This window comes from Myotis nattereri, assembly GCF_964212035.1.
Source record: "Myotis nattereri genome assembly, chromosome: 1".
Classification (NCBI taxonomy): domain Eukaryota; kingdom Metazoa; phylum Chordata; class Mammalia; order Chiroptera; family Vespertilionidae; genus Myotis; species Myotis nattereri.
This window is the reverse complement of record NC_138075.1, coordinates 139,738,365-139,810,453: the sequence shown is the minus strand read 5'-3', so window position 1 is coordinate 139,810,453 and position 72,089 is coordinate 139,738,365. Positions and strand designations below refer to the sequence as shown.

Sequence of the window (72,089 nt, the reverse complement as noted above, 5' to 3'; positions counted from 1 at the left end):
CGTCAGCTGCTCTGTGCTTTGCTTATAATGATCTGATTAGTTCTTAAATTTTACAATAGTTCTGTGATTTACATTTCTTCCCAGTATACATATAGAGTACCTACTGTTGTCTGTGCAAAGCTAGTTTTATATCAGCTGCTATAAGAAAACTCATAAAGACAAAACGTATAAAATCTTGTTTTAACATCCTTACAAATCTGCTGGGAAAATGAAAATAATTCAGGTCAATATCTCATCATTTGATCTATCCAAATATCTATATAAAAGTACTCAATATTACTAGTTGTAAAATATGCAAGTTGATATCAGACACCATTAGTTCTATGTCAATAATATCTCAATAAAGCTGGGGAAATTCTTTTAATTAAAAAATCAGATATCAGATGTTTTTATGTATCTCATTTTATCTATTTGTATAGGTATGTTTACATGCATGCACACACACACTGGCGCAGTGGGACTATCATACACAACAGGAGGAATTTTTAAATTGTAATCACCTTTCTCAAAAGAAACAGGTAAATATATATATATATATATCTCCATCCAGAAGTGCTTCTATAACTTGGCCCAGTGCTTATCTTTCTAAAAATACTGACCAATAGAAGACCAGTTATAAATGAACCTTGGTACAGACATATATGGACATATAATAGCTATTATACAGCTATTAAAAATTATGGTTTTGCTACATATTTAAAGACTTCAGGTAAGGCCAACTTATGCTAAGTGAAAACAAGCAGGAAACAAAATTGTATGTAGAATATGATTCCAATCTTTTAATAGAAATTACATGTACATGTATATACACATATACTTAAACTTTATCAAGTACTTATATTTTTGTTTTTAGACAATAAGGTATGGGAGGAAAGGCACCAAAATTTAATAACAGTGATATTTTGTTGGATTTTAATTTTATGTTTCACCATATTTTTTTTTTTGACAATCAGAATCATTACTTTTACAAGCAGAAATAGAAATATGGCCTTAACCGGTTTGGCTCAGTGGATAGAGCGTCGGCCTGCAGACTGAAAGGTCCCAGGTTCGATTCTGGTCAAGGGCATGTACCTTGGTTGCAGGCACATCTCCAGTAGGAGGTGTGCAGGAGGCAGTTGATCGATGTTTCTCTCTCATTGATGTTTCTAACTCTCTATCCCTCTCCCTTCCACTCTGTAAAAAATCAATAAAATATATTTTAAAAAAAGAGAAATAGAAATATGTTGTTGTTGCTGTTGTGATTGTTTTTTTTTTTTAAGCAAAATAATAAATGAGCCAGGCTATGACAACTCACAGCCTGAATTCCTACCTAATCTCATGCACATAAATGGGGCTAACTGAGGCTTGGAAGAGCCACCCAAGTTGGGAGCGCCATCATTATTGTGTGAAATGCAATGACTTTTCTACCTGGGCTTGGTGACATAGACTTTGCTCTCTAGAATCTGTAAAAGGAAGACCACTGGTGACTTGTATGGAAGCACTCCAACTTAATAAGCTGTCTTGAATAACGTTACAATCCCTTCAGAATAGGAGAATGCATTACCCTGAAGTGCCTCTATCTAGCACTGTCTTCTGTGTAAGTACAGCATGACTAGGTTATCAACCAAAGAGTATGAAAAAAAGGCCTAACCAATAAGGAGTCACTCATGTGAAAGGGTCAGAGGAAGAAAGATCAAGGACTGTGTGTGGGAGGGACATCACAGACCTACCGCACAACAGACAGAAACAGGCATCCATTTATCAACTGCATTCCCCACCGTCATGGGGAGTAACTCATATCCTGTGACATTGCTTTCTGTCCTTGATTATCTCAAATACATGAAAATATTATCAATCAGCCTTTCTGAAAAATTCCAACTAATGAGCCACATTTCCTCTTCCTCCATTTGTCTGTGTTAGCAGTGTCGTTGTAAACCTTCCTAAAATAGAAGCTAGCAAATTTCATAAAACATTTTTTGATGAGTGGCCCTCCCCACCTTCCGTTTCCTATTACTTCCCATGTCTCTCTGAAGAAAAATAAATGAATTAATCAAAATTACTTCTAATTGATTATGCTTTGGTTACATACTGTGGTTTTATTTTTAGCTACCTTTCCCAATTGGGGTTATTTCTATAACAAACTAAAATAACTCTATTGCCAATATTAAGAACTTGTATACAAACATGCTCCATCCATTTTGATAACCTATTCACAGACATAAAGAAACATTCAAAGAGGTTAATCATTGTCATGAGAAGATCAGAAAAAAAAAAATCATTTTCAAATGCAGTATCTGTTAAATGCTCTCGTGCATTTAACCATCCCGCCAGCATTCCTGTTGGCCAGATTTAATTTGGTCAGTGGAAGCATTTGTGGAGCACGCCAGCAAAGCCTCTAGATTCTAGAAGCATAGAGGCCCTACGGCAGTGGTTCTCAACCTTCTGGCCCTTTAAATACAGTTCCTCATGTTGTGACCCAACCATAAAGTTATTTTCGTTGTTACTTCATAACTGTAATGTTGCTACTGTTATGAATCGTAATGTAAATATCTGATATGCAGGATGGTTTTAGGCGACCCCTGTGAAAGGGTCGTTCGACCGCCAAAGGGGTCGCGACCCACAGGTTGAGAACCGCTGCCCTAGGGGGAAGAAGCTAGCTTTGTTTGGGATGCCAGCCCAGGCCTGCCAGTGGAAAGTCTGTAAAAGGACATAGTGGGAAATTCCGAGGTGCTGAAATCCCAGCACAGGTAGTGTTTGCACAGCCTGCAGTGCAGGTGCACGGTAAGGCAAGTTGCATAAGTAAAGCTAGAAGAATATGCCTGTACTGAGCAGCAAAAGTGAAGCCTCATGCGGTAGGGTGAAGTGTTTCTGGATTCTGATGGAGCCTTTTAACATGTAGACAAATGTCGAGGGTCTCGTTGGGAGACTCTCACTCTGGGCTGTCAGCTGCCCACCTGAGCACAGCCTTATGCAAAAGGGAGGACACCAGGAATTGTAGGCCGGTGTCTTTAGAAAGAAAAACATCATACACAGAGAGTCTGGGAAGCTTTTATTAAGCAACAGATTCACAGGTATTACTATAATCTAAAAGCCAAATTTCGTTTAAAATCTACAACTGTAGGAAACCGTAGGTATGACTTCTAGATCCTCACAAATCCAGCCATTTCAGAAATGACTCTAAAAATATTCCAGTTCTTTTGAAGAAATCTGGAAAAGCCCTTAATTACATTTTGGGATTTGGATGATGACAGGATGCAGAATAAAGAAAGACTCAGAGATCTTTGGGATTGATCAGAGAAGACCATATGGAGGAAGTGACTTAGGAATTTTATTGTGTCGGAAGCATACTGGCAGTGAGAGATGAAGACAGTGTGGCTGTCCATAGCAGGCATGGGCTGGAACAATCGCAAGCAGCTGGTGAGGCCGCTTTATCCACAAATCAGCAAGGGAGCAGTTCTGCTCAGTCAGCCTTGTCATTGAAATTCTCGCTGCTCTGCGTCAGATGAGGGGCCCCAGGTTGCTCTGGGTCTGACTGAATTTCCTTTCTGAAGCAGGGTCTGCCCTTTTCCAGGAACCTACGGCCTCTCAGAGATAACACTTGCTTAGGAGAGACCCACAGGCGCCTGGGATTCGAGCATTTGGTCCATGGGTCTCGATCTTTAAATTCATATTTGGATGGGGATTCAGTTTGTCAAGAAGGTGGGGATCAGACAGTGAAGAACAAAATGAATAATTTGCAATGCTCATAAAAGGATATGAGGGTGGGGAAGAAGCATATGACAGAGAAAAGCATCTGAAATGATAGAATAAATAGATTGAGGTAAAATAATAGGGTTTGGTTCACTCTTTAAATTGAAATCAACCAATTAGAAATGAAAGGTAGATTCTCTAGTCCTTTCTACTCACATACCTTCATAAGAAGCAGAGTAATCAAAAATGCATATGTTCCCCATTGCAGTTATCAGAGAGAACCACCCCCCACATGGTAAATATAAATGTTTTAAAATGCGGCCTGTCAGTGTAGATGGGGAAAAAGAGAAAAGGTCGGAGGCAAGCAGGACAGGGCAGCCTGCCTGTCCCAGAAGGGCAGCTTTATCAGGGCCCGTAATTCAAGGAAGCTGGCACAGGCTAACGGAGTTTAATGCTAATGGGCCGGCATTGAGTGAGTACTTACTAAGCAGAAGCGCTAGAGATGGGGAAATACCAAGATGAATAAAATGAGATTTCTCCCTGCTCCATTTCACAATGTGGTGGGAGCCAGATCAGACTAGGAATAAGACAGAAGCAAACCCAGCCTGCAGGGTTGTAATAAACCAATGGTACAGATGCCAAACCATTTGTTCAGGAGGAAGCAATCTGCCCCAGTGTAAGCCAAAGCTCAGCCCTGGCCAGTGTGCCAAGTAGACATCACTTGTGAAGTCTGGGTTCCCATTTTAAAAACATCCAATCACAGCCCCTCTTTGCCCTTTGGAAACCTGCAGTCCAGTGCTGAGCATCCCTGAAGCTTTCAGTATCTCAAGTAAAGTAAGATGCCTAAGGGTACAGGCTCCGGGGTAAAAACCTCCCTGGATTCAAACTGTGGCTCCACCAGCGATTAACTGTGTGGCCTTGGGCAAGTGTTTTCACTTTTCTGTGCCTCAACCGTCTTATCTATAAAGTAGATACCCTGATCATAATATACGTAGCTGAGAGAAGCAAGTGGGCCAACACTCGAAAAACATGTAGAAGAGTGCCTGCTACATACTAAGCACTGACTAAATGTTAGCTACTTTGGCTGTAGAAGCCCCTGATTAGGACGTCCTCATTAATCCTTATCAACCAATTAACAGGAATGAGCAAGATGAGATACAGGTTTAAGAGGATGGAGGTAAAAAGAAGTAGAGTGAGAGGTTAAAAGAATAAGAGAAAACAAGTAGCTGGCTGTTTCTCAGTGCTGCTGGGTACCTCCCACATTGGCAACTGTGGGCTGGGACTGGGGGCAGGAAAAGGTTGCCTGGGGCCCAAAACGACAGGAAGCATTTGCTCGCTCTCAGGCTGTGCCAGCACAGGGCTGCCTGGAGCCCTCACTTGCCTCACTCTAGTTCTGGCTCTGCTTAGCCTTTCCACTGGTTTCCCCCTAGGGTCAGCTCCTCGAGTTTCCCCGCCATTATCTTTGATGAAACAGGACAGGATATGGACAAATATGTGAGAGAAATAAAGAAAAGTTAGCCAACTTGGTATTCACCAAACATCCTGTAAAGCTACATCCAGCGAAAGATCCCAAGAGTGATTGATGTCCACTCCCAGCACCTCTGCCCCATCGGTGACCCAGTCTACAACAAGCAGGGCTGAAGTGGGGACCCAAGCCTACCCACCCACACCAGCTAGAGAGCCGCCCATACAAGGGTGAGTCTGAGGCTGGGATTGGGAGGGATTGTTAGGTTGGCAGCAGTGTGAGGAAAAGAGTTATTGAGTCTCTTGGAGTTCAAGCTGGCCTCACTTAATCCTGTAGGATTTCCTCCATATGGATGCTTAGTATAGCTAGAACCATAACCTCGAGCTTATAACCAGGAATCCATTCAATCAGAGAACAGGGCTCATGTGCGGAGAGGCCCCTTGCTTGGGAGCTATCTGAAATGTTTAGGCGCCCCCTAGTGGTAAAGCCCAGAGGACTCACCACCTGGGATGCAAGATCCAGAAAGGTGATGGGAAGAAGGTTTAGAAATGTGTCTTCTCCTCTCCCTGGCGCCAATGGACAGGCCAAATGTTTGCTGTACCAAAGACCACGCCGCCTCATCTCTGATAGACAATATGGGGGGAGGATGAGGTGCTTGCCAGGCAAAGAGACCACACTGATTTCCTGCTTGTTTCCTCAAGTAAACTTCTGCTCCTTAATCAAACCTTCTCTTAAGCAGTTTCTGGGTCAGGGTAACAGACACAACCTTTGCAGATGCTGAGCTGGAAACAACCTGGCACCTCCCTGGAAATGAAAGAGGCTTCCTTCCCATTTCCTGGTCCACAGGCTACTATGGGACTGGAGGTAAGGCCTCAGGCTGGCTGGGGCCTTAAGACCGAGCCCTGCAGGCTTCCCTGTGGCTTGGCCCATTGCCCCCTTGGTTTCCAGGATGAGAGTGAGTCATAGGTTTTACTCATATTCATACCTAATTGCAATTTACTGTTATAGTAAATTTAGTTATAATAGTAAATATACTGATCACTTGAGGGAGTATTGCATTGCTGCTAAACTCACGGGCTCTGGTGCCAGATGGCCCAGAATCAAACCCCGTCTTTATCAGTTACCAGCTCTGTGATCTGGGGAAAACTACACGTTTCTGTGCTTCTGTTTTCTAACCTATAAACAGGGATAATATTAGCAACTACTTAATAGGATTATTCAGAGCATTAAATGAGTTAACATATGTAAAGCACTTAGAATAGAAGCTGACACATAAGTGCTGTGGTGCTAGTTATTATTGTTGTTCTTGTTGTATGTGCTAGGCATAGAAATTATTATCATTATTAATATCATTATGCATTATTATGTGCATCACCTTCTTTAAGCACTTCCACAATCCTATTATGATCTCCTTTAGACAGATAAGAAAACTGACGCAGAAAGATGTCACACAAAGTGGCTGTGCCACATAGGGCCCTAGTATATGCAAACACAGCAGCTCAGGGATTTGTCAGGTAAACTAGCCATCTAAATCAATCTATAATAATAAAAGCATAATATGCAAATTAGACCAGATGTCCTTCCAGACATTCTTCTGGACGACCTTCCAGATCAAGTGGGGGCTGCAAGGGAAGCCTAAGTCCCGGGTGCCAGAGGGAAGCCGACAGCCAGGGGAAGGAAGGCCTACTCCTGAATGAATTTCATGCATTGGGCCTCTAGTATGTATAAGAAAGTACTCAGATAGAAATCTGAATAGGGTATTGTGTGGTTGATTAAAAGGGAAGATCAGCAGGGCAAGGGAGTATCAGGAAATACTTCATTGAGGATGAAAAGCTCAATAAAACATGGACAAAAAGGGCAAGAAAAGTACAAACAGAAGGAACATCTTGAATAAAGGCAAAGATGGGTGAGGCAGCAAGACAGGTTCTGGAACCACAGTGAGTGTGGGTTTGAGAGTTGAAGAAAAGAGGAAGCAGATGGCGGAGGGCCTTACATGCCAGGCTGCACTCCTGGACCAATGGGCATGGGGGCATGGTGAGCCATCCGAGGCTCTTTATTAGGGCGTGGCCCAAGAGAACCAGAAAATCCATTTGTCTGGTTTTTCTTTTTACAATAACTTTTTAAAATCTTGATGTGGGTGAGTAATTTTGATTTCCTTTTTGGGCTACACTGGCCCAGAGATTTAGAAGTATGGGTGGTCAGCATCTCTGCATCACAGGTCATTTTGCTAGTTGTTTCTGACCAATTCTAGCCTGGTTGGCTGGAGATAAAAGCGGAAATGAAATGGAGAAGATGAACAAAATTACTAGCTGCCATTTATTCCTCCCCCCAGCAGGCTGAATGAAAGCTACATAATGCACAGTTTTCCCTTAAAAGGTTAGAACTAAGGTTCTAAGTTAACAATGGCTCATAGCTTCTGTCATGTTTCTGCTCAACACTATCACAACCTAACCTGTTCCCTGGTGCACATGCATAGTACAATTTTAGGATCAAGGGATCTGCCCATAAGGACTTTACAAGCTTAACAGTCAAGGTCAAAATTAAAAATAGAAGAGATTGGGACATCCATTGCTACCTGAAACTCAGCACGCCATCATCCCAAGGAAGGGAGCTTTCCCCTAGTTATCCTAAAAAGAGACCTGAGTGCCACTTAGATTTTCCATAACTGTGTCCAGCGGTCACCAGCAAAATAGTGGAGGTGCAGATGAGGGAGGTACTTAGGATTCCAACCGAGCCTGGCATACCACACCACATTCCAGGGCCTTATGATTAGCCAGGGAAGGTGACAAATTCAGGCGTCATTGGATTTCTCCACAAAGTAAAGGTCCGTGCAAAGATCGTGGTGAAAGGGTGAAAAGCACTGACCTGTTTTTAATTGTAGGAGTATGGCTGATAGCAATAGTAGGATGGTGATGATGACAAGCTCCACCCAGGAACCCATGATCAGCTGGGATTCCAGAACAGTCATTGACAATAAGTTTTTTCTTCTGTCTTTAACATCCACAGTCATCACTTCTCGGCCTTTTGGCTAAGATCAAGTGTAGTAACATCCACAGTCGCCCGCAATCCTAGCTGAACATTAGAATTACCTGGAAAGCTTTTAGAAACTTTCCCTGGGTACCAGCCCAGACCTATTCAATCAAAATATTTGCAGGAGGGGCCTGGGCTTCAGTGTTTTTGTTCCAAAATATTCCTCTATAAATAGATGGCTAATATGTGATAAGATATGTAGGCCATTCTGATAGTGACAGTATCATTCTCTTCCGAACAGCAGTGTAACGTGATGGAAAGTAAGTCTGAAGACCGTGAGCTCTCCAGCCTCCTCTATAAACCGAAGTGCCTGCTTTTTCACTTGCCAGTTGCACCAAGTTACTTAACCTCACTGAATGTGGCTCCTTCATTTTCAAAATGAGTACAATGTGACCCCTTTTAAGGATTGTGGTGGCAACTAAATGCATCTGTAGCACTTGGCATGCAGTAAGTACCAAAACTAGCAGTAATAATAACCATCACTAGAAATAAAGTACAGTGAAGAATCAAGATGTGTATAGAGGCCCAGGCACTGCTACTAACAAGATATGAGAATTACAGCCTCACCAGGCAAATGGCTTAAACTCTCTGGGTCTAATTCCTACTAAAATTTCCACAAATTGGAACATTTTAGCCGGCTGTTCTCTGAGCTGACTGTCATCGCTAACATTCTGTTGTATTCAAAGAGCAGCCGCAGGCTGAAAGGATAAAAACCCCTCACCAGGAACTTAGTGATAGCGTTGTGTGGGGACAGAGGAAAAGAACTGGAAGAAAAGATAACAGAGCTGGGCCCTTCCCTGACAACATCTGAAATAGCTGTCAACATCCCTTCTCCAGTTCCAACCAATGACTGCATCTATTGGCCCCACGTTCATCTGGTCTAGTTACGCACTTATCAAGCATCACCAAGTAGTAATCTAGCGACGGGGATATAAAAAGTACTTAACTAGAAATCAAAAGAGCAAATTCTACCTGTTGCTCCCAAAACCAACTGGATGGAGGTCACAACTTCTCTGTGACCTCTACAAAATGGGAATGACAATATCTATTGTTAAATAACAAAAATTCAACGGAGCAAATTTGAAGATGTATGTGACTGTCTTTATTTTACAATTCAAGAATAGGGCAGCATCCTATCTAGCAGATAGAAAGGAGCCATAAGGAGCTGAAAAATGGAAGGCAGAGGGGACAGGGACAAAGAAAGAGTGGATGAGCTCATCTTCCCTTGGGGCGGTGGTTCTCAACCTTCTGGCCCTTTAAATACAGCTCTTCATGTTGTGACCCAACCATAAAATTATTTTTGTTGCTACTTCATAACTGTAATGTTCCTACTGTTATGAATCATAATGTAAATATCTGATATGCAGGATGGTCTTAGGCGACCCCTGTGAAAGGGTCGTTCGACTGCCAAAGGGTCGCAACCCACAGGTTGAGAACCACTGCCTTGGGGGATGGAAGAGGTCTATCAGACAGATTACCTCACTAGTCCTGACTGGGATATTCCAGATTGACTGGGTAAAGCTCACATTTCTGGGAGAGGCTGAAACTGCAGTCAGGTTACTGTAGAGAACAAGAGCAAAGCAGACATACGGACACTTTTGACAACCCAATATGGAGTCACTGTCAGCATGACAGTTATGTCAGGTGCCATGTCAGGACTGAGGTAATCGTGTAGCAGAGTGCCCTTAGGAGGGGCCAGGAACCACAAGCCTGAGCACTCCCATAAGGGACTCCATCTGGATATGGGCGGGACCTCCATCCCCTGTAGGCTATAAGAACTCAGAGCTCAACCACCAGCGCCCAGGTTGGCTGTACCACTGCCATGCTCGGAGCCCTGCAGACCTCCACTCCACAGGACATGCCACCATTGTAGCCACCTGGCTTGGACTGATGACACCCGTCTCTCCACCTGAGATGCCACCAGTGACTGGGACTTCATGCCCAATGCTTGCTCTGCTCACTTCTTTTGTGTAAGCGCCCCTCTCTGTGTATAACTGAGTATGACTCTATTGGCTTATTGAGAAAGTCTTTCCAAGTAAACCTGGCATTGCGGAAACACACAAATTTGTGTGAGTGACTCCTTTCGGCTTGTCATATATTGGCCAGTTATATATTAAGTCTTGGTTTGCTGATGTGGGGCTCAGTAAAAGTGACTCCATTTGGGATCCGTTGTCTTCCCCCACCCCACCCCACCCTCCCACCCCCGCCCCTTTAATACTACCTTCAACACAGTTCCAAGCAATCTTGGGAAGGTCACTGATTTCAACTTAGTAAAATGAACTTTAGGCCCTCTGGAATATCTGAGGAAAAGAAAATGGAGGCACTCTGAATCAACTTCAGACAGACGTTTAATGACCAGAAATGTAAACAATTCCATTTAAATGAGAACTTCAATTTTTAAAAATACCATTATAAACTAGAAAGTTGATAGCTGTAATGTCAATTAAAAGAACTGAAAGATCAACATAGATAATCTATCTAATAATAGAGGAATATGCAAATTGTCTTGGATGCTGTCACAGTAACAGTAAAGACCAGCAGGCTGCCTGGGGCAACAAGGCCAGCAGGGGGATTAGTGAGGGATGACCAAACGACTCAATAGCAGGCTGCGTGGGGCAACCAGGATAGCAGGAGGACAATTGCGGGCAATTAGGCCAGCAGGGGGGGCAGTTAGGGGCAATCAGGCTGGCAGGCAGAGGTGGTTAGGGGTGATCAGGCTTGCAGGGGGTGGGGGGCACTTAGGGGTGATCATACAGGCAGGCAGGTGAGCAGTTAGGAGCCAGCGGTCCCGGATTGTGAGAGGGGTCTCAGATTGGAGAGGGTATAGGCTGGGCTAAGGGGACTCCCCCCCCACACACACACACACACACACATGAATTTTGTGCATCGGGCCTCTAGTTTACAATAAAAAGAGAATGTATAGGCATCATGAGCACTCCCTCTGAGAGCTTCAGATTCCATTCCAGGGTTCTCCAGGTTCCCTTGTACTCAAAGCTAGCCCTCTCGTCCACCACAGCCTAAGGAATGTATTACTGGTAAATTTACATGCATTAAGAAGAATACAAAATGGTCCTATTATTATATAAGCAGCCACAGTTTAAACAGGCTGTCAGTCAGCTGCCTGCAGGCTTGAGAGCATCTAATTTGTTGGCAGATAGAATATTCCAATCTGTTTTTTCCCGTCATGTTTTTGATAAACATTATCATAAGCCAGGTGCCTTTTTGAGTTGTCACCTTGTCTCGGGCACCTGCCTTATCCATCAAGTGGAGTACCTATTAAGAATTGGGAACATTTTTTCCGCAGCTGATTCGCCAAGCTAAATAAACATGTAAATTCATTTTAAGTTCAACTTTCCATTATTATTTCCAGCTGCTAATAGAAGGAACAGAGTCAGTAATGTGTTATGAATGGATGATGTGTGAAGTTGTCTTAATGAAAACCACATGTCCATGGAGATTTTTCAGCCAACAATTATGAGAATTCTGACCATTTTAAAACATCCACAACATATCCCCAAAAGTGCTAGATTGTACCTAATAATTCTGAGAGTTTATTTATAAATATAAAACATTGGGTTTTTTTAGAAGGAGATTTTTTTAATGCACCTGCAATCAGAGCCAAGTACCCTTGAGAGTCACAGGATGCCTCCCCGTGTGAATCTCAGCACCTGACCATGACCTCATCTCCCTTAAATGCCCCAAACCAGGGCATTCTCCCAGAGGAGGAACTGAGTGTCCTGTGCAAATACTTCTCAACATCCTTTATTTCAAAATGAATGGGAATGAGAATAATGTCTATAAGTCTGGACTTACTACATTTTTTTTAAAGAGGAGGAATTGGTGCTTTTAATCTACCCAGCCATTCCCTTCCCCCTAAGTACAATCCAAACTTAAATCATGTGAACTATAGCATCTTGCTTAAAACAAGTTTTCACTCTGAGCAAAATGAGCTCTGTGAAATGAGAACAACTCGCCAGAAAGGATGAGAGAGAGGAATCAAGGAATCAGGCTAGGCTGAGGTGAAGTGTCCATGTCTACACCATTATAATGATGAGACAGCTTTCTGTCAATGGAAACTCTAAAAAACTTGGGTGGAGGGTTCTGTTGGGTGATTAGGGGTTAACACTCCCCCCACCACACACACACACACACACACACACACAGACACACACACACACACAATGCTGGAGCTGAATGTGATAGGATCCTGATAACTCCTCCCTTTTATAACAAGCTCCTCATTGAATGCAGACTCATACTGAACACTGGGACAGGATCCGAGTGAACGCCGTGATGTGGAAAGAAGAGCAAAGGTGCAGAGATTCCTGTGGAGGCAGAATCCAAGTGTCATTTCCCTACATGCCTGCAAGGAGGCACAGGGTAGACAGTTTGGCAGATATTCAAAGTGCTCTGGTTCTGCAGGTCCCTGCCAACTTATGTGCTGAAGAAGAATTGTGTTAATAAATAGAAAATGTGTGTAAAGGAAAAGAATATTACACCACAGTAAGTGCCGCTCTGCTCTGAAGCCAGCAGCGTTTGGTCTTCTGTAGGACTGGGTGGGGGACTGAACCTTCGGAATAAAGCACAGCTCCATGAGACACATCTGTGCTGACTTCCTTGCCCTTTTCATTGGCCAGGTGACCTGAACTGACCAATCATTCACTGCCTCCATCTACAAAAGCTTATGGAATATCTAAGATGCTGCAGGCATCGTGTTCCTGGCCTGGTCCTAGACCCTAGGACTGCAGAAACAGCTGTAGGCCCAGTTCTCGGCCTGAGTGTTGCCAGAGAGGACACTGTTCTGCCTGTGAGTGATTAGAGATGAGATCTGCCCTGATGGCAGCAGGCATATGTAGAGGCTTCTTGGAGGAAAGGCTGTCTACACATCCTTCTCTGAAAACTGGCCGCTCCCCAAAGGCCCTGGGGAAGGGATGGAATGTCCTCTGGCCACAGGTGATGGGATCCAAGCTAGAAATGGGACCCATGGTGAGCTAAGAGATTCTTTGTCTTGAGAATTTGAATCATAATCCTGAGACATGATCCTGGGCCTTGTACTTAGAGATCCAAGAAGCTGGGGCTGGAACAGCCTTTTCCTACCACATGCACCTTGATAGGTAGGCAGGGAATGTCTGGCTATGGAAAAAGAGCAGAAAGAATCAAATACCCAGAAGGAAGAAGAGATAAGAGATTACCTTTGGGCCCTAACCGGTTTGGCTCAGTGGATAGAGCGCCAGCCTGCGGACTCAAGGGTCCCAGGTTCGATTCTGGTCAAGGGCATGTACCTTGGTTGCGGGCACATCCCCAGTAGGGGGCGTGCAGGAGGCAGCTGATCAATGTTTCTAACTCTATCCCTCTCCTTTCCTCTCTGTAAAAAATCAATAAAAATATATATAAAAGAGAGAGAGAGAGAGAGAGAGAGAGAGAGAGAGAGAGAGAGAGAGAGATTACCTTTGGGTCCACCACAGGGACAGGGGAGAAACTTCAGGTTCTGACTTGTTTGGCCCCAATAGAACCAGATGTACTTCCCACGGTGAGGTCCTTGTGTTATCAGAGAAATCGTGAATGGTCTTTCTCCGTTGCTAGTGAGAGTGGGGTTTTGAGGGTACCACTGGAATAAGAATTTCCAGAGGCCCCCTGGGAGAATGAGATGTAGTAGAAAGCTTTATTTGCATGGAATTACATCTCTCGCTTTCTAAAGTTCCATTTCCCTTAATCCAGTCCTGGAAGAGGTGCAGCTGGGGATTCAGCAGAGCTAAATGCAAACCCAGCATCGAAAGTTTCCGTTCTGCGGTGGAGCTGGGTCCCGTACAGCATTAGGCTAGTTACAGTCCATCAGTCAATTGTGTGGGGGGTCCAAATGGCTGTGGACCATGTGGGCGAATGCAGGGAAGCCGAGAGAGTGTATAGCCCCTGCAACAAGAGTCCTAAGAGTTTAAACCAAGAAAAAGAACTCTTTTGTTTGGGAGTTTAAGTATTTCAAATCTTCCCACTCTTGCAGTGGCCACGCCTGCTCTGGTCAATGACCTATTCCCAGGTGTGACTGACAGAAAAGTACCTTCCCTATGTCCCCTAGACTTTACTGGGCATGCGTCTACTCTTCCCCTGTCTAGACCCTCCCCCCCCCCCCCCCCCCCCAAGGATCTGCAGAGAATAGACTGGTGGCTTTGCAGCTTCCTAGCAAAGCTGCACAAATGGCATGCTGATAAAATTCAGCCTTCCCTTTGCTCCTTGCTGTTAATTAATAACTGGATTAATTTACAGAAGTATCAGTTTGACTTGGGCTAGACTGAGTGAGCCAAGGGGCCCTTTAAATGAGCTAAAGCTGATAGCGCTGTGGGGGTGGGGAGCAGGTGTTTAGGGCCAGGAGGCTGGGCACTGATCTGTCAACCTTGCAGTTTCATTCCATTCATCTCAACAAGCAGTCCTGGGGGGCCTCCCAATAGGCATTTCCTCACCCCTGCCTTGGGCACAGAGGCTCTCTTCACTGCCCAGCATAGAGGACACAGTGTGTGGCTGAGAAACAATTTTTTAAATCCTTGCAATAAAGCATGGCTCTTATGACCTTGGCCTCATTTATTCCAGTTTCCAACTACTGTCACTTTCATTTTCTCTAAAGAGCTCTAGAAGTGTTACCTGGTGGGAGCTTCCAGAGCAATGAATCAGCACACAGTAATCAGTCCCTCTGCGAATTCTAAGAAGCTGTTCTTTTGAACACTCTGCTGGTACTACTCCATATGATGCTGCCTTGGGCGTGCTCGGAAGCTGCTTTTAAATCTTGAATATTCGTTTTCCATTTGCTATATATATCAGTCTTGTTCTCACAGTTATAAACTCCTTGAGAGCAAGGACTATATATTGTTCTTTTTTTTTAAAGCCTTAATATGCTGAAAGAATAAGTCCTTCATGAACAAATGACAACAGGGTTCTCAGTGCTCAGCAGCCTGCCAGAACATACACAGATGACTTCAGCTGGCCCATTCTTTCCCCCACAAGCCCCTCCTGCTCTCCACCCCAGGGCAGGACTGAACGTTAAGGCCAGCTTCTCAGCACAGGAAGAGAGGCCTTAGGGATCAAAAAGACCAACCCATATTGCAGAGAGGAAACAAAGTCCCAGGAAATTTCACCCTCTCCACACCATCTGGCTAGTGAGTGGCATTCCCCCTTTCTACTGGCCCCTGGGGCTTTATCAAACAGGTGGTTCCCTTTTGCTTTATGATAAAGTGGTGGAAGCCAGTCTGATGGTTACCTTCCTCTACTTTGTGGAAGCCGTGGGGAGCCTGGCTTCTGATATGTGTCCCGCCTGTGTTGTCAGATGCTTATTAGCCTGGCTCCTCCATGTTGGCTTGGCTCCTAGTCACAGAGTCCAGTCAAGCACTGACCTGAGATTACTGGGCACAGGACTTCTCAAGACTTTTCTGAGTTAAACCCCTTCCCTCCGCATCTCTCTTCATCGCGGCCTCTAAGAAAACAGCTCCAAGATTCATAAAACAAGGTGAACTCCCTCACTCCAGCTTCCTTGTTAGAGTTTGTCCTGGCTCCCTGACATCAGCCATGCGCACACCACAGCTTAACCATCAGCTCCTGGGCGTGGGTGTCACAGAATCAGTTGTTCTCCCAAGTCTGACCTCAGAAGAGGCGCATTATACAAACAGGTACAAGATGAACAGTTTGGCAGGAGTTTAGTTACCTCGGTTCATGGAAACTCTTGCCAGCATCCATGCAGAGGAAGTAGTGCTTTAATTAATGGAAAATGTATGTGAGCCCCTCTCAGGAAACAGGGCTCAGAAGAGTCATGGTATGCGGCACCTTGGGGGTGTTTGTGAAGGAAGAGGTGGTTCTGCTTTGTCTAGAGCAGCGGTTCTCAACCTGTGGGTCACGACCCCTTTGGGGGTCGAAAGACCCTTTCACAGGGGTCACCTAAGACTATCAGAAAACACATATATAATTACATATTGATTTTGTGATTAACCACTATGCTTTAATTATGTTCAATTTGTAGCAATGAAATTGGGGGTCACCACAACATGAGGAACTGTATTAAAGGGTCGCAGGATTAGGAAGGTTGAGAACCACTGGTCTAGAGGATAACACAATCTCTCCGTCTCTCCTCCCCACACTATGAGACAATTTCCTTTTGATTGTCTTCCTCTGAGGCGGAAGTGAGTCCTTTTCAGAGTATTCAGCGCCAGCAGAACCCACCTCTGCAGTGATGCGTAGCCACTGTGACTGCAAACACAGGCTCTAAACACAGTGATCAGAGGCCTGGGCCTCCGCCTCCGACCCTTCCTTCCCCAGGTATTTCTCCTCTATTAGCTTCCCCTCCACTAGCCCCTCACAGAGCTGTGGCTTCTCTGTGAACAACCAATCAGACTCCGGCCCTCATCACACTGAATGAAAAGTGCGGCTTCATGTCTCTCTCCCACAAAACTGTGTTCCTTTAGGACACAGCCTGGCTATATTCATTGGCCCATATTGTGGGATGATTCAACATGTTGAATAAATGAACGAATAAACTCTCAGATAAGCTCTGATAAACTCTGGTTAAAGTGAAAATGATCACTGGGTCCAAGTGATTCTTAGGATATTTGCATTCTAAAAGCCTTTCACCAAAGGAATTAGAGAATTTTAAGCATCAGGTAGTTAGGAGGGAGAGGAGTTTGGGGAAAATTCAATGGCACATCATGGGCAGAAGAACAAGAGGACCCTCAAGCCCAGGGTACAGATGAAAAGGTGACACATTATCTGTAGAGAATATAAAAGCGGTAAGAAATCTGACCAAAATCAGTTTACTTTTATTATTACTTTTATTGTAAAATTGCTGATGCAATTTTAAACAATGTCATTGATAAAATACCCCTCCGCTAAAAAAAAATTGGTTTAAGTTTCAAGCAATTGCTGCAGTTTATTGTTAATATTGATAATATGTGTGTCATATGATCACAGTTTTGTAACTTATGCTTTAATACATATTGTATTCTATTTATAATTTAATTCAGAGAAATCCTGGTTATATAACTGCCCTGTAATGCCAACACAGTTGCACATGTTCCTTTGGAGAGTAAGTTTCTCCCAGTTCAGAATATCTTGTGTTTGCTTTGGGTAAAGTTCATGTCCGCAATCTCCAAGGTACTACATGTTCTTGCATTTAAACAGTATGTTATAAAGAAACAGTGATAGCACAGTAATTTCAAAGATGGATTTGAATTTCAATCCTGTCACTCTATTTGACAACCTGTAGGGACTTTTTAAATTTTATTTAATATTTCAATTTTAAAACTGTGAAACAGTGAAAACTATGCAGTATAATTTCTTGTAGGTGAAAACTTTAATTCATATATGAAATATTTTACTGAATATTAATACTGTCTTTTAATATACAATTTATTCAGTTTAATTGATGATTGCTTTGAAGTTACACAATGAGTTCTGGGAAAACTTAATATTAGTGATATTATTTCATAGGTGCCTAAATTATACTTTTGTAGATCTTTCCATTTTGTTACTTTTTTTTGTACTGTAGTATTTCTTTTTAGGCTTTATTTATTTCCCTAGCCTGGATATATAAGCAATGTTCATGAAAAGAGAAATTTTATGATATTTCTTTTCCAAGCATTCTTCTTCTTCTTTTGATTTTATAAATGTTAAGATAGTTTTGTTGTATAAAGGAGGCAGTTAAAATATGATCCACTCCAAATGACAAATATAAGAGAACGAAAATGGAAGCATTGGTAAATGCCAGTAGCTGCCACCTCCCACAACCACATCAAAATTACAACTAAAATACAGAACAATTATCATTCAGAACTGCCTGAAAGCTGGCTGGATGGAAGTCCTACAACTAGAGAAGTAAAGAAGAAAGTACATTGAGACTGGTAGGAAGGGTGGAGGCACTGAACCCATGTGTGGCATACTTTTAATCAGGAGAGATATCTCAGCTGCAGTGGCCTCCCATGAGGAGCAAGGGGTCCCAGCTTCACACCAAACCCCCAATCCAGGGTCCCAGAGCTGGGAAGAAAAGTCCCCGTAACTTCAGGCTGTGAAAACCAGCGGAGATTGTGGCTGAGTGACACAGAGGTTGCTGGAGATCCAGGCAGTTCCTTTTACAGGGCTGGTGCACAAACTTAAATGGACTTGCTCCCTCTGAGCTCCAGCACTGGGACAAGGGCTCAGGGAGATTCAGGGACATATGGAAAGGAACTTAATTGCCTGGCATTGGAGCAAGAACTTAGGGGCGACTTTCTCCCAGATAGGGGTGCTTGCAGGGGTCATTGTTCCTGTGCTGAGACCTCCCCCATTGCAGAGCTGACTGACAATCACATTTGAGTTTTCATCAGCCTGGTTCACACTATTCGATCCATCCTGGTGATTCCCAGAGACCCTGCCCCATTCAATTTGCAGCCCAACCCAAGCTGTTTGCAGTGGCTTTTCCATATGAATTGACAGTCCTGGCTCAGGCTTCAGCATTTTCTTAAATCTCTCAAACAAACAGCAGCTAGCATCAGCATGCCTCATATCTATCAATAAGAGGTCCAAGAAGCTTGGCCTCTCCGAATGCTTTCAACCCCAACACAAGTAGCAGCTATCTGAAGATCGTACTGTAGCTCCTGCCAGGTGGCCCCAGGCAGTGGCTGACTTTGCACCTCTCAGGAGGCTCCAGAGCCAGTGCACCAGGTGGACAGCTTCAGACCATACCAGATTACAAATCTACACATCAATGAGCAACACACTCAAGGGGCAGACTCAGTAAGCATCAAACCCCACTGAAGCAAGTCCTGCTCCAGACGAGTGTCTCCTGCGCAGCAGCTCTTCTACTGTAGTCACAGCTGGTTCTCACAGCCAATTGGCCTGAAGGTAATTTCCTTTCAGTGATGACAACAGCAATCAAGACCCAACTACTGTGCACACAGCCCACACAGGGGCACACCTAGAGTGCCCGGCTCAGGTGACTAGGAAGGCTGAGCCACTGGATTCTAAAAGACACCTACTACACAAGGCCACTCTACCAATTCCAGGAGACATAGCAGCTCTACCTAATACATAGAAACAAACACAGGGAAGCAGCCAAAATGCAGAGACAAAGAAACGTCACAAATGAAAGAACAGAAGAAATCTCCAGAAAAAGAAGGAAATGAAATGGAAGCAAACAAACTACTAGATACAGAGTTCAAAACAATAATTATAAGGTTGCTCAAGGATCTTAATAAGAGCTTCAAGGGACTTAGTGAGACTTTCAAGGATCTTAGTGAAAATTTCAAAGACATGAAAAAGGACCAGTCAGAAATTAAGCATACTAGTACACTAATTGAAATAAAGAGTAATTTACAGGGATTGAACAGTAGAGGATTCCAAGAATCAAATCAATGCTTTCGAATATGAGGCAGCAAAAAACACCCAATCAGAAGAGCAAAAAGAAAAAGAATCCAAAAATATCAAGATAGTGTAAGGAACCTCTGGGACAACTTCAAGCATACCAACATTCACATTATTGGGGTACCAGAAGGAGAAGAGAGAGTAATGCATTGAAAACTTATTAGAAGAAATAATGACAGAAAACTTCCCTTATCTGGTGAAAGGAATAGACGTACAAGTCCAGGAAGCACAGAGTCCCAAACAAGAGGAACCCAAAGAGGCTCACACCAAAACACATCATAATTAAAATGCCAAAGGTTAAAGACAAAGAAAGAACCTTAAAAATCAGCAAGAAAAAAAGCAATTAGTAAGAAGGGGGGAAAAAGATTAAAAAATATGAACAATAAATTGCAATAAATACACATCTATCAACAACTGAATCTAAAAGTAATAAACAAACAAGCAATCTGATGAATAAAATAGAACCAGAGGCATGGAAACATGGAACAGACTGCCAAATTTCAGTGGGAACTGGGAAGCGGGGCCGGGAAGAGGTTAACCAAAGAACTTATATGCCTATATGCATTACCTATGGACACAGACAATAGGGTTATGAAGACTTGGGGTGGGATGGGAACCACGTGGACAGGGGCAGTGGGGAGAAAAGGGGAGACATCTGTAATACTCTCAACAATGGAGATTTTTTTAAAAAGAACCCATGAATGAACTTAAGTCATTCATGCTTTAAAAAAAAAAAAAAAAAAAAAAAAAAAGTCAAATATACCAGTAATGTCACTGGGGAAATCCAGGGCACTAAAATCATCCATTAAGCAATGCTCCCACTCAGGCCAGCAATCAGGGCCAATCTGTGGGGCAACCGGTGGGGAAATTGGGGGGACCCCTGCTGGCACCCACCTTGGCTGGCCTGGGGCCTGCGGGCTGGGGGCAGCTCCTGCATTGAGTGTCTGGCCCCTGGTGATCAGTGCACATCATAGCGACCGGTTGTTCTGCCATTTGGTCAATTTGCATATTAGGCTTTTATTATATAGGATTTTTACTTTCTTCATAACATTTTTCACTATCTGAAATTCTCCTCTCCTCCTCCTCCTCTTCTTCCTTTCTCTCTCTCTCTCTCTCTCTCTCTCTATCTCTCTCTCTCTCTCTCTCTCTCTCTATCTCTATCTCTATCTCTCTCTCTCTCTCTCCTCTCCTTCAATTCAAATATGACCTCAGGAAAACAAAAACTGTGTTTGTCTTTGTAATGTAAAGAACATTTTTTGAATTATTTATTAATTAAACAACCTATACCTAAGGCAGATTTCTATTCCAGTCTGGAAATGCTGACCCTCTTTATGGTACTTGGAGCCAGAGTGGGTCGACCTTCCCCTGTAGGCTGCCAATGTTCTGCACCCTTTAATTAAGCCACTATTTTTGGTCAGTGGAGCTATGATATTTCAAGTCATGTTGCTAAGGGCAACATACCTTTGCTGTTCCATCTCCATCTACTCCTTTCAAAAAGAGTACATAAAAGATCTTTTAAAGGTTCATGTGTGAAAAGTCCCCGGAGGAAGAAAAATGCCCCCAAAGTGATTATAAAGATCTAGTTCCACAATGTGAAAAAAATTTTTCAACACATAAGCAAGTGTTAAAGGTATTTGCTTCTTAGTTATTTTAACAGTTTATTATGGGGTTCTTGGGAGGGAAAGAATCTTCTAGACATAAAGACATAGAAAGACAGAGTTCCAGGCTCTGTGATTTGTTACAAACTATTTGGGATAGTAGGAAGGACCATGGGTAGCTTATCACAGCACTCTTAAAGTGAGGTTGGCAGCAAGACCCTAGGTTTGACAATCACTGATTACTTCCTCTCCCACATGCCCGCATTCAATCAATCTCCAATTCTTACAGATTAAACTCCAAACTCTTCCTCAAATCTAACCCTTACTATCTATTTATTAACCAACAGACTTTTGGTTTCCCTGACTTTAATATTGTCCCCAGCCCTCAATCTATTCTACCTAAGGCCAATAATCAGACCATATCCTTCACTGTATAAAATGCTCCAATAGCTCCTCTTTGCCTAGAAAGGAAGGTTCAAACTCCATAATGGGCCATAAAAAGGCTCTCTAGGATGCAACTGCCTATTTCTTGTCCCTCATGTTGCACTTAATAAACCCAACTCTTGTAGTTCTCTGAACATGTGGTGAGATTTTTCACCGCTGTGTCTGTATAGGTCGACTTTATGCTCATAATGCCTTTACCCAACCTTCTATTAACTGAATAATTCCTACTCTCCTTTTAAAACTCAATTTAACTGTCCCCTCCTCCTTGGAAACACTCCTCACCCAGTCAGAATTAGGTTCTGTCTTTCTGTATTCCCAAAGACTCCTCTGTTTTTCTCTGTATGCTGTCCAATTGCAATAATGTGTATTAGGACCTATTAACCTTATTAGACTATGGAATTCCTAAGGTCAGAAACTATATCTTATTCATCTTTATCTTAATGCCTAGAACAGTGTCTGACACATAGTATTTAATTAGTGCTTGTTGAATAAATTAATTAAGTAAATGAATATGTGAATGACAAAATAGTTTTTTCAACTTAAGTATACATTAGGAAAATCTAAAAGTAAGTTATATTTATTATGCATTTGAAGAAATGCTTTAATGTAAAAATGAAGTCATAGGAGCATGAGATCACCATGGTCATTTTAAGGAAAGTTGGCCCAACAGCAAGCTCAATCCCTCCTAGCCTGGCTTTCTCAAGTGCCAAGAAGAGACTCCTTGCCCCAACTTGTGCATGGAGGATGTTTTTCTCCAGGGTTGCTTATTTAGCACTTCTCATGGGCACTGAAATAACTCTTTACTGGGTCTGTTTACACCTAAGTTCAGAGCAAAAATAGAGACAAATGAAAAAAAAAAATAGAGACAAATGAGCTTCAGACAGGACATGCTTGTTTTGGAATTTACTGAAATCATAGTCTTGATCTGCAAACTTCTAGGAATATCTATGTGGTTCCAAGACATTAACATTATCTGTTTCTGGGGAGAGCTTTTCAACCTATACACATCCCATGTCCTCCTTCAGTCCCATTAGCTATCCACCTCCCTCCTACCCCCCACTTCTACACTTACTTGACTCTGGGAGGTTCTCAGGGTTAAGTACATATATTTCCTTATATTGTTTTAATTGATTTCAGAGAGAGGAAAAGAAAGGGAGAGAAATATAGAAACATCAATGATGAGAGAAAATCATCAACTGGCTGCCTCCTACACGCCCCCTCCTGGGGATCAAGCCTGCAACCTGGGCAAGAACATATATTTTGACAAAGCTTCCAATACTCAAATATGTTTTAGCCAAACATAACCCACCTGGGCAGCTGACCAGACTATCCCTCCACTCACGAAGTGCTGGTGCTATGGTCAGAGCAGAGGCAGCAAAATTTTTTCGGGACTGGATACCATACTTTTCCTCTTATACAGATCAGCCCAGCATTTCTGTAGTGTTTCCCTAAGAGAACAATAAGAATTAGGAAGAAATAACATCGTGGATCTGTGGAAAGGACACTAACAGATGCTGCAAGAATATGTGAATTAGAGCCCAGCTGGTGTGCCTCAGTGGTTGAGTGTTGACCCATGAACCAGGAGATCATGGTTCAATTCCCTGTCAAGGCACATGTCCGGATTGTGGGCTTGATCCCCAGTAGGGGGCATGCAGGAGGCAGCCAATCAATGATTCTCTTTCATCACTGATGTTTCTATCTCTTTCTCCCTCTCCCTTTCTCTCTCTGAAATCAATAGAAATGTTGATTTAGAGAATTCTACAGCAATGAGAACAGACTTGTCTTCTGAAATTGCATAGCCCCAAATAGGGTTTCTTTTGGCCGGGACCATGCCAAGAATATGCCTTGTAGCACCTAGTCTGCAGCCATGTGGTAAGGGCACACTTTTAATCTTTAATAAAGGTCCGCAAAGGCAGAGGGGAAGGGAGGGAAACAGAGAATAGTGATAGCAACTGCCACCCAAGTCCTTTAATAAGGTTGGGATTAGAAGAAAATTGTGCAAACAGCATAATAGAACAAAGCTATTGTAGAGAGACATTGCCCTCATAACACTCCTAGTGCCTCTGAATGTCTAGAAACTCAGCTAGCAAGATGTTTCAAGAATATCCCAGATCTCTCATAAAAACAAACAAACAAACAAAACCTTTTATTTGTTAGTCATTTATTTATCTGACAAACATTTATTGAGTTCTCTACATGTCAAGCACCTGGCTAAAAGACTGTGTCCCTTTTGTTTACTACTATATTCCTAACACTTAGTATAGCAACTGGAATACAGTAGATGCTCCATAAAATGTCCAAATAAATTTAAATGAAGAACTGAGGAGTTCTCCAGACATTTTACCAGTAAAATTTGTAAAAAATCGTTTTTTAAAATCATTCAAGCCCCTGGGGATGGTCTTAAAGGCATATGTAAATGAGAGAACAGCCTATCTAATAATAGACAAACATGGTAATTGACCGTACTTTCGCTATGCCTCCCATTGGCTAATTGGCATGATATGCAAATTAACTGCCAACAAAGATGGCGGCTAATTTGCATACTGCAGGCAGGGTGGGACAGCGCCATCCCACCTGCCCCACCGCCATCTGGTCCTTCTATTTGCGACCCGGGGCGGTGGGGCGGGACAGCGTCATCCTGCCTGCCCTGCTGCCATCCGGGCCTGCTATCTGCAACCCAGGGTGGCGGGCATCCGTGTGCTACCTGACCCGGGGTGGCTGGGCGGGGCAGCAGCGATCAGCGGCCTGCCTAGGCATCCCGTGTGAGACTTGCCCAGGGTGTCCTGTGTGCGACCCGACCCAGGGCGGCGCCCCAACCCCTGGATTGCCCTGCTTTGTGCGTGACCCGGGAGGCAGGGCAGGCACCGAGGGATCGGGCCTGCCATCTGCCACCAGAGGAGCAGGCCTAAGCCAGCAGGTGGTTATCTCCCAAGGGGTCCCAGACTGTGAGAGGGCACAAGTGGGGCTGAGGGACACCCTCCCCCCACCTCCCCTACCCTGCCAGTGCACAAAAATTTGGCCTCTAGTCTATGTAAGAAAATTCTATAAAAATTCCATAAGAAAAGGGAGTCTGTAGTATGTTAGCCAAGGCCACTCCCTGCCTGCCCCCTCCCAATTCAGCAAGGCAGGGACTCTCCTCCACACTGGGAAGCCAAGAACACAGGGCTTCCTCTCCCCCAGCTCCAAATTGGAGGGCTTGTTTCCTAGGAGGAGCAGGACATCAACATTTCTCATTTTGCCTCAACTTCCTGCTGCTGAGGCCAAGTTGTAGGCAAGGGCATTGGAGAGACTGGAGCTCCCTTAAGCTACTTGTGGAAGGCAGGCTTTACCTTCACTACAATACTTCTGAGAATACTGGGCCCTCCATCACTCCTAGCCTGGCTTGTGAGGCAGTGGTCCCACGCTAGGAGAGGCACTCTAAGAATACCTCAGACTACTGCTCCTTAACCCCCTCAACTCCACCACCCCATCCACCCAGTGCTCAAGTCCCAAAATGGAGGGTCCCATTCATTAAAAAGGGTGTATTGTTCCTACTCCCAGCTCCAGAGCCCTGGCTCAGAGATTTTGTCTGGGGACAAACAGGTCATAAAACAGCTCCTAATATCTTCCCAAATGAACTAGTAGCTTCATTTGCAACAGAGTGTAGAGAATTTTAAGCCTAAGGGAGCTCTCAAGAACAGTGGATGTTGTGGTTGGGAAATTAGGAGGAGGTTTGTGGATTTGGTGAAGATACAGGTTAAACTGTAGGCTAATTTTCTGAAGACAGCTGAGGTAGGAGATGTGGGCAGACTCCTCATAGGGTCAGAAGAAAGATTAAACAGTGACCACAGGAACTTTTCCTTCAAGGGAACCTGAATGTAATTGGATTTTTCTATAGGGCACTTTATGTCCCTAGGATATTGTGGAAAACAATAGAGCAATTAGTCAGCCAGCAACAGTGAAGTCTAACAGCTGGAAGTGGTCAGGGTAAAAGAAGACTAAAGCCCTACTCAATCCACTGTCACCCCAGGTGACTGTGGGCAAACCCAGAGCTGTGCTTCCCTGAGGAGCAACATCAGAAGCTTAACATTGTGTTTATATTTTGGTGGAGGGGGAAGTAAGAAGGTGGAGGTAGGAAGAAGGGGAGTGAGACTTCTAAATAATCCAACCAGTCACTAAAAAACTAAACAAGCAAATAATAATAGCAAGCTCTGGGTGGGGGAGGGAAGAAGTATATCCAGTTTCCAACAAAAAATTACAAGACATACAAAGAAATAGAAAAGTATTACTCATGCTGGACAGATAGTGGACACAGCCTGTGAGAGCAAACAGATGGTAGGAATAACAGAAAACGACTTCAAACTTGCCAGAATAAATCTGTTGAAAATACAAAAGGAAGCCATGATTAAAACAGTAAAAAAGAAAGGCATGATGAAAATAGAGATAGCAATAAAGAGAGAGACATCAAATAATATGTGAATGAATAAATGAAAGAATAAAAATGTTCCATGGCAGGCCTACTCCTAATGTTTTCAGAGACCAGGATAAAAGTAAAAATGGAGGACTGTCTACTATATCTCTAAACATTTAAAATTTTTAAATCAGGTTCTCTTTCATCAACTGCCTAAGAGCCGTGCTGTATGAAGCAACAGTCTCTCCGCTTCCGCTCCGCCACCATCTTGGCAGCCCCAAAACAGCAACCATGTGTGAGTGCACCTCCGTCCATGTTGGCCAGGCTGGTGTCCAGATTGGCAATGCCTCCTGGAAGCTCTACTGCCTGGAACATGACATCCAGCCCGATGGCCAGATGCCAAGTGACAAGACCACTGAAAGGGAAATGACTCCTTAACACCTTCTTCAGTGAGGCAGGTGCTGGCAACAGGTGCCCAGGGCAGTGTCTGTAGACCTGGAGCCCAGAGTCATTGATGAAGTTCACACTGGTACCTACCACCAGCTCTTCCACCCTGAGCAGCTCGTCACAGGCAAGGAAGATGCTGCCAATAATAATGCCCATGGACACTACACATCAGCCAGGAGATCACTGGCCTCATCTTGAACTGAATTCAGAAACCGGCTGCCCCATACACAGGTCTTCACGGCTTCTTGGTTTTCCACAGCTTTGGTTGGGGAACTGGTTCTGGGCCCACCTCCTTGCTGATGGAATGTCTCCATGACACGAAGCCCAAGCTGGAGTTCTCCACTTACCCAGCCCCGCAGGTTTTGAAAGCTATAGTTGAGCCCTAAAACTCCATCCTCACCACCCTGGAGCGTTCTGATTGTACCTTCATGGTTGACAACAAGGCCAACTATGACATCTGTTGTAGAAACCTCAATATTAAGTGCCCACCCTACACTACTCTGAATAGGTTAATAGGTCAAATTGTGTCCTCCATCACTGCTTCCCTCAGGTTTGATGGAGCCTTGAATGCTAATCTGACTGAATCCCAGACCAACCTGGTGCCCTATCTCCGCATCCACTCTCTCTGCTACATGTTCCCCTGTCATCTCTGCTGAGGAAGCCCACCATAAACAGCTTTCTGCAGCAGAGATCACCAATGAGTGCTGTGAGCTAGCCAACCAGGTGGTAAAATGTGCCGCTCGCCACAGTAAAGACCGGGTTTGCTGCCTATTGTAGCCTGGTGACATGGTTCCCAGAGATGTCAGTGCTGCCATTGCCACTATCAAGACTAAGTGCAGCATTCACTTATTGGCTTCAAAGTTGGCACTAATGACCAGCCTCCCACTGTAGTACCTGGTGGAGACCTGGCCAAAGTACAGCGAGCTGTGTGCATCCTGGGCAACACCACAGCTGGAGCTGAGGCCTGGGCTCGCCTGGGCCACGAGTTTGCCCTGAGGTGTGCCAGAATGCCTGTGTCCCCCGGCACATGGGTGAGGGCATGGGGGAAGGAGAGTTTTCTGAGGCCTGTGAGAACATGGCTGCCCTTAAAAAGGATTATGAGGAGGTTGGTGTGGATTCTGTTGAAGGAGAGGGTAAGGAAGAAGGAGAGGAATACTAAGGTAAAAATATCACAATGATGCTGCTTTTATAGGGAAGCTAATCTATCTTAAATGTTGCAAATTACAGACCTATGCTTTAAAGCACTATTCTTTGGCCCTGGCCACTGCGGCTCAGTTGTGTGAGCACCATCCTATGCACCGAAAGGGGTCACTTTTTTAATTCCAGATCAGGGCACAACGGATCAATGTTTCTCTTTCAGATCCATGTTTCTCTCTCTCTTTCTCGCCCTCCTTTTCCTTCCTCTCTCTCTAAAATCAATAAAAAACATATTTTTTTTTAAAAAAAAACCACGATGCTTTGTACAGACCCAAGCTGTTCATTTCTCTGATGGGTTAACAAGCTGTTTAAAAATGTTTTATTCTCACTCTTTGAAAAATGTGCTTGATAATGACATAGATATCTGAAGTATAATTTTGAACAATGCTAGCTCACCAAGCTCTATCTCCCAACTTCCTCCAAGAGCTGCTATGGGCCACTGAAAGTACATCAGTCCTCAGACCCAGGAAAGGGGCCTGTGCAAGCCCTGGGGATGAGCTCAGAGCCACTGGAGCAGGAATCTCTGGGTTTCAGGCACCCTGGAACCTGGTCTAGATGAGGACAGCCATTCTCAAACTCGAGCCGTCCTCAGCATCATCGAGAGGGCTGTTAAAACACGGATTGCTGGTCATATCCCTCAGAGGTTTTGATTCAGTCGTTCTGAGTTAGAGTCCAAGACTTTGCATTTCTAACAAACTCCTATGGGATATGATGCTGATGTTTTGGAAACCACATTCTGAGAACCACTGGTCTTGGAAGGAGAGGGACCACAGGCTCTGGATGGGCAGCTTCATTGTTCTTTGGGGAGAGCCTCAGCTGGAGGAGAGCCGGAGCAGGGTCTTCTTTAGCACAGGGCCACTTGGTGGCAGCAGAATGTATACCAGGCAGCCTGGGCGTGCAGGAGATCAAGCATAAGTGGGTGCCAGCGCCTCTGAATGCAGCATTCTTCAATCATTTGACCAGGACACATACTCCCTAGCAACAGATCAGCCGCTTTGCTCCACGTCTACGTGCGCCAGGGGCACAAGGATGCTCTCATTCCTTCTATCACCAGTCATGGGATGGCACAGCAGCAGGGTCAACTGAGGTTCCACAGAGAACAGAGATCGCTTTGTTCACTCTGAGAAATGCTAACTAAAGTCATTTGAACACCGAACCTTTTTCTAGAGTATCATCTATTAACATCACGTGCAAGTATTTTGGGAAACACAGTACTGCCCTGTTCTAACAGGAAGTTCAACCACCTCACTCCTCACACGATGAAAAAGGTAACCAAGTGACCAAGGAAAAGATTGATTTCCTTTTAAGAGTCGTCAAAGGACTAACCTGTGATCAGCAGAAGGAAAAACTAAAAACAAGATGACGTTGTTAAGTCAGTGCCCACTGTCTTTACCTGAAGAGGCAGGAAACTGGTTCTGCCGGGATTCAAATCAACGCCATCCTGGCTAATTGCATTTTTTGTCCAACAGATTGATTTTGAGATGTAATATACAGCTACAGTTTTACATTACATTGGGCACATCAGGGCAAGAGTAAGCTACTTCAAAAAAATAAAGGTCATGCATTCTTTCTACAGGACTGCCATGACCAAGGCCAGAAAACACCAAGCCAGGAACAAGCTGAAAATAAGCTCGTCCGCATCAATGGGCCCCTACTTCGCCCACAACAGACTTTCCCATCTTGAACTTCTTCTCCTTCTGTGTTGGTCAGGAGGTCACCATCAGCCTTCTTATTTTCCGAAGCACGAGCCAGCACGCTAAGGAAGTGACTTTCTCAAGGCCGCAGAGTATGTCTCCACCTGGCCCCTGGATGACTGTCTCTCCCAGGCAGCATGGAGGTTGTGTGTGCCCGAAGGTGAAGGGTTAATGTGCAATTTAGCCTCTTGAAATAACCCCCCTGAATTCGCTCAAGGACATCTTTTAAATTCCTTTCCTCCAGCACTCTGTTTGCAAGCCCATAAATAGCTCCTCTTCAAACACATATGAAAGCCCAACCTAATAAAAGAGGCAAAACTGTTTCTGGGCTGAAGTGCTTATTGTATTTGCACAGGTCAGAGCTATGGTGTTCACTCTGATCTCAGTTTAAATAAGCGGCAAAGAATTCCAGTACAGCAGGCTCATTCTTGAGATTCCCACGAAATGGGGACATTTTCTCCCCCACTGCACACTGAATACTACAAGGCTATCTGTTCTCCAGCGAGTACAGATTGAGATGCTCAGATGCCCTGTTTGTAACAGCGATGGAACATTTAGGGGACACTTCAGCTACAATTTAGAAAAAGAAAATGTCTCCTGCTTTGTAGTTGGAACTCTCCTTAGATCACTAGCAAACTGATGGTGGATGACAGAGGAAGGGAATCCTCCTTTAGGTTGCTCACTGAGAAGAGGCTAAATGCTGTTTTCATGCCAACTTAATACAGGAAGAGCTGCTTACAAGTCATCTGATTCAATCCTCTAATTTTACAAATAAGAAAATCTAGACCTGAGTATTTGAGCAGCTTGCCTTAGGTAGATAGGTAGTAGATAGGTAGGAAGATTGGTGGGACGGTGTTAGGTGTTAGGTAGGTAGGAAGTAGGGAAGTAGGTAGGTAGGAGATAGGCAGGTGGGTAGGCAGGAGGTAGAGAGGTAAGAAGTAGGGAGGGAGGTACGTAGCTGATAAGAAGCTGGGAGGAAGTAGGTAGGTGGGTAGTAGGTAGGTGGGTACTCTGTCAGGAACCAGGTCACCTCAGGTGGATATAGACTTCTTTATATATGCACATAACAAGATCAATCAAGAATTAGACGATTCTTGTATTAAAGCTTCTCAATTTATTCTTAAAATAGCAATGTGGCTATCTGAGGTAATTGGATAACCTATGAAAAAGAATGTCATCAAGACTTTGGAGCCCCTAATAAGTAATTTGTCAGTAACTCTTGTAATAATCTCTTATTTTTCTTCAATGTTCCTAAACTTTTACATTTACAAAAAGAGCAAAACAAAGTAATTTTATGACTTTTTCCAATAGTTTGTATGACTTTCTCAGGTTCCCTGCTGCTTTATTCTGGACTCTGTTCATATTAGCAATACCTTTGCCCATGACACAGCATGACAAGTTGCTAACACTGGTGAAAAAAACACACAACTCAGTAGATTACTGAATTAATTAAAAGAAAAAAAGCCTGGGACACTTCCCTGAAGGAAAAAAAATATATTCCCTGATGTCTTGTCTTGTGGCAGCAGCAGACACAGATGGCCTGTTAGAGACAATCACTTCTCCACAGTGGGACGAGTCGCCTTCGGAAACACAGCTCCCATTATTTCAGGAGGGCATTTAAGGACACTGATTCTTGGCTTGAGGACCTTGCCCAGCAGAATTAGCCTATTTGCCTAGTGCTGACATCCACTAGAGGGAGTCAGGGTCCTTCTTTGGAAAGCTATGGGGAGGGGAAAACACACACACATACACAAAAAAAAACAAAATGACCAAAGCCTGCAGTCCTCTGAAATACAAACAGAAGGATGGGCTGGGAGGGGATGAAGATGTCACTTCTGCCTCAAAAATGTCTCTCTTTGCAGAACACTTAGTTCGTGATTTAGCTCTTCCTTCAACACACAGTTATTGACTACATGATGTATGTCTAAAGTAGACAAAGGTAACACTCGCTCAACATCAACACACACAGGAAGGCCAGCCTTACATCCATTTTGGAGTGATGTGTGGGGAAGAAGAAGCTAGGGACCTGTGATTTTTATTTACTAGTGGACAACTGGTCAACTGTCACCTCACGTTCAACTGACCTCAGTGATAACCTAAGCATGCGTAACAAGTCAAGGGCAGTTGCTTCATCTCTTTCTTTGGCCAAATTCAAAGGTAGTTAAGTTTGTAAGCAAGCAAATCAAGCAAGATCCCCTTTCCCCTAAAAATTATAAGTCTTTCCTATAACTAATTCCTGCAATTTAGTGTTAAAGAGACATTTCTTTGGGTCTTTCACGATCCCCTATTAAAACACCACAGATATGTGGGCAAAAGGTATATTATGGTATTACTTACAATATTACATAAAAAAGAGACTGTATGCTCCATACCAAGGGAACAGTAGAATAAATCATGATGAAACCACATGAATGCAATGTGATGACTCCTTTAAAATCATGCTTTAATTATAGCTTTAATGACATGAGAAATGATTGCAAGTTTGTGTTAAGTAAAATATAGCACATTGTGGATGTGATATACAAAATTATCTTTACCTTTTTAATTTAAAAAACAAGTCTCCAAAATGCTATGACTCATATCTCTGAAAGAGAAAGTTACAAATGGACTTATAACTTCTGTCTTAATTTTTTGTATTTTCAAAAAACACTTGTTTATATGAATACTTACTAATTTTATAATCACAAAGAATTTATCTTACATTTCTGAGAAAAGTGATAGCTTACTTTTTGTAATCCTCAAAAGGGAGATTTAAGCTGCTAACCAAGAACAAGGAGAATGCCGGCCAATATGGAGAGGGGAGAGGGAGTGAATGGAAGATTGAGAAACAGGTGTCATTAGGATACTAAGGACTCATTTCACTTGCCTCCCTGGTAGGAGGGCAGCACTGGGCCCAGCCAATCACTGTTCTCCAGGATCAGAAAAAAAGAAAAGACAGCATTATTAAAGACATTGCCTAATGAACACAAGCCCTTTCAATAGAGACAGATTAATATACAGACTTTGAGATATTAGCTCGATGGCTTTGTGAGGCAGAGAAATCAGAAAAATTAGTCGTCATTTAAAGTTTTATTCTGCTTAGCTCAATGCACATTGATTATGAATGTTCCAAATAATGTTTAATAAGCTCGAAATGGTTCTCTGTATTTCATAGGATTCATTTGGTCATTTTTAAATGTCTACTAATGGCTGACTTTATACATAGAAAGACATATACCATGGAGTGGATATATTTGGCATGGAGAAAGGGAACGTTACTTGGTAAAGTGATATTAGCAGAAAAATAGCACCTGGATGAGGGGGTATTTCAAACAGATGTTATTATTTGAAAGAAAGCTTAGAGGTGTCACTTTCAGGTGTAAGAAGTCCTTCTTTGAGCTCATTTCTTTTCAAGACCTTGGGTAGGGTATGGGCAATCCAGAGAGAAATGTCTGGAAGAAGAATGGTCTGAGAAGAGGCAAGAAAACTAGAATGGCTGACTAGAGATATCTGAAAACATGCATATGATACCTAAGATTTTGCTATCGAATCACAGAAGTCTAAATAACAATTATACCAGTTACTTTACCAGTCCTGTGGATCTCATCTGGCTGTGTGAAATGAGAAATGGTTCTCAGGGTCTGAAATATGGTGAATGGGAAAAGAAAGATTATGAAAATTGGGGAAATAATTAAATATTTATCAATGGACAGACCTGTGAAGCTAATGAGATTAAGTAATCAAAGATTATAAGTAATGAGTAAAAAAATACATGGAGAAAGTTGTAGAAGACACAGAGTTCTATCATAAATGTCAAAAGGCCTGACAGCTTAGTAAGGATTGGTGCCATCCAAGGATGAATCCTGAAAGCCTTCTCCCTGTTGCCCTCACATTGCCTCAAGCCATGGCCCACACTGTGGAGGACATGGAAACCATAAAATTGGTCATTTTGGCCAGGTAGTTTAATCTCTAGACTTTGAACTTGTAAATGTTCCTGTGTTGCTCTCCAACTTTCTTATCTCTTTGTGGTGGATCTTGTTTATCTGCCTATACTTGAAATTGTCAATGATTAACTGCTAGGAGCTAAATGTCTAATCCGTTTGGCAGTTTCCCAAAACAGATACTTTCCCTCAACAGCCAATATTTCTGCTGGGATTTTTTTTTTCAGAGAAACTTTTCTTTCAAATTGTAAGAATGGTCCCTTTGGAAAGTGCACTTTTATTTTATTTATAATTTCTTTAGCTCAAAGAAGTGCTGTCTGTGTTGTTGCTTCAGGGTAACGCATAACAGCCTCTCCACAGTGCCTGGGTGCAATTATCAGTCTCCTTGGAGGCTGACTGAGGAGCCAGTGTGCAGCCAGGTAAAGAGGGAGCCACCAGAAGGTGCTTTCCCCAGGGGAAAAACAAGATAATTCAGACACCGTGAGACGGGGAAAAACAACTATCCTTCATATGCCTGGCAACCCCAGGGAACTGGAGCTTTAGCAACCACAGTACACTAAATAGGAACTGTATGATGGGTTCTCTGAGAAGAGATCTCAATACGTTTGTAAGCATATGGCAGAATCAGAGACCCAAATAGAGGTATTAAGCCGTTTTCTATGTCTATGTCCATACTCAGACAGCAGGAACAACCTCTTCCCAGCGACTCCTAGATTACAGCAAATGTTCCTGGTAGCACACCTTCAAACTAAGATGACCCCAAGGCAACGGAAAAGGCAGAAACCGGGATTAGTTCCAAACAAAATCAACATAAATAAGCTCAGAAAGAAATTCTATTTAAATGAAGGCTTCAGAGGCATAGAATTCCTTAAATAAAAAGTAAAGAGTATAAGAGAAAAACTGAAAAATGCAGAACTAGCTCAGATTTTCTAGCAGAGCCTAAATGGGGATTCTTACTCCAGTGATTTATGATCACTGTGCTCTCCAGTCAGGGGGGTATGGGAAAGAATCGGTCTGGGGATGGGAAGCTAAGCAAGAATCCAGTCTTAATAGGAGCCCAGCTTCATATGGTTCCCATGGGACACCCTGGAGCACAAGCTGCACCTTGAGTTGAAGGGGCTGCTCTGTGCCCATCGGTCATCTGCCAGGGTCTATTAGTAGGCTACATAAGGATCCCAGGGTGGGCAGGGAAGATTCTCCAGAATGGGGCAGCTGTGAGTTGTTAGCAGCTACAAGGTGGGTGTGCTGGCTGGTAAAGATGATCTGCGTGAGGCACCAATGGCACCTACTGTACAAAACAAGTATTGTAAGTACAGCATCAGGCCAGGACCTGCTTCATCGAGCAAGAGCTTGGCTAGGCGGAGCAGTGACTGGACATGATAGGATCTCTCTCTCTCTCTCTCTCTCTCTCTCTCTTTCTCTCTCTCTCTCTCTCTCTCTCTCTCTCTCTCTCTCTCTCTCGTCTCTCTCTCCCTCCCTCTCCCTTCCCTCTTCCTTTTTCTCTTTTGAAATGCAGAAGATAAAGCAATAGTAATATTCCACGTTAATGAATCAGATCAATATGGGCCAGATGCCTACTAGCTCTTCCAAGCTTTATTAACATAGAGCAAGTTACTCACTGTCTCTAAACCTCAGTTTCTTGTTTATAAATTAATCATCGGTATAAATAAATTTATTATTAGAGATAATAATACTACTTTCGTTTGGGGGTAAGTATTAAACAAGATTTTGTATTTTAAAGAACTTAGTCCAGTACCTGGCATACAGTAAAGGTTCCATAATTAGGAGTTAATTATTTTTAATTTGGAAGGCAATTCTCCAGCAATATGTATTTGATTGGAAATGTAAAACAATGCCACACAATGGGAAATCCCATAACTATACCAGCACCTAGCATTGATCCGATTTTACAGCTGAAGAAACAGAAAGCACCTTAGGAAAAGGCTCTGAACCACTGCCACTAGCGGTAGGGCCTTCTGCACATCTCACTTCCTTCGCTCACAAGTTCCAACAACTCCTAGGGGGCAGATCTGTCAGCTTTTCCAAAGGATTGGATGGCATCCATATTTCATGCTGGGAAGTATTCCTTAGTGTTTTACCCATCCATCCTGGAATGAAAGACTCATCAAATCAGTAAGGGAACATCACATATTCGACGGCTTCCCAAAGGTTTAAATGCTGATTTGTCTGTGTTGCTGGCAGGGGCAGGCTCATCGCTGACCCTAAGGCACATGGGCTTAGCACATGACTGGAGAGATTCATACCTTTTAGTCTGAAAACTGGGATCCATAATCCAAAAGCAGCAAGAGGCGCAGGAGACAACCCAAATAACCTCTACTTCGTCTTCCAACTCAGAAATTGGCTAACAGCAGTGAAAAAAACTAAAATGTGAACATGCATTGCTCTGCAATGTGCCATTGACGTCACAGCACAGTCATTAGGACAAAGTGAGATGGGTCTTAGTTTTCAAATAACTAGTTCAAAAGCAAAAATAATTTTAAAAAAATTTTTGAATTACATGATAGTAAAAAACAATTCACCTGCTTTTTCCCCTCTACTGAATTTTTTTTGGCTATCATGTAGCCATTCCTATAGTCAAAGCACAAATTAGTTCACAGAGGTTAGTAATGTTTTTTAAGTCTCAATTTTCCTTGGTAATCTATTCCTAAACTTTACAGTGTTCTCGTCCAGGAATTTATTCTGCATATTGGACCCAGACAATCTCTCTCAAAATTGTCTCTTATTTTGTCCACAGATAAAATAAAGAACATTACATTACTAAATACAATGAACAGAATGTCTTTGCCTATGTGAAATATTGATCTCTCAACTTTTTCCATATAATTTAAATAATCATAAATTCCTAATATTTTCATTTCCTCCTTATACATTATTATTAATACATAGATGATGATCATTATTTCCAAAGTTTTAAATAGTTCAGAGATTGTGTGATCTGGGATTAGTGCTCTATTTTCAAGTTCTTGGTCATTGGTCAAAGATACTCCACAGAGAGCCTGATCCAGGGCCACCTGGGAGTCAGTCACCCAGGATGTCTGGGAGGCCCCAGTCTCCTCTGAGCATAGTGGTTAAGACAGTGGGAGTGAAGACAGACAGATCTGGGTTCAAATTCCAGGTATGTCATTTACTGGTTATTCATACTTGGGAAGTAATTAACACCTATCCAATGCTAAAAAGCGAGAATTGATCAAATACAGTTGTGGCTTCTTTTTATAGTTCATGCTACTTCTCTGGTTAAAAAATATTGTGAGCCTGATATTCACTTAAAATTCCTTGAAATTGTTCCATTAAAAAAGTATACACATAGGTGTGAGTGAGGCATTCTTATAAGATTAATTGCATTATCTAGATGTTGGGATGTTTGATGTCATTTTATTCACTCTATTTTTGACATGGCATATTAAAAAAGGAAAATGGAATCTCAGTATAATGAGATTGAGAATGTTATTATTTTATCAACCTTATGCCGTATTCCCACCCTCCTTACCTATGAGGGATATATTCCAAGACCCTCAGTGGATGCCTGAAACTGTAGATAGTATCAACTTTTTAAATACTATGTGTTTTTCCTATACATACATGTATATTTAAAATAAAATTTAATTGATAAATTAGGCAGTTTCACAGATAGATGTGTTCCTACTACAGAGTTTAGCAACTTCAACCTACAATTTTTTTCTTTCATTATTAAGAACGTTTACCTTTTCACTTAAAGGAAGCATTTTAGGGCTTCTCTTTGGCATATCCAAATTGCCAGCCGGCATCACTGCTCTTGTGCTTTGAGGTCATTATTAAATAAAACAAGGGTGACTTGAACACAGGCACTATAATACCATGACACTGTATCTGATAACCAAGAGGGCTACTCAGTGACTAATGGTTGGGGAGTGTCTGCAATGTGGATACACTGGAAAAGGGATGATTTACATCTGGTGGAGGTGGGGCTACACGGTGAAGAAGCGAGATTTCATCCTGCTGCTCAGAATGGCTTGCAATTTAAAACTTATGACTTGTTATTTCTAAAATGTTCCATTTAATATTTTCAGCCCTTGGTTGACTATGGGTAACTGAAACTGTGGAAAGCAAATAAGGAGACACTCATGTACATGATATGTTTTTAAAAATATGTTTTTATTGATTTCAGAGAGAGGAAGGGAGAGGAAGAGAGATACAAACATCAATGATGAGAGAGAACCATTGATTGGCTGCCTCCTGCACGCTCCCTACTGGGGATCAAGCCCAAAACCCAGGCATGTGCCCTGACTTAGAATCAAACCTCAACTTCCTGGTTCATGGTTGACCCTCAACCACTGTGCAACACTGGCCGGGCCAACGTGATATTTCTTAAGGAACTTAGCAGAGTTTATCGTGAGTCTGTCCTAAGCACCATTTGGTACATATTTTCAAATAATGAAATACCTGCAGAAACCCTATATGGCTTCTTTTGCCCGGCTGCAAAGCCTCTTAGTTACTTATAGGTTTGCCAGGAATTTTAGTCTTCCTAATGTGATCTACAAGGTGTAACCAGTTGTCACATTCATCACAAAGAACAATAGCAGACTTATATGTTGTTAAAGCCAAGGAGACTTCTGAGTAAACCTTATCTACAGGTCGATAAGTGGAGTCAAGATACAGCCAACGTTCTGTTCATCTGACCAAAACAGGGAGCTAAACTGGGTAATTCTCAAACCTACTCAAACCTATTTTACTGAAAGGGTCATATTTCAGCTGCTTATTTTTGTCTTCATTCTACTTGGTGCTGAAAAGACTCTTCTTAATCCTAAGGCATAGTTTTCATCCTATCTTAGATACTTGCCCAATTGATGCAGAGAAAAACCATGAAGTAATGAAGAAAAAATGCTGATAGGATATAAATACTTAGAATGATGTAGTTCTTTCCTAAGGCAATGTGAGTTTCTCTGCTTTTCCAAAGTAGAATCAGAAAAAAAATTGCTAAATGTTTAATCCAGTGTTGCCAACTAAGAAAAATAACAGGATCATTCTTGATGAGAAGATTAGATTTTTTTTTTAATCTTCTCACAAAATCTCTGCTTAGTGCAAAGCTCCGTTCTGTGTTCCTCCCTGAGTTGAAAGACTTGCCCAGAGGCAACATGGGAATTTCCTGGTTACATGAAGTTTGTACACAAGCTATGACTGAGAATATTCAGTGATTAATTGGCTGCTGCAAATTGGAAAAAGTAGTTTGGGCTCTGGATTTATTTTGGGTTTGACTATTCTCTGAAGTTTTTAATGTTTTTTGTTGTTGTTGTTTTTTGTTGTTGTTTGTTTGTTTGTTTTTAGCATTCAGTGACACTGTGAATTTAGAGGTTTAGTTCAGTTCAAAATTTACCTGATTTTTATTTTAAAGCCATTTTTTGTTAAAGGTCTTTCTGGTTTTAAAGCCCAAATGGCCTCCTCAGCCATCCCTGTGTTTTTAGTAAATGGACCCAAATTCGAACTATTTAATATAAGCAATTTAAAATAATTTGTAATTCTTTCCCAACAGCCAAGCAAAAGTCTCACAGAATATATCATTTTATCAATAAAACTAGAGGCCCAGTGCACAAAAATTTGTGCACTCTGGGGGGGAGGGGCCCTCAGCCCAGCCTGTGCCCTCTTGCAGTCTGTGACCCCTTGGGGGATGTCCACCTGCTGGCTTAGGCCTGCTCCCCGGGGGATCTGGCCTAAGCTGGAAGTCAGACATCCCTCTGGCAGCCTGGGAGCCCTCGGGGGATGTCCACTTGCCAGTGGGGAGCAGGCCTAAGCTGCAGTCGGACATCCTTAGCACTGCTGAGGAGGTGGGAGAGGCTCCCATCACCACCACTGTGCTGGCAGCCATCAGCCTGGCTTGTGGCTGAGCAGAGCTCCCCCTGTGGGAGCACACTGACCACCAGGGGGCAGCTCCTGCATTGAGCATCTGCCCGCTGGTGGTAAGTGTGTGTCATAGTGACCAGTCATTCCCAGTCATTCTGCTGTTAGGGTCAATTTGCATATTATCCTTTTATTATATAGGATAGAGGCCTGGTGCATGGGTGGGGGCCAGCTGGTTTGCCCTGAAGGGTGTCCTGGATCTGGGTGGGGGTCCCACAGGAGTGCTTGGCCAGCCTGGGTGAGGGGCTGAAGGCTGTTTTCAGACTTGCCACACCCCCTTCAGGGTGGGGGTCCCCACTGGGGTGCCTGGCCAGCCTGGGTGAGGGGCTGATGGCTGTTTTCAGGCTGGCCACGCCCCCCTGCAACCCAAGCTCCCAGCCTCTCCTTTTTTCCTTTTTTTTTTTGGAAGCAGGTATCTGGGGTTTATTTATCTTCTATAATTGAAACTTTGTAGCCTTGAGCATAGCCCAGGGCCGGCCAGGGCAGGCAGGAAGCTTGGCTTCTTCCATCGCCAAGGGCAACCCAAACCTCCTGCTAGCTCCAGCTCCACAGCTGCCGCCATCTTAGTTGAGTTAATTTGCATACTCATTTCTGATTGGCTGATAGGTGTAGCGGAGTGACAGAGTGATGGTTAATTTGCATGTTTCTCTTTTATTAGTGTAGATTATCTAATGTTAGATACATATAAGGTTAAGTACAGAGCCATATTTGCTGGTTCTCCCAAATGGTCAACAACAAAAATGTGTGGTAGCTTTGCAGATGCTGGGGACTCCGGGTGTGTGGGAGTTGGGGGGTGGGAGGGGGGTACCCTTGCCTCTGCCTGACCCTGTTGTCGCTGCTGCTGCACCTGTGTGCCTGGCCACTGGGGGTTGTCTTACAAACTGAACTTGACCGCACACCTGCCTGCCACTTCCTTCTGCGCCACTGGGAGCATCCACCCGTCTTCCACCCGTATAGCAACGTCCTCACAGTATCGCCAGCTGCTGAGTGCCTACCCGCCACCATTTCTAGGCTACACACTGGGAACAGCCAGGTGTCCTAGAGCACATATCCCGAGCTGCTGGCCATCCTGGAAGAGTTGAGGAAAGAGATCCTACCCACGTTCACGGCAGCAAGAGGCACCATCCATGCTAAAGGAGAACAGAACGCCAGATCCCAGCTGCCTCTCAGCCTAGAAGGCTTTCCATCTCTTCCATGAAGTTCCAGTTCATCTCCCCTGTTTAGATGAAACTTGTTTTCAAGATGGAAACAGTTTGGTTTCTCTCCCCTTCCTCCTCCCTGGTTCATTAGGTTCTGAACCTACAGTCACTAAGATGGAGAAGAGATTTTGCAATTGAGTAGGGTTTACATATTAGTTAGGTAGGTGTTTTTTTAAAAGCATTGATTTAAAAGATGAACAACAGAGTTACCTATCTTACAGCAAACTGCAGTTTGCCTCCAACATACCAGTGTTTCTCTTTTGAATAAATTGATATGACTCGAATTGTTCTTTGCTTGTGGTTATAAAATAATACAACTTTAAGGGTTTTGTTTTTAGTGCATACTGACTGCAGCTTGCTTTACTAGTGGCCATTTGCCATACAGTATAATTCTGCTTAATGGTTTTTGCTTAAGCATTTACATGACTGCTAGTGTTTTGAAATGTAATGTAAACATTATAAATACTACAGAAGAAAGAGCAACTTACCAAACCTCACCTAACAAGGACCCCTGAAAATTTCCCCCAAGACTGTATGTAGATTTCAATTCTGCCTTTCCTGTAAGTTGATCCAGACATCTGGAAAAAAAAAAAAAATGACTAACACTGTTTGCATGTTTGTATGTATTTATTGCTTGATGTAATAAAGTTTATTTTCATTACCAATTTTTAAAAAGATAAATGCATGTATACAGACTATAGTCGATTAAAAAGAGATACAGATGATCTGAAAACTAAAAAATGTACTTAAGAGAAGAGTTAAGGATATTAAGATACAGAAACAACATACCATAATGACTAAATATTCATCTGAGAATGTTTCACAAAGCTTTACTTCTATGGAATTGGCATGGAACGTCACAGAATGTTAGATGGCATCTTATAGGCATATCTCTTATCCCGTGGGTAAATCTAATTTACCATGTTGCTAACCTCTGCTAAAATAACGTCAGAGAAAGCAATACCATTGAGCAACGCATTCTATTTTTGAACAGGCACATTAGTGCTTCCATATATTGAGCTGAATCCTATCTGTAATTCCCAAACTTCTCTTCTACATGACTACCATTCGCCTCTTGGATGGTAATTCTCAAAGACCCCTTCCAGATGTGTCTTCATGGAGCCACACATCCTTAATTAGTTCTTGCATTTGTTCATTCATTTATTAAACATTTATTGAGTATCTAGTATATACTAGGCACTGGGGACATAAAAAGAGGGGAGGGGGCATAGTTTCTGCCCTCAAGGAACTAATGACTTTTAGGTGGAGATAAACACAGAAGATATTTAATATAGAGTATGTACTTCCATAAAGGTTGGCCAGACTTTGGGAGAGCCTAGAACAGGGAAATGTTATCTTGGTTTCAGGTTAGGATGTGACCAGAGGAACCCACTGGAAAAGAAGACACTTGAGCTGAGTTTTGATGATCAAGTTGGAGTTAGCAGGTTGGACTAACAATAAAAACAGTGATTACATTTGCCATGTGCCAGGCACTGATCTACATTTCTTACAGATATAATCTTATTAATTCTTAGTAATTTAGTAGAGCATGATCTTTCCCTCGTTTTAGATGAGAAATTGGAGACTTAGAAATAAATGCCTGACACAAGGTCACACACCGAGTAGCAGAGCTCTACCTAAGAGAGTTTCCAGCCAAGAAAATAGTATATAAGGTCTTAGGAAGGGAAATAGCCAGACCTGCTTGAGCCATGCTGGTGGGACTGTGTACCGGAAGCAAAACCAGATGAGCGGAAGTGGGAGTTGCTGATGTTACATAAGTAACCGCAGCCAAGCAATGCAGAATTGCTAAATTTTGGATTTAACTCCATAGCTATGAAAACTCTCAAAGGATCCTACACAGGGCAGGAAAAACTTGAGTATAATCATGTAGGCTTTATTTTATTTTTTATTTTATTTGAAACCTGGTGTTGCCAAGTTGCATGACTTGAATATCACCAATGAAAATCTAACATTCCTTACGCTAATGAACACACCTTTTGTGGTGGAGATTTCAGTAATAGTATTTGAAGCCTTGATCCCTCTGAAGAGTGGATCCCTAATTAGTATTTCAAATGCTAACTAACCACCTTTAGAATGTCCATGTATGCTCAGGGCTCTTCAAATGCCTCCTCACTACTCTCAGGATGTAGGTGATACCAAAATAGTTTAAAGTAAATCAATACAGATAACATGTAACTCCTAGAAAGGGCTTGCTACTGAAAACAAGAGAGAAAAGTGTCCCTTTGTGTATGTTTGAGGTCATTGTCACAAGGACAAGTGGAGACACGCTCTGAGTGATGTGGCCCCAGTCATTTCCTTTTCCTGGACGGGTGTGCAGATGATGAGTGAGGAATGTGTGAGCCTCTGTTCCTCTTTGTCTGGAAACCCTTGTGACACACTCTGAAGCTACAAACAGGCCCATTATCCTTCATGCCTTTTCCATAGCTGGGTGTTGCTGACGTGGAGAAGTCACGGCACAGACAGGCTGACACATCTGAGAGATGAGAGCATACCTGAAACAAAGGCCTGATCGCATCATGCTTCCACCTGGCCGGCCTTCAGGCAGATTGCATATCCCCTGGGCTCTTCTTGGGGAAGGGGGCTTATTCAAGGCCCAAGACAAAGCCCTGGCACCCTTGTGACAAGCTGACCAGGCAGGGATATGAGTGCTCCCGATGAGCAAGATCTGAACAAGATCCTGTCTGATTTCTTTAAGTGTGGCATCCTAACTTGACACAGCACACTGCAGGGATGACGCAAAACAACATGGGACCTTTGGACTTACAGAATCCCATAAAAGTTCAGGCCCCAATTCCCGGGGGGGTGGGGGGAGGGGGAAGAAAGCACATATGCGCAGACTCACATGATTTTGTATGATTTTGTATACAATTTCAGAAGGATCATGGAGCTTTCCTTTTTCTAAAATACTTGTATCTTTCAGTGCAGTCTAAAACAGAATTATCGCTGAGGGCAAAAATATCACAATAAAGTAAATAAATTTCCCATCACTTCACTTCATGTCAAATTGGATTTTTGCTAAAAATAAAGACAGAATTAGTTGCCCTTTGGGATTTCCAGCAGTGGCATAAACAGTCTTGAGTTCCTTATTCCTGGTCATGTTTGGTCCTGGTTGGGTGTCACCTGGCAGTAATGCTAAGGAGGAGATGCCTAAACTGGATGGGATTGGCCTCAATTAAATTACAGCAGGCCAGAGGGTGGACAGAAGAGACCAGAGGTGAATCAGTTAACAACAAAACGCTGATAACTTCCCTGAGTGTATGTTGGAACTTTGAATTAACTCCCAGGTGGCTATTTCCACAATCCTTTAGAGAGACTAGCTGAAAAGACCACCAGGCACCACCACATCTGCTTTCCCATGAACTTTCCAGACTACTGACCACAACTAATCCAAAAGAACAGCTCTTCCTCCCTGCAGACTATGCACCTATCCCAGAACCCACTTCTTTCCCCCCACCCCCTTTATCTATAGCCAGTGACAATTCTTTCAAAACAGCTTATATCTCTCTTCTCCCTGCATAATGTATAGAAGAGCGGTTAACACAGGACAGCCGACGTGCTGTCTTCTCCATCTAGCCCTGCTGCTGCTGGTTTAGATTGAGCACGTGGCTCAATAACCCCGTCTTTTAGAAAGCCGTTCAGCCTTGAAGGTTTTTTAACAGCACAGTGCCCTACACATGGACCTTTCAACTCTTACGAATCTATAACTTCCATTTTTGAGGCACCTTAGTCATGCGAGGGAAGGAGAGTGCTGAAAAATCTCCAGGAGCACAGAGCATTCATCTCCCCACAGGTGGGTCAAAGGTTATCTGATTTTAGGTCTTGACACAAGATCAATTCTAACATATCGAGTTCAGTAGCCTCTTCCCATCAAGTCTAATCATTCCCAACACTCCTGTAACCTACAGATTAGGGACTGAGCGATGGGACCCAGGAGTGGGGAAGATCAAGAAGCAGGCAGCAGGCATAGGGATCGAATTTCCTCCAGGACTAAGAAGACAGAGATGAGTAGTAGGGTTATTTGAGGTCTAGAGGTCTACTTTTAGAAAGTAGAAGTTCAGTTTTCCTGTGGTTTCCTCCTCACCTCCTCCCACACATACTCCCAGCCCCCTGCAAAGAGAGAGGGTTAAAAGATTCTTATTTGGAAAAAAAAATGCAGATATATAAAACATTAGACAACACGAAAGGAGACAAAAAAAAATGTTAGTAATTACTTCTGGGTTGTGAGTTTAGAGGTAATTTTGGTATATGTATTTATACCCGTCTTTGCAGGATTGTCTACGTTTTCTGCAATGAACGTTATGGCTATTATTTAAAAAGCAATAATATTAAAAATATTATAAGTTTCTATTTAGAAATACACCCATCGTTGTTGTTAGATTCAGGCCTGGGAGGATTACTCAAGATCAGATTTAATAATTCTGGTAAATTGGGGCTCTTGGTTTCTTTGGATGCCTTGAGATAATCACCAATGCCATGAAGCATAAGCAATTTAACATTCAACAAATTAAATTTTTCCAGGGAGAATCTAAACACAATGTGATTACATTATACCCTACATTCAAATACAATAGCAGCTTCAGTGATAAGACAATCCCTATTTTGCTTGGGGTTCCATCTCTTTGGATACCCTCTCTTTATCCTGGCACAATTCTAGTCTTCCCTCCTTCTGTAAGAGTTGTTAGTAGCTTTAGGAGAGGTTGGCAACAGCCATGCTGTCTCTCCCCACTCCCCACACCCCCCTCCCCTTCTATTTTATTCTTGCTGCAGCAGTCCTGTCTGATTGCTATGACCTCTTGCCTCAACTATTCCAAGAATCTCTTAACTATTCTGTGCCTCTGTTTCATCCTTCCCACGCTGCCAAAACCAGTTTCCATCACGTGATTCCACCTTGCCCTAGGAATCAACACCTCAATATGAAATTCAAGAACAGGTGCTCTTAACTGCAAGCACTGATTTTCAGTCAAGCTGTTTCTAACATGAATAACTTTATATAGAAAGATCCAGAGAAATTAGAAGAGGGAATTTTTTATCTGAAGAATTTTAATGATCCTCCCAAGCAATCGCACTGTTGATTTAAATGTCTCTCAGCCATGCTGCCTTTGGGATTAGGCTTTATGGTCCATAGGAGTAGAGATGACATCTCCTAACTTTTTGGAATCTCCATTTGTTGTAAAACTGAGCACTGAGTAGATACTTTATACATTCTTATTGACACGGTGCAGGCATGGCAGCTGAGGAAATCTGCTGCCCTGCTAATAGCGTACTCTCCAGACAACACTGTGCTTGGAAGAGTGAATAGATTTGGAAGACCTCTGAGGATGGAAACCTTCCAAATTACAGACTTTGGACTCAAATCATCTGTGTGCATGCATCCACCTATTGAGCTGGGGCCATGTGTCCCTTGCATAGTATTCTGCTTCCTTCCACAATTGGCTCATGGACCCTTAGTGAGCGTCTGTTGTATGTCCAGCCATGGGCAAACTACGGTCCGCGAGCCGGATCCGGCCCCTTTGAAATGAATAAAACTATTGAAAAAAAAAGACCGTACCCTTTTATGTAATGATGTTTACTTTGAATTTATATCAGTTCACACAAACACTCCATCCATGCTTTTGTTCCGGCCCTCCGGTCCAGTTTAAGAACCCATTGTGGCCCTCGAGTCAGAAAGTTTGCCCACCCCTGCTAGCCCCTGGTTAGGTAAAGTGGATCCAAAGATGAACAAGTAGTCCAAGTCCACTGGAAATTGAGATATACAAGAGCAGCTGTGACGCAATATGATAATTACCTTACAGAGTGTGGATTCGCACAAAGGACTTCCCGGTCACAAAGGGGAGCTGGGAAAGTTTCAAATGAGAGAAATCATTTGAATTGGGCTTTGAAACTGAGTAAGACAAAACCAAAATAGTCTTGAGGGAAGAGCATTCGAGGCAGAGGGAATGACATACAAAAGCACAGAGGAGCGGAAAGCAAGTTACATACAGAGAAAGACACATCTCCTGTGTGGTCGGAGCATGTGGCGAGGAGGGAGAAGGGGCGCTGGCTTCAGGAAGAGAGGGCATGGCAGGAGGTGGGCCATAGGGCAGACTGGGGTAGGGTGCAGGGTGCAGGTGGTGGGATGTTGGGGGGATGGAGAGAGAGAGGATGTTTCCTGTCCCGGCTCCTTGTTTCGTGTCATTTTCCTGCAGCCCAGGTGCTGGGCTCTCTTTTGCCACGATGTGAGGAACTGCCTGTCTTCTCTGTCCAGGCCAGAGAGTGATCTGATGAAGGTGAGTCACTAACATATTCCTTCATGCACAAGTGTCAACAATTAGTAGTGGATGAGGCCAGGCCCGCTGGGTCACCAGCTACCAGAAAGCCAGTTCCAGAGGTGCCATCACTGCCCGACCTTGCTTGCCGACAGGTTCCTGCCTCAGGAAACAGGACAACACACTCAGAAGGGACACACCAAGAGGAAAAACAGAAGGAAAAAAACTGCAACAGGCTGGCCCAAGACTTTCCAGACAGGGAGTGGCTGTGTGAACATTCCAGAGCAGTCTATTAAAAAAAACACAACAGGCTTAGTTACTTTTTCTGTCCCTTCATGAAAGAACCTCTGTGGGAATGTGAGGAAAGAGCAAAAAGGCCCATTTGCTCAAGAGGAGACTGATTAGATTTGCAGGAATAGGCTCATTTGTGAGCAGCGAAGGAATTTCTCAAAATGGCATCATTTGTGAGGTTCTTTGGGTACAAGAACACATCAAACATGAGACCACTGAGCTGTTGGAAATGCAGAGATTCTGTCCTTTGAGCATGTAAAAATGACTTACAAACAGCAGATAAGGATGGTAGTTATTACCTTAACCAGTGGTAGTTATTGTTATTATGCTGTGCAAATATCCCCCTAGAGCAGTGGTTCCCAACCTTTTTTGGGCCATGCCCCACCTAAGTATCTCTAAAATACTGATGCCTCCCCACCCCCCATGACATGTAATACTTATTATTCAAAAAGTGAACTCCTATTCACATGGAAGAAGCCTAAAAGGCCATTATGTCTAAACAAGCTTCCAAAGAACATGGCATCCATGAAAGTGAAAAATATAAGAACGAAAGGACAAGTTGAAGTACTCAGGAAGAAATCACTAAGGAATTGTTTTTAAAAAATAATTATATAAAGTGTTATGAAAAAATAACGAATAAAGTTTCAAAACATATAATAGAGAACTGAAATGCATAAATATGTCACTATATATTTTTATATACTGTATATGAGGCCCCTAGAATCTTAAGAAATGCAAAAAAATTCACTGTTAATAACTCATTCTCCAATTGCCCCCCTTAATAATCAAATTGCCCCCCTGTGGGAACCACATGCCCCATGTTTGGAACCACTGCCCTAGAGAGTTGACAGATCTCTTGGTATTTTGCACATTTGCAGTCTTTTACTCAGCAAATACTTATGGAGTGGTTACCATGTGACAGGCACTATTCTAGATATTGGGAACATAGCAGTGAGCAGCTGGTTTATAATCCAGGGGTGTGAATTCATCTAACCACACCTTATACTAACTTTCTCATCCTGCAGAGATAAGAAGGGAGGGAGGGAAGAGTGTGCAGACAGCGAATTGCAGTCAGAAGTCACTGGCTACCTGGATGACAGGTGAAGGGAAGGCTGCAGGTAGGAGAGAGAATAGAGTTGTTGGAGAATCTGAAGAGATACTTGTTGATATTACCGTTTTGTTTGAGACTCATCTAATCCAAATCCAGGACTTGGAAAAGGACCTAGCTGCTCAGGTCCTCCTAACCCGAAGGAAAGTTCACCCCCAGCTTGCAGATCACCAAAGCTTTTTCCTTTCCTCTGTGCATTGGAAATGTGGGAGGGAGCATGAGACTTGGCCTGACAGTGAGCAACAGAAAGGGGAACAGAATGCTAATTCCTGGGAGGATTTAGCATTGCTCTCTGCTGCCTTCTTCCTTCTCCTTCCAGAGCTCAGGTATGGAGAAAGCAAAAAGGGACAGAATCCTTGCCCCCAAAAGGGAAGGTGGCTGCAGGAGAGGAGCAGGCTGAGGAAGCCTGACATGGCTCTTGGTGCTGACCCAGGAATAAGGTTTATTTTCCTCACCTGAATGTGTCTGGCAGCTGTCCACCACACATCTGCAAACAAGAGCTGATCCCAGACTCAGGGCCTTGCTGCACAATCTGGTATCTGTGAGCTTCCCATGGTGCTTGGATGTCATGTGGCATGAAGACAGAGCAGGTGGCTGGGTGGGTCCCCAGGTAATACTGATATTCTTGAGCTCAAAGATTTTGCATCTAAGCAGCCAGCCTATCAGGGGACATGAGAGACTTTCCTGTCCCATTGAAAGAAACATGAAAGTTTGGCATCATCGTACTGCATCCTTTGCAATGCTGTCTTCTCTGCCAACTACCTTCCATCAGTTTGAGTTCAACCACCAGTCAAGCTGTTTGAAAATTTGGAAAAAAAAAAATTGTCACAAAATTTAGAAAAATTCCTTCTGAGAAAATGGCATCATATTTTTGATGTGGTGAGTACAAGGGGAGGAGGGCAATGGGGTTTTCAATTCATTCAGTTCTTTCAAGTGTTATTTTTCTCATTACTCGACTTTACTTGATGAGGATGAGCACTGTGTTTCTGCTGATGATCTATTTTTAGAAATTGGACAGCCTCAATCAATTCCTGGTTGGGGTATACTGGGCTCCTAATGGAGTGTGTGTTGAGAATGGAGACCAGCATTCCTCACCTGGAGCTTTGTCCAGCCCAAATTACCCAGGAGACTGGCACCCCGTCTGTATACACCATATCCTTTTAATATTTTTTATTGATTTTTAGAGAGAGAGGAAGGGAGAGGGATATAGAGATAGAAACATCTATAAGAGAGAAATGTCATGGATTGGCTCCTCCTGCATGCCTTCCCCCACTCCCCACACTGGGGATTGAGCCCAAAACCCGGGCATGTGCCCTGACAGGGAATTGAACTGGTGACCTCTTGGTTCCTCAATGCTCAACTGCTGACCCACACTGGCCGGGCTGCACCATACATTTTAAAATATATATATTTTTATTGATTTCAGAGAGGAAGGGAGAGGGAGAGAGAGACAGACACATCAATGATGGCAGAATCTTTGATCGACTGCCTCCTGCACGCCCCACACTGGGAACCGAACTCATAACCCCAGTATGTGCCCTGACCAGGAATTGAACCATGCCCTCCTGGTTCATAGGTCAATGTTCAACCACTGAGCCACACCGGCTGGGCGACACCACAGACTCTGAGTCACCTTAGGTTCTCTTCTTGGTAACACTTTGGATTAAAAGCAACAGAATCCTAGACTTTGGCTTCTCCTTGTAGACAAATTGGCTTTGCAGGCTTCCCAGGCTACCCACCTTCAGGAGGCAGAGAGGCCCCAGCAGATAAAAGGTTGTGTATATTAAAGACCCACTCACCTAGGACAACCAGATATTGGTAACAGGGTTTTATCTGTTTCAGCCCTATAAAACTCACCCAAGGCTGCCTGAGACAAAAGGGTGAAACAGGCCAATTCATCCAGGCTTTTTCCATCTCTCCTGTGTCAACACTAGCTAGCATATCCTTCCATTCCCACTGAAATATAGCTTCATGCAGTCAGTGTTCACTGACATTTATTTTGCCGAGTGGTATGTGCGGTCTAGGCATCGGAGATGCAGCTGTGAACGAAATAGACAAAGCTCCTTACTAGGGAGGGGTTGAAAGCTGGCACATCCTCAATATAAACATCTCTTTATACTTGTACAGATCTGCTGTAAAGAGTATAAACCTACACTGAGAAAATCAGGACAAAATGAACATCACACAACTGGCTTCACACTGGAACTCTTTCTATGTGTGACTTTCTCTTCTCATTGAACTGGGAACTCCTGGGGTCTAAGGCAGGTCAGGTGTCATTTCTGTTTAGCTAACTGCGCCTAAGTGACAGAGTGCTTCACAAATGCATTCCTCCTTGCATAGCACAGGTTTTGATTCAAATCCTGACTGGTCCTTACTAACAAGGTGAACTCGGGCTAGCTGATTAACTGCCCTGAGCCTCAGTTACCTCATTTCTAAAATGGAGATAATATTTATCTTGAAGGAGTCTAAAGATAGTGCCAGGAATATGGTAATTACCCTGTATGACTCGTATGATGATGATGATGATGATGATGATGATGATGACATATCCTCATCAACTTCTATGTATAAACTATATAATACAACTAACACCAACAGAAAGCAACTATTCCATAAGAATTTCTAGAGTTGTCCTCCACCTGACATGCTGGAGTTGCTTCAGTTGAAGTTCTCTAATGGAACAGTAGAAGATTGGTAGCACTGCAGGAATAGATGAATCACAATGTTTTGAGACATCTTTAATGAAAGCAAAAAGAAAAACGGCTGCAAAGGTGCATAAAAATCTTTGCTGTGTCCTTATATCAGCCATTCAAAAAGAATATTAATGAATTTTAAAAATACAATTTTTTTATCATCGGTATTTTTGTAGACTCTTCTGACAAAGTTATTTCAACTTAGACCAAATCTAGAATCATCTTAATGAGAGTCTCTTTTTTGCCAATTTATTTGCTCCCTGGAGTTCATTTCTGTGGAGAGAGATTCTACTGTATAAGAGCAATTTCTGCACATTTTGTAATTGTAGACCTTTCTGGCAGCATCTGGTTAAAGCTATGCCTAGACCCAGAATACAGGCCTCAGCTAAGAAGGGAGGGGGTCATGGCACTAAAGGCTAAGACCCAGGATCATTTTTTAAATTAAAGTATAGTTGACATACAGTATTATATTAATTTTGGGTGGGGCCCACTTGGCCACTCCTGGGTCGCCGCTGGCAACGGCCAAGCGGGCCCTGCTGTGCACTGTCTGTGGGGCCTGCTTGGCTGCTCCCAGGTCGCCGCAGTGACAGCCAAGCAGACTCTGCTCTCAGTGGCTGCCCCCCAGGACTGAAGGACTCCAGCAGGGCTGAGAAGACTGGGTGCCGCCACCTTGTGGCTATGGCACTGCCATCTTTGTGTCAGAGTGATGGTTAATTTGCATATTACTCTTTTATTAAATAGGATGCTTTTGTGTGTGTGTGTTAATCTATATATATAAAACCCTAATATGGAAATAGACTGAACGGCCGAAAAACCGGTCGCTGTGATGTGCACTGACCACTAGGGGGTGCACGCAGAACATGGCGGGCATCGGCAGCAGGAGGCAGAGTGCGGAACATGGTGGGCATTGGCCGCGGAGGGATGGTGGAGCAGGTGAGTGGGGGCGCCAGACCAAGGCGGGGCACTGTTCGCTATCATCAGGGCGAGCCTCTGGTGGTTACTGAAAATTCTTTGCTCCCGCACACCACAGTCCTGCCAGGCACTCACACCTGCTGCTGGCCCTGATTGCTCAGTGCCATCAGTGGGTGCAAGCGGCGGCTGCCAGCCCCGATCGCCCTTGAGGGCTTCTCCACCTCCCCCTGATCCTGAGGGGTGATCAGGGGAGCAGCCGCTACTCGCACCCACTGATAGTGCCAGCCCCACTTGCACCTGCTGCTGGTGCCGGCCCCAATTGCTCCCTGCCATCAGTGGGTGCCAGCGGGGCTGGCACCATCAGCATGTGGGAGCGGCTGTGGCGGGAGCAGGGCTACTGGCAGACAGGGGACCGGGGGCCACAGTGGGAGGGGCCGGTGGGGGCCAGGAGGATGGGCCAAGACCAACCCCTGTACCTACCACAGCCTCACAGCCCACAGGTCCTTTCAAGGTGCACGAATTCATGCACTGGGCCCCTACTTTCATTATAATTTTAAAACAAAATATCAGTTCCGGGTACAAAGGTTTATGTGCAAGGATGCTCCTTGCAGAATTATTTGCAATAATCAAAATATTTTAGATAAAGTGTCTAACAATAGGAAATTGGTTAAATAAATTATGGTGTAGTAAAATAAAGCAAGATAATATTGTTAATATTACTACCCTTGTCCTATGAACCTTAAGTCACCTAGCTTCACAGAGCTGTCTGCTGAATCTACCTATTGTGGGTGGACGATGATAGAAAATTACTGCTGGATTGCAGTTTTGATTCCTCCCATTTTATTTTCTCTAGTACTTTATTAAGCCCATGATTGGTAAAAATGTATTTACTAAGTGAGCATTACTAATTATTTAAAAATGTTCAGTTAGCATTGCACACCTCTATATAACAAATAAGAATATTTATGAACAAGAAGATACGACAACGGAAACATTTGAAAGGCCCAAGCGAGTCCACCTACCATCACAATCTGCAAACCTCAGCCTGTGGCATACTGGCCTCTACTTTGCAGATGAAAAGGGTTGATTTCAGTTGACTTTTTGTTTCTTTCCTCTTATTAAATTGTTAAACCAAGGGAACCATTTCTCATTTGTTCATTAGGCTCTCTGATGGATGTTATATAGCAATGGACCTCATCAAGGATTTGATCATTCTGTCCATCCCCTTTTGCACAACCTACTCAAGAATTCTAAGGAATGCCCCCTAGCTGGTTTGGCTAAGTGGATAGAGCCTGTGGACTGAAGGGTCTCAGGTTCAATTCTAGTCAAGGACATATGCCTGGGTTGCTGGCTCAATCCCCAGTGGGGGGTGTTTAGGAGGCAGCCAATTAATGATTCTCTCTCATCGTTGATGTTTTGATCTCTCTTTCCCTCTCCCTTTCTCTCTGAAATATATATATATATATATATATATATATATATATATATATATATGTATATATATATATATATATATATATATATATATATATTTTAAAAAGAATTCTAAGGAAGGTAGCTTTCAAATCAATGACAAAAGACAGTGGTTTTCTGCCCTGTTCTCAGTGATTAAACTGTGACTTTTCAGTTCAAAGTAATTTTTTTCCATTTTGAAAAATCAAAAATAATGTTATTTTAGACATGTGTGTATTGCTGATGCAGATATGGCTACAGCCGCTAGGTGTCATAAGAGTGAGTTATAGAATCCATTCAGTGGATCCGTGGGTTTTAAGTAGAAAGATGAGCTGGATTTGTCTCCAGCACCTTGACACCCCTGCTTTTGCCCTGCTTGCTTCAACAGCGTGGCAGTCTTTCTGAAACTTTTAGGAAAGGACCCAACAGGGCTTTGTGGGAATATAAACATACTTACTGCTTCTCCTAGGAGTATTTGCATTTCAAATTTTATGTGAAATTGTTGACATGTTTATTCTCTGTTAACAATCCAGGAGCCAAAGGAAGAGGTAGATTTCAGAAGTTGGAAGAACTATAAAATATTTAAATCATTCATCCTTCAGGCAAGACTTGCAATTATATTTAACTTTATACTTTTGTTTATGTAGCCTTAGTATGGTGTTGTAGTGTAGAAGCTTATAAATTCAGTTTATAAATAAAATGCCCAGTTTTCAAAATCTGTATCTACAAGGTATATATAGGACTATATAAATCATAAAAGGTATGTACAAAATTTTAACTAAATTAGAAATAATTTTATTATATCACAATGATCATTTAATTTTAATAAGACAACCTTTATCATAAAATGCCCTTCAACCATCACACTATTGAAGTTCTTGGTTCAAGTCACCATTATTTCACTTAATAATGGCCCCAAAGTGCAAAAATAGTCATGCTGGCAATTTGGATATAACAAAGAGAAGCCATAAAACGCTTCCTTCCTTTATGTGAAAAGGTGAGTAAAGCCCTGGCTGGCCTGGCTCAGTGGATAGAGCATTGGCCCAGGGACTGAAGGGTCCTGGGTTTAATTCCCGTCAAGGGCATGTATCTCAGTTGCAGGCTGGATCCTTGGCCCTGGTCAGGGCATGTGCAGGAGGCAACCAATGTGTGTCTCTCTCACTGTTTCTCTCTCTCTGTCTCTCCCACGCCCTTCCATTCTCTCTAAAAATCAATGAAAAAATATCCTCGGGTGAGGATTAACAAAACAAAACAAAAAACAGTACCTAGTAAATAACAAATAAATCTCTTTGAAAAAAGAAAGAAAAGGTGAGTATAGTACACTAAGATATTTTGAGACAGAGACAGACTACATTCTAATTACTTTTTCATATTTTTATAATTGTTCTATTTTATTATTAGTTATTGTTGATTTCTTACTGCCTAATTTATAAGTTAAACTTTGTCATAAGTATGTATGTATAGGAAAAAACATAGTACACATAGAGTTCAGTACTATCTGCGATTTCAGGCACCTGCTGGGGGTCTTGGATTGGGGGACTCCTGTACATAATATGGTTCTCATAATGACACAGCTCTCTCCAAAATACTCTTACTCTTTTCTATTTTCATGATGTAACTAATGGGAAAAATAATTTCTGGACATCTTGTGTCACTCAGATCAACATTTTTTAGCTTCCATAATTTTTTATTTACAGACTCTTACCTAGATTTTCAAACTCTGTTCATTTATTAACTGCTGAGATTATGTGCATTTTGTTTACCACAGTTTTTCCAGTGCCTAGCAAAGTGCATAGCCCATTGTGGATAATCAATAACTATCTTCTGAGAATACACCTGAAGAAAAAAACAGCCGCTAACATGTATTGAGCACCTACTCTGTGTAGGGCATTCTTCTAAGCAATTTATGGTTAATCCTCCCAACAACCTTATGAGGAACAATACTCTATCATTCTCACTTCACAGGTGGGACATACAAAGGTTCAATAACTTGCCCAGGTTTTTCTGAGTTAGGATCCAACTTTGGCTAGCAAATGGTGGAGTTGGGATTTAAATATAATTACTGTAACTCCAAGCCAGCCTTCTCTTTCGCCCCCTACTTTACTGAGATATTATTAACACATAATATGTATGTTTTCCATGTACACTATAACAATGTGATTTATGTACATATTACAAAATGATTACCACAAGTTTAGTTAGCACATCTATCACCCCAGGAAGCCAGACTTCTTAATGACCTCTTAGAAAACACGGAGTGCCTTCTCACTCCTCCTCCCTTCCTATTTCCATTTCCATCTCCTCCCTTTCTCCTATGACCCTGGACATTTCCAAGTGGGTCTGTATCTTCACGATAAAAAATTGATGTTTAACCCTTACTCAAGTCACTGGTGCCAGCAAGACCATAAGAGGTCCTACAGCTGAGAACAACTTTGTCAGAATCCCTTACCTCTCCTGGGCTCCCACCATGCCCTGCCTGGCCTGCTCCCAGCTATAAAGGCAGGGCTGAGAAGAGTGATCTCAGACCTTGGCTCATGGGTCTGCTTTGGTTTTGCTGCTGCTCTGGGCCTGTGCCTGGGCAGGACTCTGCTTCTCCTCAGCGTCTCCTGCCTCCTGTGAGCCCCCTGCCTAGGGCCTTGCCTAGTTTTTCTTCTGCTTGATTGTTCTTCCTCATGTAGACCCCGGCCTGGTCACCTGTTGCATGTCCCTTCACGCGTTGAAATGCTCAGATTCAGAATTTGGCCTTGCTTCCTGTAGCTAAGACTGTGTGCCCTTCTTATGTTTGTGGACATCCTGGCCTTGAGCCCATATGTCCTCTCCAGGCCATGTGGAGAAGTTAGATTCCCAGTTCTTATCAGTTAACATAGTTCCTCTTGGGCTGGCCCTGAGTGGAATTTCTCGTTTTTCCACTTATATTCCCTTAACTCATTCCTTTATTCCACTTCTTGCTAATATTTCTTGGCTCATTTCCACCCTATGACCTCTGGTTTTATGAGAGAACCAGATGCAGATGTGGGGAATATTCCTAATTTTTTTTTTCACAGACCCTCTGCGGAGTTGCTGTGGTGAAGCCATTTGTATTAACAATATGACACCACTTTTCCGTGGTGTAGACATAGGGATAAAAAGGACACAGGATGCCCGGCCAGCGTGGCTCAGTGGTCAAGAGTTGACCTATGAACCAGGATGTCACGGTTCGATGTCCAGTCAGAGTACATGCCTGGGTTGTGGGCTTGATCCCCCACGTGGGGCGATTCCCAGTGTGGGGCACGCAGGAGGCAGCTGATCAATAAGTCTCTCTCATCATTGATGTTTCTCTCTCTCTCCCTCTCCCTTCCTCTCTGAAATCAATAAAAGTGTATTTAAAAAAAAAAAAAAAGGACACAGAGTGTTGACCTTGAAGAATGTTTCAAAAACTGTATGCAAGGGACCACAGAGATAAAAGACAGAAACAACAACAAAAATATGTGATTAGGTGAATATTCTGAGGGAAATAGAATCAATTAAAATAAGATATAATTGCCTCCATTGGCTACGCTTTCCTTGTGTACGATGTGTGTATGTCAGGGAAACCGCTGGGACCATCTGTTAAATGTTTATTTCCATCGTTACTTCTGAGGTGCCAAAAAAAGCCTGTAATGGGAAGAAAGAGGAAAATAGCCTTTAACATGGTTGGAGACTGATCAAGAAAAGGAAAAGCCAGATGCCAAATTCAGGCTCAAATCCTGTCTTCCTTTTTATAATCAGAAAGTTCTAGAATAACCAAGTCTATCTTTTCAAGGATCTCGGCTTTTTTCGCATTATTAATAATACACCTTTATGGTAGAGGGAATAAAAATTTGGGATGGAGACATTTTGTCATTTGTTGATACTTTTTTGAAAGGACAAAGGAAATAGAGACAAGACAGGAAATTAACCACTCTACTTGTTAGCTCTTCTGGAAAAAAGTTTGACAAGAGTGAAGCCTTCAGCCAAAATAAGGTACAAGAGCTTGTCTGTACAATTTAATTATTCATGTTTCCCCTGCCCATTATTAGTCTAGATAATCAAATACTGAGTGACCCAGAAAGACTGAAAAACAAAAAAGCATTTTCCCTTTGGCCTCACATGCTCCTGAAGTTTAATCTTGCTTGCTGACATCCAAGAATAACTTCATCATGGAAGAATAGAAGAAGAAAGTAATTAGCATCCCTGAACAAACCTTGAAAGTTTGTGTTTACAATGGATTAAATTTATAAGAGGAAAAACGGGGGTTTCTGTTCCCTAAACTATAAGAATTTGTGTTCACAATACCTAAACTGTCAGCAGCTTTGAGACAATTACCCAAATCTTGTTGCCAAAAACTAATTTTATTTGGTAAAAAGCAAAGTGAGTCTTCTTGTTTGGCCCAAACCTCAAATTAGCCTGCAAATAACAAATTCTCACTTTTTCTCCACATAAATAAAAAAATCACCTACTTAAACACTGAATTTTCGGAGATTGAAACTAACATATAAGGACTGAATTTCAAGTATAGTAACCATTTAACAAAGATCATTAGGTACTTCAGTAAGTAAACTCTTTGGCTAGACTGCAACAGAGAAAAATTAGGTGAAAAGTCAACTTGTTTAAAGGAATTTATAGTGAGATTTCAGTATTTTATGGAATAAATTATCTTAGGTTCATTCTAGGGAAGGGCCATGTTTTTGGTGACAGTAAAGAATTGTGGTGCTTACTATGTACTAGCTCATGTGATCCTCACATCCCAACAAGGCAGGTATTTTTATCCCTATGTGTTATCTCTGTTTTTTCAGAGTAAATTTTTTTGAAACATTTCAGAGTAAATCACAGATATGATGCCTCTTTCTTCTAAAAAAATCAGTGTGGATTTTTCTATCATCAACTATTTTTCTTATATAAACACAGCACAATGATCAACCTCAGAAAATTAACCTTGACATAATATTCTTATCTAATTTATAGACAATCAAATTTTGTCAGTCAGCCCACTAATGTTTTGTCTTGTTTTGTTTTATCAAAAGAAAAATATTATCTGGTTCAGGATCCAATCTATGATTACAGGCTGCATTCAGTTGTCACATCTTTTTAGTGTCCTTTAACTTGGAACAATTCCACAGTCTTCTGTGTCGTTCATGATATTAGCATTTTTGAATCGCATCATATAAAATGTTCCTCAAAAAATGGGAAATCTCAGCAGATAAATAAAAACAACAAAAAGAAGCAAAGAGAAGATTTAGAATTGAAAAATACAATAACTGATATAAGAAAATCACTGGATGAGCTCATAAGAAAAATGGTGGCACATTGTTATTTAAATAACTCATACTGTTTTTGACAACTACGGAATCTTTCTCGTCTGGAGTTCTTAGCAAGCAATGTAAGTTCAGGTCATTCCACATAGTAGATATTATTAGAAACAGATACCATTCATTAACTACAAAAACAAAAATCATATAGTTTGAAACGAAGTGTGCATTTAAAATTATATTCTCCCAATTCCATTCCAGTGTCAATAACTGGCATTCATTTTATAAATCAACTTAATATAAGGATTCTTCTTGAATATATTAAAATCATTTTCCAAAAAGGAAACTACTACTAGAGACCACTATTCTTTTAAAATATTTTCTCTCAAAATTTAAGACAGTAAAAGTAACAGCACCCATAAGTATAATGTAATGTATTCTTTTGAAAGTTACTCAAACACATTATTTTATTTGATCCTAATAACAGGAATATATCCATTTTACAGATTTAAAAACAAGAGGCCTGTATAGATGAGAAAGGTGCTCACTGTCCCTGTAGTAACAGTATATTTTACATTGTAAACCCAAGTTCCCTAAGATTTAAGCAAATGTCTAATTCCTGATTCATGTATTATTATAAATGGACATCACAACAGGTAGGCCCAATCAGCATGATAACACAGGGGAGTAGGGACAAAACACTGTTCTATGTCGATTGAAGCATATATTTCATGGGAATCTTTCAGACAACTACCAGACTTCTTTCATTTTTCCTGATAACCAAAGATGTAAAACAACATCTTTTTTTTTTTTTTAAGGGAAACCATCATTTCCTATGATACCTTGCTCTATAAAATAATTGAAGTATATATTGAACAAAAATAGAATCTATAATATAGAATTCTAGTCAAGATAGGTACTCTAGGTAAATTTAGTACTCAAATCCTCCCACAATCATATCAAAATTACAGCTAAACTACAGAACAACCATCATTCACAATGGCCTAAAATCTAGCTGAACAGAAGTCCTACAACTAAGAATATAAAAAAGAAGTAAAATCAAGAATGGCAGAAGGGGTGGAGACATGAATGAACCTGTCCCACATTCACGTGTGTTGGATAAAAGCCAGGAGGAATATCTTAGATGCAGAATTCCCCTCTGAGGAGCAGGGATCACGTTCCCACACCAGACCCCTAGCCCAGGGTTCCAGTGCCAGGAAGAGAAGTACCTCATAACTTCTGGCTATGAAAACCAGCAGGGATTATGGCTCAGTGAGATATGGCTGCTGGAATCCCAGGCAGTTCCTCTTAAAGGGCCCATGCACAGACTTACTCCCTCTGAGCTCCAGCACTAGGGCAGTGGTTCTCAACCTGTGGGTTGTGACCCCTTTGGTGGTCAAACAACCCTTTCACAGGGGTCTCCTAAGACCATCCTGCATATCAGATATTTACATTATGATTCATAACAGTGGCAAAATTACAGTTATGAAGTAGCAACGAAAATAATTTTATGGTTGGGGGTCACAACATGAGGAGCTGTTTTAAAGGGCCAGAAAGTTGAGAACCACTGACTGGGACAAAAGCTTGAAAGGAACTAAGACATATAAGAATAAATTGAATTATCTGGCATCAGGGAAAGAGCTGGGATGGAAGCTTTCTGCCAGGAAAAAGAGTGCTGGCAGAGGCCATTGTTCCTTTTCTGTAACCCTCACCCCATCCCCCAGAGCTAGCAAGCAGGTGCCGTATCTGAGTCTCCATCAACCTGGCCCATACTGTTTGTCCCTCCCTGATGATTCCCTGAGACCCCCACCCCAACCCAATTTGCAGGCCACCCAAGCTGTTTCCATATGAATGGCTTGTCTTGGCTCATGCTTCAGACTTTCTTAACCCTCTGAGTGCCAACCAATATCCTAGGAACTATGCTAAAATTGCCAAGGCATTTTTGCTGATTTTACAGCAGTTTAGGAAAAAAATTATGAATTGCAAGTAAATGAAGTTACATATTCAAAAAGTTAAGGAAACCTTTACTACATTTGTTTTCATCTTTGACATATATTGTTTGCTGATTGTATTATAAAATACTAGTAGGAAAAAAATTGCTGATAGCGCTCCCGGCACTTTTGGCGAAAGACAGGAGGAGTGCAATCACGCTCCCCAGCACTCAAAGGGTTATAATCTCTTAAACAAGAAGCATCTGGACTCTCATTAAGAGTCCCCAGCCCTGGCACTAGCAGCAGCTGGTCTTCGTTCAAAACTTGGCCTCACCTCGGCACCTACAAACCCAACACAAGAAGCATCTACAGATCACTTTGTAGCTCATGCTGAGTGGCTGCAATGGCCCCAGGCAGAGCACAAGCAGTGGCTGATCTTAGCCTGTACCTCCTGGGAGGCCCCAGAGTCAGTGCACCTGATGGATAGATTCAGACCATGTCAAAGCATCACCAAATCACCTCTTTAAACAACACACTCAAGGGGTGGACTTAATGGGCATCGGAGCCCAGATGAAGTAAGTTCACCACCACCAAACCAGTATTACATGAAATGTTAAAAGGTTTTGTGAGTGTGAGGATAAGAAAAAGGCCTCTTTTTTACTTGCTGTAGCCTTCCACAACTTATGAGAATCACCTGGTAATTAACCCCCAAGATTGTTAGCTCCTTGGATTCAAACAGCCCTCTGTTCAAATGCTGGCAAGACAAGATAAGCTACCTTCAAGGCTACATTCTTGCATACCCCTCCTCCCTGCCATTTTTATAACTCAGGGATAATTTGCACCAAGAAGTCTCTAGTTAAAAAGTTCCCTTCCTGTCTCCTCTTCAAACAAGCCACTTTGGAACTCTTAATAATTTTTACTCTAAACATGTTTTTCTGGCTTGGGAAAAACACTGATAAGACACCTCCTTAGGACATCTGCAGACTATCTCAGCCCCAAATCTCCCTCCCTTCCTTATCACCTAGCAACAGCAGCTATTACCCTTTAAAAGAGCAGGCCACCATTTATTACCTGCCCTTGTATTGATTAGCAATGCACCGGCCCTTTCCCTTCAGGAAAAGTAAAATAAACTTCCTCTCTGCATCTCTTCTTTTAGTTGTGAATTCTAACAGGTCTTCTTGAAGAAGAAGAAGACCAAAAATATGAACAATAAAATGCAAATAAACTCATATTATCAACAATTGAATCTAAAAAGCAAAATATACAAGGAGAACAGAAACAGACTCATAGATATAGAGAATATTTTGACAGTTGCCAGATAGGAGGGGGTTTAGGATATGGGTGAGAAAGGTACAAGAGTTAAGAACTACAAATTTGTTGGTGCAGAATAGTCATGGGAATGTAAAGTACAGCATAGAGAATATAATATAATATTCTTATAACTATGCGTGGTGTCAGATGGTATGATATTTACTGGGATGATCATTTAGTAAGGTATTTGATGTCTAATCACTGGGGTATACACCTGGAACTAATATAGTATTATATGTCAACTATAATAGAAAAATAAAAAATGCTTAAAAAAGAAATACTATAAATAATATTGAAAAATAAAAATAAATAAAATATCCTGTAATATTCTATACCTTAGAAAGTGACTGTTAAGTTAAAATGTCCCTACATAAGAAGGCTGTCCAATAAGCTTAATATTCAATAATTTATTGTGGGACCTAGTTTATTGCCAATGATCAGAATGAAGTATACCAAGAAGTCAATTAATTAAGAATTTATCTTTTAGACAACAAAATATTGATACCTTGGCAGGTATCAAATAATTTGAACTTCTAAGGAAATTTATAATTAAGTTTTAAAATGATAAACATTTGTAAGAAAGAAAGTCAGGATTTTAACCAGTTAACTATAGAAGATTATAAATAGCACATAAATACTATGAATAAACAGGTGGTTTCTCAGGGAACAATGAAACAAAGTAAATCCTGATTGCAATGTGGGAATGTTGACAAATAGAAGGGCAGGATTGAGGAAATTATTTTTTGTAGGACATGATAAGGAAAGGCAGGAGGAAAGAAGAGCAAGACAAGAAATTAAGGAGGAAATAAAAAAGCATTTGTTTAGAGGTAAAAGTACTCAGAATCCCCAGATGCTTTCACATATAATTGAGTCATTTTACTTTCTCTTCTTTGAAGAGGGTTTAGAGACTATTTTAAGATGTGATGGCAAATTAAAGTGAAAATTATATGTCCAAAGAATTAGGCATACAAAATAATCACCATCTCCTCTCCATTTTATTTATCATCAATCTACACCTCCTTCTATATTCTTGATCTTTGTGAATGGTAAAAAAACCCATCTAGTTTCTAACCCAGAATCCTTCTTCACACCCTTCTCATATAATCTGTCATCAAATCTTAAAAGCAACTTTCTAAACATTTCTTGAAACTGCCCACTCTTCTAGTTCCACACCCTCAGTCCATGCTGTGGCCTCCTAAAAGGTTTTGGCTCCAAGAGTCTAATGCAGGGCTGGGCAAACTTTTTGACTCAAGGGCCACAATGGGTTCTTAAACTGGACTCAGAAGAAGGAGCTGCGGCCGTGTTTCCCGACGTTGCCATGTTAGCACTGCTGCTGGTGAAGGAGCGGAGGGGAGAGCAAGAGAACCCTCCGCTCTTTCGGCTCCGCGGGCCGGCTAGAACAGCCGAACGGGCCGAATCCGGCCCGCGGGCCGCAGTTTGCCCACGGCTGGTCTAATGCCTCCACCCCCACCTACTTGCCACCATGATCTTTTTAAAGTAAAACATTGATCATGGCACTCTACTTAAAATCTCTCAGTGACACCTCATAGCTTTAGAAAAGTTTAGACTCATGGATCCTGCCTGGTTTTCTAGCTTCATCCTGACAACCCCATACCTACACATTTTGTTCCTGGCAAACTGAACAATACATACTGTACTCCATGCCATATTATTTCCTCTGCCAACCAACTTTCCTATGTACTTATCACTTGTCTTTTCAACTTCGGTTCACATGCAATCATCTCCTCTAGAATGCCTTCTTTAATCCCTCAGCCTGATTTCCATATCTATCTTTTTGGCTCCCATCTTATAGCTTCAGGTCTAAAACATAATCCTGGCCCAGCCCAGGAGGTCATGGTTCAATTCCTGGTCGGGGCATCTGCCCAGGTTGTGGGCTTGATCCCCAGTGTGGGGAGCACAGGAGGCAGCCAATCAATGATTCTCTCTCATCATTGATCTCTCTCTCTCTCTCTCTCTCTCTCTCTCTCTCTCTCTCTCTCCAATAAAAATAAAATAAATTTAAAAAAACACACACACAATCCTGGTGGATTAGGGGAGAGCCACCCAGGCAATTGTCCTGGAGACCAATCTTTAAGAAAGCATATGTCATTAGGAACATTGCAAAGAGAAAAAATGTGTTTATCAGTACTATATGTGTTTAGAAGGACTGCTTTGACAAGCTTCTAGAAATCAGGAATATGCTTGAATAGTAATAAATGATTTCTAAACCGCCTTGGAAAAGGGGTGTTTGGGTAGCTTCTGTGTCTTTGTTTTGCTGGTTAGGGTTTGCAAGTTCATAGTCAGAGCTGAGCTGATTAGGACAACACAGGAGAGGGAATCGTTTGCCCTCAGAGGTCCCTCTCCATTGCTTCCCTTCACTGTGCTAATGGTGTGGTGATCTTTGCAAAACTGTGGTCTCCCCTCTCCCCCAAAACAGAACAAATGCTTCAAGAACATCAGTTTGAAGTGGAACCAAATATCGAGTTATCTTTCTCGAAGGTACACCATGTTTCTGTCTGGTTCTGATTAGTATATTTATCACATAATCTGTAACAAGTCAAATTCCTTATCTAGATCCTCCATATGCTTCCCAAGGACCAAGGCTGAGACCTTTTTAAAAAATTTGTTGTAACAAATCTGAAAAAGGGGCATGTTTAGTCAAAGTGTGTGATCTTGAAGTATAATGAACTGACACCCAAAGTTCAAGATTTAGCAATATTTATCTAGCACTGTCCAGAGACTAATGACTCAAGTCAAATAGATAAGAATATTCTGTTTACTAAAGAGGCATTCTTTATTGTGGAATAAGTACAGATAATTTTGAGTGAAAGAGTCTTTAAAACTACCCTTCTCTCTTTGGTTTCACTTCATGTTTACCAAGTAAACTATAGATTGTTCCTTTCTTAGATATTAAGGAATAAAGAGTCCTAGATGGAAAAGACAAAACCTGTAGTCACTGGGAAAATACATCAGCCATTGTAAGTCAATACATTTACATTCTAGTTTATATATTGCTCTGTTTACGTGCGATTAGCAGGAGACAGGATCTCTAAAACTGATCAATTATGTGTACATGAACAAAATTTAACATCTGGACCTCTCACTCTGGTGACTTCATTAAGGTACCATCACCCTTTCAGAGATCTTGGGAAAATAAAATAATACATATGTTATCATTTTCAAAATTATAAGGCTCATACACATGTTTTTATTCCTTTTTGACAAGAATGACCTGTATATTTCAAAGGATGTTTTAGCTTTGATTTTCTCTCTAAAATATCATTTTATTTTGGTACTACTTCTGGCCAGTAGAAAGTTCATGGTCTTGTCCTGATTTAAACTAGTATTTTCCTTCTCTCTGCTGCCAGTAAAATATTATACTCAACTTTTCTCAAGAGAAATATGTTCTGTATTTCTTCATAGTAGCCTATAACACTGAAGGGGGGAAGGGGTACCTTTGACCTGATGAGTCTTTTTTCTGGAAAATATACAAAGTACTATTAAAAATGCTATTAAGGTCTTTCAGGATCAAGTAACATTACTTTAATAGAGGAGAACCCTACACAGATGTGCCATTACAAGAAATGATGTATTTTCTGAAAATGACCCATGTTGACTTGGCAGTTGTTTAAATATTACGTCAATCAATTATATTTAAAATCTCAAGCAGATTGGAAAGTTCAGAAAAAAGGTAATATCAAGAGCAAGTAAAATTATTTTCTGGAAACTTCTGCTACTTGACTTGAGCCTTGTAAAATTCAAAACAAATATAAATTATCTTAAATTTTGTTAAATGGCGATATTGAGTCATGCTCCTTGGCCCATGTTGGAATTCAAGAATTTTCAGATTTTAGAAAGGTAATATCATGTATTGCCATATATTTAGTGAAATAGCAGTAAATGGCTCTTTGAAAAAAAAGTTGTGTGTTTACATAAGTTTATGAATTTTGCTGATTAAACAATGTATCAAAAAATTATAAATAATAATAAAAATACAATACTTTATTGTAATTTTATATAACCAATTGATTTTCACAGAATGCATTAATTTTGCCTCTTATATCTATAGCCAACTTATGGTTATGATTTATGAAGGAATGCATTTCAATCATGAATGTTGATTGATATTTTCCTTAATATTTTGTGTGGAGATAATTGTTCTTTTTCTAGCTTCTTTAACTGTTCATTTCTTTTCATATATATCCATTGATACATAAATATAGACATAAGTAGACATATAAACACATATTAAATATATTTCAGGCCTTACATTTCTAAGTTTTACTGTAGCTGCAAATTTTATGTTGTACTCTCTTATTGTTTAGTTTTTATTTGTCTCTCAAATAGGTTGGATTAAATTACTGATTTATAGAAAAAAATGGTATAGAGGCACTACTTTTGGACCCATTAAACCTCTCCAAATTCCCCAACCTATATTTACCTATTTCAACAATTTTGAAGCATAGCCAGCAAAATATTTACAAGTTTTACTTCAATTGAAAAGTAAGTTTGGGAAGACAGGCTTAAACAAAGTTGAACAAATTTCCTTAAAGCAGGATTAATATGCTAATATGCATTGTAAATCTAATAAAGGAGACATGGGAATGTGACATTTTCTAAAACTATTTGACCACATCTTTTTTTCTTGGCTAAAATACTTACGCCTTATGAAACAATTTTGAGCAGGGGTGGAGAATGTCCAGCCTGAGGGCTATATAAGGCCCAAAAAATCATTTGATCTGGCCTTGCCAAGATATTAGGGTTGAGTTAATTAAATGGTTGACCAAATATAGCAGGCTAATTTTTAACTTGATAATTTTGTATGGCCCGCGAATAATGTTATAAATATCCAAACGGCCCTGGGAAGAAAAAGGTTCCCCACCCCTGATTTAGAGAGATATTAACTACTCTATAGCACTTGGTATCAATATCACAAATTCTACCTATAATCATCACTTAATACCATATTAGGCAAAGTTGTTGATTGCAAATAATAGAAGTCACCGCTGAACAAGTTTAAGCTTAAAATAAATTTATTAAAAGATAATTAGACAAAAAATTCTCCAAAAAAGCCAGAGAATCAACTTTAGAGACTAGCAGGAACAATACCCAGGTCACATCAGTGGGTTGCTTTTTGGCACCACAAAAATGGCAGTGGTTTTTTTTTAAGTCACAAACTGACAAAACAGCAGATTAAAAAGACCACCAGCACCAGTACAGTTTGAAACCCAGAAACCAAGTGAGTTACTGCTTACTACTTTAAGAGATTAGGGAACATCGAACATGTGTTTCAGGCTGACTAGCACATAAGGACCCCCAAACAGTTCAAAAGTTAGAAGCACCATTTATCTCTGAAACTGGGGGTAGGTTTGGGGGGGGGGGGGGAGTAATATGGAGCTAAAAACAAGATAATTCATTAAAAAATCTGTAGAAAAAGCAATTTGGTCTTAAAAACTGTATTTCATATAGCAGGGTGATTGCTGATTAAGACTATAAATTTATTCTAGGGAGTCTTCAAATGCTGGCATACCAGGCCCAGGTGATGGCAGAAATACGATTCTAAAAATAGGGAGAGGTTCCTAAATAAAAAAAAATCTACATTTTGAGCAATAACCCATAGCCTCTTTCTTTCTGATCTGATTACGTTATTCTTTTTTTTTTTTTTAATGGAGTTTTTTCTTTATTGAGAAACTTAAAGACTTGGATAAACAAAACCAATTTCTGGGGGAGCGAGGAAAATCAAAACCCACAACAGGGAAAAAAAAAAAAAAAAGTTAACACTGTCTGAGCCATAGCAGAACCCAGAGAATATATTCTTTTAATTGAAAAATTCTAGGTGCTTCATAATTGAACTTTTGATACAAAATGACCTATTAAATTTGCAATTTGTGGTTCTTAGCGTTGAGATCCATAGGACAAGCTAGGAAGACTTCAAACCTTGAGCTGAATTTCATGAGGGGTTATTTGGCTTTTGAATAATTTTTCCCTTTCCTAAGAGGTAGCAGCAGCGAGACCCAAGGGGCTGCAGACAAGGCCATTGAGAAGATGAATGGCATGCTCCTCAATGACTGCAGAGTGTTTGTGGGCAGATTCAAGTCTCAAAAAGAGCGGGAAGCTGAGCTTGGGGCCAAAGCCAAGGAGTTCACTAATGTGTATATCAAAAACTTTGGGGAAGAGGTGGATGATGATGAGTCTGAAAGAGCTGTTCAGCCAGTTTGGTAAGATCTTAAGTGTCAAGGTGATGAGAGATCCCACTGGGAAATCCAAAGGCTTTGGCTTTGTGAGTTACGGAAAACACAAGGATGCCAATAAGGCTGTGGAAGAGATGAATGGAAAAGAAATCAGAGGGAAAGTCATTTTTTGTAGGCTGTGCACAGAAGAAAGTGGAATGGCAGGCCGAGTTAAAACGGAAATTTGAACAGCTGAAGCAAGAGGGAATTAGTCGGTATCAGGGGGTGAATCTCTACATTAAGAACTTGGATGACACCATTGGCGATGAGAAGTTAAGGAAAGTTTTTTCTCCTTTCGGATCCATCACCAGGGCTAAGGTAATGCTGGAGGATGGGAGAAGCAAAGGGTTTGGCTTTGTCTGCTTCTCATCTCCTGAAGAGACCACCAAGGCAGTCACTGAGATGAATGGATGCATCGTGGGCTCCAAGCCACTGTATGTCACCCTGGCCCAGAGGAAGGAAGAGGGAAAGGCTCACCTGACCACCAGTGTATGCAGCGGGTGGCCGGAATGAGAGCACTCCCTGCCAATGTCATCTTAAATTAGTTCCAGCCTGCAGCTGGTGGCTACTTTGTGCCAGTAGTTCCACAGGCTTAGGAAAGGCCTCCATATTACACACCTAAACAGCACAAATGAGACCTAATCCACGCTGGCAGCAAGGTGGGAGACCTCAAGGCTTCCAAGGAATGCCGAGTGCTATCCACCAGTCTGGGCCTCATCCAACCCTTTGCCATCCGGCTCCAACTGCTAATGCTCCAGCCTCTCGTGGCCTCCCTACTACTGCTCAGAGAGTCGGGTCTGAGTGCCCAGACCACTTGGCTATGTTCTTTGGTGGGGCTGACGGACAGCTGCCAGTCTGGAGGTGTTCCCACAGCTGTGCAGAACTTAGCACCTGGCGCTGCTGTGGCTGCTGCTGCTCCTCGGGCTGTTGCACCTTACAAGTATGCCTCCAGTGTCCGCAGCCCTCACCCTGCCATACCATCTCTGCAGGCACCCCAGCCTGCTTTCCGTGTGCAGGGGCAGGAGCCCCTGTCTGCCTCCATATTGGTCTCAGCACCCCCCACTTCCCCCTCCCCTCCCCCACATAGGAACAGAAGCAGATGCTGGGCGAACATTTGTTTTCTCTCATCCAAACCATGCATTCAAACCTGGCTGGCAAGATTACGGGAATGCTTCTAGAGTACGGTATTCTTCCCTCCAGGATTCCTTTCCAGGAAATCTAATCAGGCCCAAAGAAAAGCCCTATAGATAGAGTTGAGAGTATCCACTAAAATGACCCAATCAGATTGTCTTATAGTGAAGTCCAATAATTGACAAGTTTCATCAAGGAAATAATTTTCAGCTTCTTACTACTTGAAAATTAAACATAAAAGGATCACCAAACACTTAAAAAAGAGCTGTTGAATATTAAAAACATGATAATGTAAATTAAACTTTCAATAGAAGAGTTAAAAGAGAAATAAAACCCAGAAAGTGGAATCCTCCTATAAAGAATGTATGGGACGGGAGAAGATGGCGGCGATATAGGCAGACGCGTCCCAGGTCCTGTCCAGGAGCAAATGGAGAGAGCAGTTGAAACTAATAGCATTCACTCCGAATTGGCGAAATTGCTCAGCTGGTGAGACGGTTTGCAGCCGGGAACAGCAGAACTCCCCTGGAAAGGTAAAAAACCCAGGGATTTGGGCAGGAAAGTTTGCCAGACCTCTGAACCCAGAGAGTCGGAGGGAGACCGCGCGGCAGCCGCGTCCCTTGGGACAGGCACAGCCCCTGACGGGGGAAAGGAGAACCGCGGGATTCCTGGCGCCGCCGGGGGAATTGAGAGCTCAGTGCTGTGATCACAGAGGACTGAGCCTAAAGGGGGCAGCCTGAAGAGCTGACCAGACCATGCAGTCCCGGTAAGAGAAGAAGCTTACAGAAACCGAGCCTTTCCCGTTTCCGCGGCCGGCGTTTGTTTGATTGTTTTCACTGAATCCTGTTCATGGGACATTTCGGATACAGACACTCACCTGTGCTGAAGAGAGGGAGAGTGTGCGGAGGAGTGGAATCTGGGGAGAGACTGAAGAGAGAGGGGGGCCGGGAGAGGTGGCAGCGAATTGAGTGCTGAGACACCCCGGAGCCCAGGTCTGGGGCAGACATTCTCTCCAGAGAGTGAGACTCCTCCCCCCAGCCCCCAGGCAAGGAGCACAGCCACACCCAGATTCCACCCTGTAGGAGATCAAGGATTAAAATAATCTGATCAATCCCTGGGAGTTAACAGGGTCTGGCCTATAGAGGGATTTTCAATCCCAGCAACAACACAGCGCCGGTAACTAACTATTACGCAGCCAGCTCTGGGCAGTGAACTTCCACTGGACAGAGAGGCCCTATAGCCTCAGAGGCCAACCCCAGAACACTGCCACCCAGAGGCTGACCCACAAACTGACTCTTTGCTAAACACAAAATAAGGCAGTCTGGGAAAGAAATGCGGCCTGCTTTAAAATAAGGACTGTGGTTTACAACACAGAGGAACAGTGTATCGCAGGGAAACCCAACACTCTCCTGAATACCTGGCAGGTCTAAGGCGAGCCACACTGAAGAATAGAAGAACCGAGGGACCTTCACTACTGCAAGTCTTTTTTTTTTTTTTTTTTCTTTCTTTTTTCACCTTTTAACTAAGAAACCAATTTTTTTCTTCTTCTTTTTTCTTTCTTTTTTTTTTTCTTCTATTCCATCACCTCATTTTACCCTTTTAACTACTACCCTCTTATTTTTAACCAGTATTATTACTGCTACCATTTTACCATTTTTTAAAGTGTCATTTTATTTTCTCTTTATTTTATTTTGGGATTAGTGTTCTCCATTCTATTTTCATCGTTATATTATTGGTTGTTTCTAGTTTGCATTCATCTCCAGGGAGCTGTTGCTGGAATCTGTTGGGATTAATGGCGGTTCTATAGGAGTATTCTCCTCATATTAAAAGTCTCTTCCCCTCTTCCACTTCATTCTCTCTTTTCGCTCTTTTATTTTCTTTTTTTTTCTTTTTTATCCTTTTTTTTTCTTTCTTTCTTTTTTCTTGTCTTTTCTTTTCTTGCTTTTTTCCCCCCTCCTTTTTCCCAATTTCATTTTTGCACTCTTTTTTTTTTTTTTTTTGGTCCCTACTTTTCTTTTCTTTTTTCTCTTTTATCTTTTTCCCTTCCATCCTCCTTATCCCCTAATTCTCTTAATTCGGGTGGTCACCTTTATTTGGGGTTATTAATAGCGTGAATATATTTGTGTATACTGCTGGGTACGTGGTGCCTTGTTGTGTTGTATTTTGTGCCTTTAAATCAACGCAGCAGATCGAAGCTACAGCAACCTCCAGAGCACCACACCCTCTGCTGAGGAACAGCAGCTGTATGTGAAGCCTCGCCCCACCAGCCAGAAGAGCCACCTCAGCTGTGAACAGCACACACCAGAGGAGCTGCTGCCAACTGAAGAGCAGCTGCTACCGCAACCGCCCGAAGAGCAACCACAGACCAAGGAGTCACTGCCACCAAGGGAGCAACCACTGAACGACTCAACGTCTAGATATGTCAGTGAGATCAAACATGGGTAGACAAAGAAACCCCCAAAGGAAAGAGAAGGAGGGCTCTCCAGAAAAGCAGCTAAGTAATACAGAGGCATGCAACATGACAGACAAAGAATTCAGAATAAGGGTCCTAGAGTGCATAAACCGGATGGAGGAAAAAATCGACATCCTCTGCAAGAAGCAAGAAGAAACAGATGAAAAAATCGATAACATATGGAAGAAGCTAGAAGAAACAGATGAAAAAATCAACAACTTAAGTAAGACCCAAGAAGAAATGAAGAGTGATATAGCTGCAATGAAAAACTCCATTGAAAGTATCAACAGTAGACTAGGAGAAGCGGAGGACCGAATTAGTGAATTAGAAGACAAGGAAGCAAAACACAGCCAAAATGTACTGCAATTGGAGAAAAAAATTAAAACACAGGAGGAGAGCCTAAGGGAGCTTTGGGACAACATGAAACGAAACAACATACGAATAATAGGGGTACCAGAACAACAGAAGGATGAACAAGGATTAGAAAACCTATTAGAAGAAATAATATCAGAAAACTTCCCTGAGGTGGGGAAGAAAAAAGTCACACAAGCCCAGAGAGTCCCAAACAAGGTGAACCCGAAAAGACCCACACCAAGACACATCATAATTACCATGGCAAATGTTCAGGACAAAGAGAGAATCTTACAGGCTGCAAGAGAGAGACGGAAAGTTACATACAAGGGATCGCCCATTAGATTGTCAAATGATTTCTCAACAGAAACACATCAGGCCAGAAAAGAATGGACAGAAATTT

General features: G+C 42.1%; 2 pseudogenes across 2 annotated transcripts; both read left to right on the top strand.

Moving 5' to 3' along the window:
• Positions 1-26,257: 26,257 nt before the first annotated feature.
• On the top strand, positions 26,258-27,572 carry LOC308524681 (tubulin alpha-1A chain-like; annotated as a pseudogene). The gene has a single exon. The product of its transcript is annotated as a tubulin alpha-1A chain-like (transcript).
• A 22,893-nt stretch (positions 27,573-50,465) lies between these two features.
• On the top strand, positions 50,466-68,977 carry LOC308530232 (polyadenylate-binding protein 4-like; annotated as a pseudogene). The gene is made up of 2 exons: positions 50,466-50,545; positions 67,522-68,977. The product of its transcript is annotated as a polyadenylate-binding protein 4-like (transcript).
• Positions 68,978-72,089: the final 3,112 nt, after the last annotated feature.